This window comes from Chanodichthys erythropterus, chromosome 4, assembly GCF_024489055.1.
Source record: "Chanodichthys erythropterus isolate Z2021 chromosome 4, ASM2448905v1, whole genome shotgun sequence".
In the NCBI taxonomy this organism is placed as follows: Eukaryota; Metazoa; Chordata; class Actinopteri; order Cypriniformes; family Xenocyprididae; genus Chanodichthys; species Chanodichthys erythropterus.
Genome location: NC_090224.1, coordinates 2673618 through 2745706, shown reverse-complemented (window position 1 = coordinate 2745706; position 72089 = coordinate 2673618). Strand labels below are relative to the sequence as shown.

General features: G+C 36.9%; 2 protein-coding genes across 13 annotated transcripts in view; one reads left to right on the top strand and one right to left on the bottom strand.

Annotated features, from left to right (window-relative positions):
- LOC137018868 (nesprin-2-like) overlaps window positions 1–27018 on the top strand; it is a 116175-nt gene extending 89157 nt beyond the window's left edge. For 7 of the 9 annotated variants that reach the window (XM_067383632.1, XM_067383627.1, XM_067383630.1 and 4 more), the window contains 22 exons: window positions 486–717; window positions 828–1022; window positions 3964–4089; window positions 5758–5913; window positions 8726–8887; window positions 12560–12726; window positions 15010–15172; window positions 16054–16241; window positions 16834–16984; window positions 17243–17425; window positions 17531–17668; window positions 17796–17990; window positions 18539–18764; window positions 19036–19104; window positions 20414–20511; window positions 20761–20884; window positions 22551–22753; window positions 24005–24199; window positions 24282–24410; window positions 24549–24740; window positions 26247–26296; window positions 26795–27018. In XM_067383632.1, the coding sequence (XP_067239733.1) occupies window positions 486–717; window positions 828–1022; window positions 3964–4089; window positions 5758–5913; window positions 8726–8887; window positions 12560–12726; window positions 15010–15172; window positions 16054–16241; window positions 16834–16984; window positions 17243–17425; window positions 17531–17668; window positions 17796–17990; window positions 18539–18764; window positions 19036–19104; window positions 20414–20511; window positions 20761–20884; window positions 22551–22753; window positions 24005–24199; window positions 24282–24410; window positions 24549–24740; window positions 26247–26296; window positions 26795–27002 (3550 nt within the window). In that variant the 3' untranslated portion in view covers window positions 27003–27018. The remainder of the gene's footprint in view (window positions 1–485; window positions 718–827; window positions 1023–3963; window positions 4090–5757; window positions 5914–8725; window positions 8888–12559; window positions 12727–15009; window positions 15173–16053; window positions 16242–16833; window positions 16985–17242; window positions 17426–17530; window positions 17669–17795; window positions 17991–18538; window positions 18765–19035; window positions 19105–20413; window positions 20512–20760; window positions 20885–22550; window positions 22754–24004; window positions 24200–24281; window positions 24411–24548; window positions 24741–26246; window positions 26297–26794) is intronic. The other 2 variants (XM_067383635.1, XM_067383631.1) reach the window with 1 other exon arrangement.
- Window positions 27019–28438: 1420 nt separating this feature from the next.
- On the bottom strand, window positions 28439–58711 carry esr2a (estrogen receptor 2a). Of its 4 annotated transcripts, none has more exons than XM_067383636.1 (11): window positions 58549–58711; window positions 52879–53031; window positions 48928–49465; window positions 48651–48817; window positions 42356–42472; window positions 40924–41247; window positions 38540–38678; window positions 35586–35719; window positions 33088–33271; window positions 28756–28946; window positions 28439–28574 (listed from the first exon to the last, which is right to left on the bottom strand). In XM_067383636.1, the coding sequence occupies exons 3-10, from the start codon at window positions 49425–49427 to the stop codon at window positions 28766–28768; spliced, it is 1746 nt and encodes a 581-aa protein (XP_067239737.1). In that variant the 5' UTR covers window positions 49428–49465; window positions 52879–53031; window positions 58549–58711; the 3' UTR covers window positions 28439–28574; window positions 28756–28765. The 4 variants fall into 4 exon arrangements, with proteins under 4 accessions (XP_067239737.1, XP_067239739.1, XP_067239738.1 ...); XM_067383638.1 differs by having other exon boundaries at window positions 48928–49413; XM_067383637.1 differs by having other exon boundaries at window positions 52883–53031.
- Window positions 58712–72089: the final 13378 nt, after the last annotated feature.

Sequence of the window (72089 nt, the reverse complement as noted above, 5' to 3'; positions counted from 1 at the left end):
TGGTCTCTTTTCAAAAATAATTCTGTTAAGTCCACTACTTATAGGGTTGGTTCACCCAAAAATGACAATTCTGTCATCACTTGCTCACCTTTTATGTTGTTCCAAACACACAAGACTCATCTTCGAAACACAAACAAAGACATTTTTAATGAAACCTGAAAGATTTTCAATCCATATGAATCAAACAGTTTAATCAAAGTCTTATGAAGAGACATGATTGATTGATTTATATTATGATTGATTATGGTTTACCTTTACACTGTTTTCATGAACTTATCAATATTTTGAGTGAATGGACCCAATTCATTAAAAATATCTTCAATTGTGTTTTAAGGATGACCATAAGTTGCATAAGTTGTAATTTTTAGGTGAACTAAACACTTTTAACCCAAGTAAAGGTTCTTCAGAAGCCTATGATAACTTTCGGTTCGATTTACCTTTAACAAATCTTGAAGATCTTGACAAACAAATTCCACTGTGAGCAGGAGTCGTCTGATCTTGAGGCTCACCCAACTAAAGGCACAGTGGCAGGGGACACAGCAGAGGGTCCAGCAGCATGGGAAACGTCTGGAGGGGCTGATGGGACATTGGCAGCTCTATGAGGCAGGCTCGAGAAAACTTTCAAGGTTACTCAGACACATCGAAGAACTTCTACCTCCTGCAGGACTGGCGCTGTGCAGCTTACAGCAGCTCCACTGCTCTATAAAGGACTTTGAGGTAAGTGATAAGACTTTGTTTTTCCAACTGCATACATTAAATGCCAGTTCAGATGCAGATAGCTTCTGTATTTCATATAATGTATATTTTACATGCTCTGTATCCCTTAGTGGACTCAGAAACAACTACAGCTTCATGAAGAGCTGTACAGCCAGACTGTGGAGGCAGGCAGACAGATCATTCCCTTAACAGATGCACATACACAGACATGCCTGCAGTCTGAACTGGATGCCTTCATGGAGACGTGGGAGCGAAGCTGTGGCCTTGTGGAGAAAAGAAAGGCTCTTGCAGACACCATAACTCATGTATGTGACCCAATTCTCACATCTCTTCTCACTTTCTAACGTCTTGTCTTTTATAGTGGTGTAATGGTACAAGTATTCGTACCATAAATTTTCAGTACGGGTCTTTCGGTTTGGTACGCATGTATACAGACTGAATACGGTGTTGTTTTAATCTCTGTGAGTCAGGGTCCCCGCAGCTCCTTTAAAAGTGTTAAAAAGTCTTAAATTTAGTTTTATTAAATTTAAGGTCATAAAAAGTCTTAAAGGTGCCATCGATGTAATAGAAGTCTAAGGTGTCCCCTGAATGTGTCTGTGAAGTTTCAGCTCAAAATACCCCATTGATTTTTTTTAATAAATTTTTTTAACTGCCTATTTTCGGGTATAATTAGAAATGCGCCGATTCAGGCTGCGGCCCCTTTAATTGCTCGTGCTCTCCACCCCCTCCCGAGCTCTCGACTCTATCATTGCATAAACAAAGTTCACACAGCTTATATAACCCTCAAAATGGATCTTTACAAAGTGTTCATCATGCATACATCGGATTATGTGAGTATTGTATTTATTTGGATGTTTACATTTGATTCTGAATGAGTTTGAGGCTGTGATCCGTGGCTAACGGGCTAATGCTACAATGTTGGAGAGATTTACAAAGAATGAAGTTGTGTTTATGAATTATACAGACTGCAAGTGTTTAATAATGAAAATAATGACAGTCTTGTCTCCGTGAATACAGTAAGAAATGATGGGAACTTCAACCACATTTAACAGTACATTAGCAACATGCTAACAAAACGTTTAGAAAGACTGTTTACAAATATCACTAAAAATATCATGATATCATGGATCATGTCAGTTATTATTGCTCCATCTGCCATTTTTCGCTATTGTTCTTGCTTGCTTACCTAGTCTGATGATTCAGCTGTGCACAGATCCAGATGTTAATACTGGCTGCCCTTGTGTAATGCCTTGAACATGAGCTGGCATATGCAAATATTGGGGGCGTACATATTAATGATCCCGACTGTTACGTAACAGTTGGTGTTATGTTGAGATTCGCCCGTTCTTCTGAGGTCTTTTAAACAAATGAGATTTACATAAGAAGGAGGAAACAATGGAGTTTGAGACTCACTGTATGTCATTTCCATGTACTGAACTCTTGTTATTCAACTATGCCAAGGTAAATTAAATGTTTAATTGTAGGGCACCTTTAAACATCTTAAATGTTATTATAAAGGTCTTAATAATCATTTGAAGGGGTCATAATTTTGGGGACAGAAAACCAGGAATCACAATATGGTTTCATATAATAATTAAACTTCAAAAGGCGATGATTTAATTGAATTAATGTAATCGTTGTTTCAAAGTAAAAATGCAGCGCTGTTACTTGTTCTACAGGCTTGTTTCAGAGCAGTTCGCAATCACTGAATAGCCCACATTTGTGCAACATTGTTTGATCTGCTGTTGATGAGTTTTGACAATGTTTACTTCATGGTGTTTGTATGGTACCTGCAAACTCGTCGCCTGTTGGCAAGGAAGAGTGAAATTGCTTTTTCATTCAGTGTGTCTGACATTTTTCCCAAACGGGAAATACACGCAGTGTTGTAAATGTTAACTGGTGGATCGATAGGAAACTAATGTGCATTCAAAAAATAACAAAGGACACAGAGTTTAATTTTTTTGCTTATATATATATATTATATATAATATATAATATTTTATTCATAATCATTTTTCATATGACTTTTTGGTGAAGACAAAACGGTTTTGAATGATTTTGTTTAGATGTAATTAGAATGTCAAACAAGAATTAGCCTTCTAATTAAAACACATGATGTAAACATAACACAGACTTGGATCAATCTTATTAGTGCTAACACCCTTGTCTTATTGAATTATTTTTTTTGCATGGACAGAGCAAAGTTATCATGGGGGTCCTAGCCGCAATTGACCTACATACCCTACTGAGCGTTTCACTAATAAAGTGCTTCATACTGAGGATGAGAGATCAGCCGTAATCTCGCCATAATCCATAAATGAGGCAGCTGGGCCATATCACACAGAACGAGAGCTTCTCTGAAAACCATGGCCACTAAGCCGCTGTGCAGTTTGGTGTCTACATGGATCATCTGTCATTGTTCACAGACAATCCCACAATTCCCTGAGACCTGAAGTAGAGGTAGATATGGGAACAAAGCTTGGAAAAAAGTGCAAATATGACTGTATTCTATTTCATCCCACCTCATTTTCAAAACCACAATAAAGGAAGATCATGAAGGCTTCAGAACAAAAATGCAGTTATAGTTGTATAAAAAGCATAAATTATCATGTGGACTGTTGTTGACAGGTGAACATGCAGATGACTGTAATTCTTTCTGGTTTATTAGCACCCTGAGGAACTTGGAATAAATAACTTTGATTGAATTAGTTTTCACCGGGAAGCAGTGTGGCTCAATGTCACCCTAAACTTGGGGCTGAACCACTGTACTGTTAGACATTATATGTAAGACCAGTCACACCCACTCATAACCAGTTCTGATTGGCTCATCTGTTTTGGAATGATGACATCATTGTGTTGACTGCCAAAAGTGAGGGGTGTTTAGAGTGATGTGGGTAGAAGTGTGTTTATGTGTGCATGTGCTCACAATAGGCGGGGGGGATGGTGTATCCCCATAGTGAAAGGGAAATCCCTCTTCACTGATTTGAGATAACATAGTGATAGACACAAAATACAAGCACACCACTGGCTCTCAAAGTCAACATGGTCAAACAGCTTATAAACAGTTAAAGGAATGTTCCAGGATCAACATATGAGATGAGTCAAAATTATTAAATTGACATGTCGCACATAATGTTGATAAAGCTTAAGATTGTATTGAACCTGGAAGTTGCCTTTAAATATTAAACAATATTATTTCTTACACATCTTCCGCAGTAATTAAGAGATTCTGCTGCTTCTTTGCAGAACTGGAAGCTCTGTGAAATAGGACTGGCTGATTGTGCTCTCAAACTGGAAGAGATAAAAGCAAGATTAAAGATTCCACTGCCAGAGAAGATAGACGATCTAAAGACACATGAGCAGCTCACTAAGGTAATGTATGCATCTGACAGTGATAACAGAGAAATCCTAAATATTCAGGGATTTAGGAAGTTAGACCATATTAATAATGTTTATATATATATATATATATATATATAACATTTTTGCAAGGAAAAGCTATGAAAAAATGAAATATTTAACAGTTTCATATTTCAAATGTACGCTAGTTTGTGATGGCATTGTACAGACGTTCAAGTAATGCTGGAGAACATGATCATCTGGTTTTACTTAAACTTATAAAGTTAATAAAGCAAAAGGAGGACAAACCAAATACTAAGACATTCTGAAATGTATGTACATTAGTGTCCAAAGGTTTGGGGTTTGTAATATTTTTAAATGTTTCTTATGCAACAGTAGTGTATATTTAAATAAACGTCTTGCTTTCACAAATTGCTATGTAATATGTGATTAAATTACATATTTATTCATTCAGAAAAAGGCTAAATAGAAGCATTTTAGTAGTGTTCACAGACTTTTGGATCCTACTCTATAGTGTTAAGTCAGCTAACATTAAATGTATAGGCCTCTATATTGCTTGTGTTTATTTTTTGGGCAAATCCTTTGTGAATAGAGAAAGAAATTACATATCAATATTCCTATCAAATATTAGATATTATTATGAAAATGTTGTCAACTATTACTCACATTATTACACTTCTTTTTCATTACATGTTGCTCCAAGAACAAATTAATATGCAAATTAGATACAGTGTATAGATACATTGCATTGAATGGGAAAACCCATGTATGGCCATTTTACCCACATATTGCATAAAATAAAATGCTATATTAATTCATTCCTTTATATCGTTCATAACATAGTTGAGAATCATCTTTAAACAAAGTATGATTTTAAAAAATCCCATTGTTTTTGAATATACATGTAATTTCATGTCATTTTTTTTTTAACAACTGACTCCTAGTCTCACATAGCATAACATATGAATAAAATATAATTTTTCAAATTTTTTTGTAAATCAACAGATGTACAATGTACATAGAGATGTACTCTAAACAATGTAATGACATGAAAAAAATACTAAATTCAAAAAACATTTTTTCCCCAGGTCTTAGGAGGTTAAGCATAAAAAACTGCTGCATGAATTGTGCCAGTGTCACATGTTTACGCTAGTACATGGGAAATTAGTTGTCATTTGGCAGAGACTGTTTACAATTCCTATTTGGCTTTGAAGACTGTAAAAGTGACTTAATCTGTCATTCTCTTGTATTTTAATACACTCAATCAACTTCCAATGTGTTTGGTAAAGAAAAAAAAACACCTGTTAATATAATCATGTTGCTTTGTAAATGTGTTAATAACCATCTGCTGAGACTGATTTGATTTCTTGTTGATTAAGCTCTGATGAGGAAGTCTCTTTTAATGGAGGTGGGTGAAACTGACAAACAAAGGGTATAATAGTGTTCTTAACATGTTTGGCCTTTACCCCATCATCCCTTTCCATGCTGTTATGGGTTCTCTGCCCTCCCCCCTCTCTACCTCCCACCTCCCCCTCTCCGCCTCCTCCCCTCCCCCGTCCCATCCAGTGGGCCTTAATCCCATGCGCTAATGACAGGGACCGAGAGAGAGGGAGAGCGAGGACTAGGGTTAGTGTGCGGCAGAGGAGGGGAGTTTAACTTGTTGGTTGCCGTGTTATGCAGGAGGACGAGGGCTTGCTGCAGATTTGGGCTGGAGGACTGAAAGAGCTGAGCACCATGAAGGCAGACGTGTCCCAGTACGTGCTGCCCACAGACACTGCGCTTCTCCAGGGACAGGTGGAAGAACTTCACAGCCAATGGGAAGAACTGTGCTTGAAGGTGAGTGAGTGTTTGTTTTCGAGAGGAGAGGAGAGGAGAGGAGAGGAGAGGAGAGGAGAGGAGAGGAGAGGAGAGGAGAGGAGAGAGGAGAGGAGAGGAGAGGAGAGGAGAGGAGAGGAGAGGAGAGGAGAGGAGAGGAGAGGAGAGGAGAGGAGAGGAGAGGAGAGGAGAGGAGAGGAGAGGAGAGAGAGAGTGTGAGAGTAGGAGGGAAAGAGAAGCTGTTGTCCAAGTAGCATTGAAAGGCACACAATGATTCACCGCTGGAAGTGGGGGGAAACTTCACAGTGCTGCATGGCACAGAAAAAGAGAGGGAAAATAAGAATTGTACATAAATGGATCTAGATTTATATTCATGATAACAGTTCTCTCCTCAGAAAGAATCACAAATGTTTCTGACATGAAAAATAGTACAAGAAAAAAATGTTTCACCTGTTTAAAGATGAACATTTGCATTTACTCACCCACATGTAGGTGAAAACCTTCTGTGAAACACATTAGGAGAAATTTTAAATCAAATGCTCTTTTCCATGAAGTTACAAATGGGAATGGAAGCACATTCAAGCTTCAAAAGGCCACTAAAATCAGCATAAAAGTATCATTTAAGTAGTTTATACAGTATGACTCACGTGCTATATCAGTTTCAGAAGACTTGGAATTATCTTCATCCATTGGGATATTACTACTCCAATTGGATCATCAAGACATTAAGAGTTGAACTCAGTCTGATTCATGAACAAATCCTTCAGACCAAATCAGTTTTGTTAACTGAATCGGTCAGCACACTAAAAAGATTTGGTCCATTTTTGTCCGAATAATGCCTTAAATTAATACTTTTTACTCAAACAAAGCTATCATATGACTTCAGAAGACTCGAAATATAGCACATAAGTCACATGGACAAGTTTTTTGGAGCTTGACAGTCCCAGTCCTCCTTCATTTTGCCAGGATAGTCCTCAAAAATTGACTTTTTCTGCAAACAAGAACGAAAGTCATTTTGGTTTGGTAAATGATGAGTTTTCATTTTTGGGGTGACTGATCCCTTTAACGTATTAACTAGCTATTAGTTTTGCTCTTGGAGTTATGGTTATAAAATAAAATAATGCTCCTGAGTTGTGCAAATCTATTTTAATGCACACGTCAATACGCTTTACTTATGTAGCTCATTTTTTAAGTTTTTCCCAGGCTAACTGAGGACTTTTTTCAAGATTATCTGTCTAGAGCAGGTGTCCAGTCTGACGTTATTAAGTAAAGTAGCTGAATGGCCTGCTGACGTTTGAATGGAGTTGCTCTTGTAACTGTAAACAGCCTGAGCAATTAAAAACAGAAAGGCCACATTTAGGACAGATCATTACATGGCCTACATCCAACCCTTGGACTCACCACAGTACGCAGGGAGCTTTGTTTAATGAACAAACCGTTTTTCAGTTTGTGGAGTTGCTGTTGTAAGTTTTCAGCCATGCCTTTTATTTAAAACTCTGGCCAGAAGCCAGAACAGAGCCAATGAGGTCAGTCTACGTGTGCGTCAGTGTCTGCGGCCAACAGGTTGCAGGTGGAAACATTCCCTGGAATGAATGACAGATGGCAAAGCTAGGCCTTGCTTTGTATTTCTGGAAGGAGGTCTTTTATTTGTGGTTGCATATGTTTGTAGTAAGTCGCTTAGGTTTGTGAGCTCAAAGAAATGTATAAATAATGTGTTTGACAACAAGGCCTTGAATAGAAGTTGTCAGCTAATCTGAGTGTTCTTGTGCTTTCTTTTAACCGAATGATTAATATTTGTATATAGAAGGAAAACTACAATATCACTTTTTCTTATAGCTCAAAGCGTAGCATTAATGGATCAAGGAAAACGCATAGTCTTCACTGACAAATGTAGCATGGAAAATGCTTTCGTTCTTTTTAAAAGGTTGCATGTAAGCCACGGCAATGTAGGAATGACATGAGCAAAAAGGAACTACAAAGCGCTGCTCTTGTCCCCTAGTGTGTCTTGGTGTTAGTACATACTAATAGACTAGCCCCTTACTGACAGAAAGCAGTAAAAGCAAGCAGGCCTTTGCTGTACTCTTTGCCTAACAGTCCAGTAATCAATCTCACAGCATGAGATGAGCGTTTTGTTAAAAGCCTTTCAGATGGTGGGCTTTTAAAGTATAAATTCATAGTTGTAACCTTACACCTTTGTACTTAGTTGTTTTGAAGTCTTTACTCATGCATGATTTAGGGTAGTGAACCGGCCTGTCAGTTCAAGAGCACATAAAAAAATTCAATGAGGACAAAAAGTGCAAGTTCTTCTGTACTCTCTCTAGCACTTAAAGGGATAAAATGAAATTTCTGGCATCATTTACTCACCCTTATGTTGTTCCAAACCTGTATTAGTTTCTTTCTTCTGTTGAACTAAAAAGAAGTTATTTTAAAGAATGTTGGTAACCAGACAGTTGACAATAGCCATCGACTTCAATAGTAGGAAAAAAACATATTGTGGAAGTCAATGGCTACCGCCAACTGTCTGGTTACCAACATTCTTCAAAATATCATCTTTTGTGTTTAACAGAAAAAGAAACTCATACAGGTTTGGATCAACATGAGGGTGAGTAAATGATGACAGAACTTTCATTTTTGGGTGAACTATCCCTTTATGAGTGGGCCATGTGCTCTCAAAGATGTATCGTCTCAAAAACTAATGAAATTGTCGTTATTAAATGTGTAGATATCTGGGACTTTCAAACAATTATTTACTTACTGCAAGAAAATGTTATTTTAGGTTCCAGTTTTGTCATACTGAAGCATTTTAACCCTTTCCTCTTCCTCTTGTGTGTAGGTGTCACTACGCAAACAGGAAATAGCTGATCGCCTGAACGCCTGGATCATCTTCAATGATAAAAACAAAGAGCTCTGTGATTGGCTGACACAGATGGAGAAAAAAGTGGCACACAGGGGTGAAAACCTTAGTATTGAGGAAATGGTGGAGAAACTTAAAAAGGTAGAGTTTGATTTCCTGTGTCATTGCTTTTTTAACCTTGTTAAATGTGCTTTTGTCATGGTGAGTTTCTGTTGTACATTTGTAAGGAGCTTAAGTAGGTCAGTAATATGGTATTATATGGTATATGCTATTATGAGTATCTATGAAGGATTAAAGCGGTCTCAAATGAACAGCACGCGTAAGCATTCCCAAGGGAGGCCCCACAGATTTTACATTTCACAGAGGCTCCATTTTATCCACTCACATACTGTAGCATTTGTTCATTTTTACTGAAATATGTCACAAATGTACATTATTTAAAAAAAAAAGATTAGCTCTAATCTAGCTTACAGCGTGTACTATAAAATTGAGGGCAGAGTGCTGTAACTGTTGGTTCATTTGTTTACCTCTTTGTTCATACACAACAATGGCCTTATATGTGCAGTTTCTCTCTCACCATCAAACAGGCCAACTTCAAGCACTCTGCAGTCATTAGCGCATAGTTTACCGTTGAGGTTTTCAGAAAGGTGGCCATTGTCTTTCTAGTGTTGTTTCTGATAATGTCATTTTAATATCATATAGTATGATCATTCTTATTATTTTGAATGTTTTTATTTTTATATTTTCTGTTGATAATTTGTTGTGTTTTTGACACTTGTATAAAACGTTTTTATTATTTCATATTTCGTTTATTTCATGCAACAAGCTAAAATAAGATGTTTATTTAAATACATATATTTTATTTCAGTTAACATCTTATTTAAAATATTTTTAATGGTTTAAGTTAAAGGGGCTGTATGTATGTCATGTATTAATCGCTTTTTTTTTTTTTTTTTTTGCCAATGTGTGAACGACTTGTAACCAAGCGGCAACCTCCCCCAGTTTCTCTTGAAGCCAATACAGAAGTGAATTAAACTTCAATTCATCGACTGGCCGCTAGGGACAGGCTCCAAAACAGAGCAGAATCTCATTGAGTCCCATGTTAAAGTGCCCAACTTTACACCAGAAAAAAAAAACATGTTTACAACTGGTACAAATTGTGGTTTTGGTCTATACTGCTAATTTTGCCCTTCATGACAACTCTGAAGGGGGTGAATATTTTTTTATAACTCATCTGTTTAAATTATTTTAAGCCTTAAAGTTCTGCATAATTAAGGGCGTGGTCACTTGAGTCACAGGTCAATTGCCACTGCTGTCTGTAAGCTGTCCATCAGCTAATTCTAGCCGCTAAACTTGGCATTTCTGCCATGTTTGTGCTTTTTTCAGGATTATTTTATACAATTATAAAATAATATGGCTTGCTGCGTTAATGGTTAAGACTCGAGACAGATGTGCGTCTGTGTAGATGTGCACAGATGCGGAAGATAAACAAAACACAAGTTGTTGGAACGTGGCATCGGCTTAATTTTGTTCGTGAGATTTACTACAATGACAATGGCGGGAGGATATAAAACTCAGACAGCACTACTTGGATATTATAACTAAAACTGCTGCATTTTTAAAAATTATACTTTGGACGCGGGCTCATTTGTTTGTGAGAGTCTAATGTACGATCATATACAGTTTTACAACATAAACGCTGCTCAGGTTGCATAATTTCTTGAAGAACGATGATGAAGAGCAGATCATTCAGAGGAAATGTGATGCAGACAATGGACAATATATCAATATTTAATGGATTTAACACTTTTGTGGACAAAAAGTACTGTTTTTTGTTTTTCAATGGACACTCATGGACATTTTACCCAAGTGCCACGGATTGTATTAATCTCGTGGTCGCTATTTCATTATAAAGTTATGAAGTCCTGTATTAATATTGTGTGTTATTTGCACACCCGACACAAATTACAATTACTGGTGCTGGAGCATCTATATCATAAAAAAAAAAAAAAACACTGTAGATTGAAAGTAAACCTTTAGAACTTTCTAATGATGTAACTTATCTTTATTAATATTTTAGATAGTGTCTAAGATAAATAGATAACTCCTTTGCCTGCTAACATGATCACGTTGCGCTAGGCAGGCATGGTTTCAGCAACAAGGCACCTTGGTTCCAACCAAGTCCCACCTCTTTACCCATTTTCGCTTCAAAAATGCTCTTCAGAAATCTACGGGTGACGTAACAGCCACTACGTCCATATTCTTTACAGTCTATGCTTGTAACGAAACTTAAAAAATGAGAACTTTTGCTGAAAGAGCTACTCTGTAATGTCAATGTATTATACAAGAAAAGAGTTTCATTCAAACTAGTCTCACATAGCCAGATCTATATAGTCTATAGTTTTGAATATACTTTATAATCACATTATCATAACTCATCTGTCTACATGATGGCAGTGCTTTGCAGAGCTTGTGCAAACATTTCCAAATCACTATGATCAGATAATTTCTTTCTGTTGTTTTCTCACCGCTGTCATTTTTTGTTGTTTGTTTTTTTATTGAGAGGAAAGTGTGCAGCACATATTCATCTCACCGTTGCTCTTAGCAGTGTGGACAGTGTCTGGATGTTTGTTACTTAACAGTATATTGCTGTAAAGATATTTCCAGCTTCTTTTTACTTCTAATCAAAAATTGAAAAAGAACTTTGCAGAGTATCAGAGAGCTGATCAAATTGAATCACATTCAGTCTCTTGTAAACAAGCAATAAGTTGCTGGCTGCAGTTCACTTAATGGCCACCAGTGTTGCTAATAACAAAGTTTTCTGAATTCTACATATAGCCCCTTTAAGTTAAGTTTAGTTGTTTTTTTTTTAATTATGGTTAACAGGGCTTGACATTAACACCCACCAAATGTGGGTGGATTTCAGCAGTGGCGTGTAACGCAGTCACTCCTACTAGCCACTTTGGCGGGCTGAATATTGATTTTTCGATACATATCAATACTGAAATATCTGAAACGCTTCAAATACAAATTTTCTGCAGAATAGACACAGTATTCCAGCTGCGCTTTCTCACTCTCTCATCTGTCCGACAGAGAGTTGACACACAAACCCGCCTCCCCTTAATTACTCATTTCATTCATTACAGCTGAATATTGTTGGTGTTACAGGGCTTGAATATCGGCGTTGGATTGTGCGTAGAACACATAATTTTATTAATTTCCGCAGATTTTGTGCTCACACCCAGAGTGCTAAATTGAGTTTTTTTTTTTTTTTTTTGAGAAGGAAATGCATGTGTAACAGAATAATGGATCAGTGCATCAAGTCTTAAAGTGACAGCAGCCTAACATACCTATTGTCAAATTATGAGATAATATTAAAAATATCTATATGGCAGTTTTCCCCTACGGCATCGATGTCAAAATTGTGGCCAGTGAAAATGGTTAGTAGTGAAAACCACTAGCCACATTGGCTGGTGAGCAAAAAAAATTAATGTCAAGCCCCGATGGTTAACTATAATAACTATGGTGCCAACAACCAAAGGCCTGCTGATCCAAGTGAGTCAGGCCGGACTCAACAAAACAGGTGAACCCTTAAAAGCAGTGGAGAAAGTGAAAAGGATTTGGGTGGCTGAGGGGTCAGTGTGAATAACTGTTCCTCTCTTTTAAAGAGGTTCCATGCTGAGAGAAGGAATATAGTTTTGACAGCTGTCCCATCCAGAGACAAAGTGCAGTTAGTCGGTTTTGTTTGGGATGGATGTGTTGATGACTAAAGCATATGAGAGGCCTGTGCTCATTGTGCACCTCTCTTTTCAGGACTGCATGGAGGAGATTAACCTCTTCAGCGAGAACAAGAGCCACCTCAAGCAGCTGGGCGAGCAGCTCCTATTGGCCAGCGACAAGGCTAAGGAGGCAGAGATCCACGGGGCCTTGCGCGATGTCAACGACCGCTGGCAGCACCTGTTCGACCACATCGAAGCCAGGTGAGCTGTGTTGGGGAAAAAATAGTTTGTGGAATAATTGCTACTTTGATAAAACTTTTTTTTCATTTCGGCCTGGTGTTTGCAATTGCTCCATTTGATTAATGGCTGATTGTTGCGCAGTGATCAAAGCTCTTTGCTTGTTTGAAAGCCGTTCATTTCTGGTTTCCATTCAAGGACTGATTGATTGATTGATTCATTAATTTGTGAATGTATTCTTTGTTGGTGTTAAAGCAGTAGATTACAGATTTACATTAATGTTTGAGGCATTTAACAGATTCTTTCATCCAGACTGACTTAAAGTGCTTAAGTTTTATATGTGAGATTGTTGTGATCAACAGATGATTAGCAAGTAGTTCAAAAAGTTTCTGCTGGGAAAATAACTGTTTCCTGTGCAAACACAAACATGTAATTGCATACAAACATCTACTGTTGTTACAACTGCCTTATCATATTGTGCTCTATGACTGAGAGATGCATATGTGAAAAGCCTTTTTTTCATGCAGGGTTTGGGGTAAACTGCGGCACTAAGCTCAACAAATAGTAAACAAAATTCAGAAAAAAATACTATTATGTTATTATAAATTATAATATTATATTATGCCATCTTATTATTACAAATACTGTTCAATATTGTTATTAACTAAAAATATACATCATTTATTTCCATTGAGAGGTGCATCATTTTTTGGTCAAGATCTTGTATTGACAATGCAAGAGGTGAGCACTCTGTAAAGTCTCCTCCAGCACATCCCAAAAACTTACACTGAGGTTAAGGTCAGTGCCAATTCATGTGTGAAAATTATTCTTCATGCTCCCTCCCAGCAATACTTTCACAATTTGAGCCTAATGAATCTTGACATTGTCATCCTGGAATATGGCCATGATACATCTTTATACATGGTTGTTTAAGAAATGAAAAGCTGCACACTCCATCTTTAAGGGATAAAAGAACTGTTGCCAAACATATAACATGCTAGAAAAATAATAATCACTGTAATAGTGATCTGTTATATCCATATATATATATATATATATATATACACATACACACACACACACACACATAGATAGATGGATATAACAGATCATTATTACAGTGATTATTATTTTTCTAGCAGGTTATATGTTTAAAAATTAAAGCACATAAAATTTCTTAAAACTTAATGAAAATATCAAAATAAAAGCTAATTCAACATATTAATAAATAATATAATTGACATAACACTAAAATAGTAAAATATAATAAAAATATATTTTATTTTAGTTTTTTAATTAATCAAAGGTGAGTCTTGGGTCTCCATGTACTCAATAATACCTTTTAGCATTTGATATGATCTTCAGTGTTTTGGATTACCACAGCTGGCACATATGCTCTCGTAATCATTCTTTGGGTATTTGTACATACCGAGTGTATGAATCATGTGGTGGTCCTAAGAAAACAAACAATTTGAGAGGTATCCGTTCCTGTCTGTGACGTCAACAATCTCTCTCATGCAATTGGTCAGTCCTGCGGTGTGACATGCTCTGAAGCAGCCAGATGGTACTAATACTGGATAGAGGGGGGAATTAATGTAGCCCTCACTAGTGTCGTTTGCTTCAGCTTTGCCATATGGCCTGTTTAGGCTCCTGTAGTCTGTCCTAGTCCCTCTGTAAAGCTTGAATTGGGTGGAAGGGATGGTGGGGGCAATGGTCTGTCACCTCATATTAGCTGTTATGAACAGGGGCACAATGGGGCCAGAGGGACAGTATGTACTCAGGCACGCTATAATCACAGCCGGCCATCTGCAGGTATGGCTGCTCAGACAGTTTGAGCAACGTAACGTCACTCAAGCAACGTAACGAGAAGCTTCACACTGTCACACTTAAATGGTTCAATCTAATCCCTATGGGCTAAACACCCTTTGTCTGTGTTTCTGTGTCATCTGACCTGGGGGTTATCAGACCTTTTTCTAGTTGTGTTTTGCGCCATGCTAAACTTTGACAGGATTTTATTCCTGGGTTCCTGCCAAACTGCAGTCTCATATACCAAAGGAAAACATTTATTTGACTAATTTATCAAAGGGTTAGTACTTTTTTTTTTCTTAAAAGAATGTCACACAATATTTGTTTTCACAGAAAATACTTTTTTATCTAATGGAGAGATTATGTAGGACTTTCGGACACTTTCAGGTTTTCATCAAAACATTCAAGTCCATTTATGGTATTAAAACTTTTTCCAAAATGATTTATTTGATAATTCTCTGGATGCTAAATGAATATGCTATCTCTTTCTCTCTCTGTCAGGGTGAAAAAGCTGACAGAAACCCTGGTGACAGTACAACAGTTGGATAAGAACATGAATAACCTTCGCTCTTGGCTCACTCGCATTGAGGCTGAGCTAGCCAAACCCATTCACTACAGTATCTGCCACAGAGATGAGATCCAGAAGAGACTGGCAGAGCAACAGGTCAGCAAATCAAGAGTTTTTAAAAAATTATATGATACAAGATCCTAGTTCAATCAGTAGAAATAGTATGTAAATATCCTTAAACAATATACATTTCCATGTGTAAGGTATTAAAGGGTTAGTTCACCCAAAACTGAACATTCTGTCATTAATCACTCACCCTCATGTCGTTCCAAACCCGTAAGACCTCCGTTCATCTTCAAACACAAATTAAGGTATTTTTGATGAAATCTGAGTGTTCTATGAATAGACAGCAATTTAACCACCACTGTCAAGGTCCAGAAAGGTACTAAAGACATTGTTAAAACAGTTGATGTGACTGCAGTGGTTCAACCTTTATGTTATGAAGCGACGAGAATACTTTTTGTGCGCAAAACAAAAACAAAACAAAAAATAATGACTTTAGTCAACATTATCTTCTCTTCTGTGTTATTCTCTTACACTGTTTATGTCCAGCACTTCCAGGTTCCACGTCAGAATGCTGGCAATATTGTTGAAATAAAGTCGTTATTTTTGTTTTGTTTTTGTGCAATTTTTGTTTCGGATTTCATCACAAATATCTTAATTTGTGTTCTGAGGATGAACAAAGGTCTAACAGGTGTGGAACGACATGAGGGTGAGTAATTAATGGCAGAATTTTCATTTTTGGGTGAACTAACCCTTTAAGGTAGAATTTAGGTAGTTTTTTTTTCTTGGTGCAAATATCAACACAGCACAACACTTAGACACAACTAATAATAAATGGCAACAAGGCTTGTTTTCAGATAATATTTATTGAATAGTGAACTTTGTCTTGTGTGACTGGCTTTTATTTATTCATTTTTATTAAATGCATAAACAACTTAAAAATATTGAACATATGTATATGTGTGCGTGTTTAGGACCTGCAGCGTGACATTGAGCAGCACACTGAGAGGGTGGCGTCTGTGCTCACTCTATGTGACGTGCTTCTACGCGATGAGGATGCCTGCAGCAGCGACGGAGAGAATGACTCCATCCAGCACACCACACAGCGCTTGGACCAGCGCTGGAGAAATATATGCTCCATGTCTCTTGAAAGGAGGCTGAGGTGTGGCCATTTACCCAGATGACTCTTAAGCTCAAACACACTTCTCACAGATGTTTTGTTTATCTGTTGCATCTCTTTATGGGAAGGAAATCTCAGTTCACTCTAGATCCAGATTAAGAAGCTGCTTTTTGATTCACTGCTCCCTACTGAGTCTGGGATATCTGTAAAAGTTATCTTGGCTTGAAAAAAATTTTTTTTTTTTTTTTTTTTTTTTTTTTTAATGCCCTATAACACATCTAAACAATCGATGACATCACATATTTGTTTAAATAAAAATATATCAATTACAATACCATATATATATATATATATATATATATATATATATATATATATATATATATATATATATATATATATATATATATATATATATATATATATATAGTTGATATATTTTTATTATATCTCTTGAAATACCTTCAGTTATATGTATATAATTATTATAAAATATAAAGTTTATATAACAGTATATTTAATATGAAATAGTAATTAGTAAATTTTAAATAAAATATTTTATATTATTTTATGTTTTACATTAATTTAAATTTATAAAAAAATACTGTTTTTAATCGCTCAAATATTTTTGCAGGATTGAGGAGACATGGAGACTTTGGTGTAAATTTCAGGAAGATTATTCTTCATTTGAGGACTGGCTGAATGTAGCTGAGTGCTCCGCTGCTGAACCCAATTCCTCAGACGTCCTGTACACTGACGCCAAAGAGGAACTCCAGAAATATGAGGTTTGATTCCAAAAAAATGCTAAACTAAGAGCATTTGAATAGTTGTGCTACAGGACCATTTAGTGCATGTCAGTTGTTTAATCCTGCTGTTTTAGGAACACAATCAGTTATTAGGGGAATATCAGATTCCTCAAGAAACCATGTACTGCATGTCAGCAGTTTTTCATTTACTGAATGTTTTGTCATTCAAGGTTGTATTTAAAAATGTTTTCAGTGTTAAAACACACTTGTTAATTTTTGTATGGTTTCTCATTTTAGGGTTTCCAAAGGCAGGTACATGAGAGTCTTACCCAGCTAGAGATCATTAATAACCAGTACAGGCGACTGGCAAGGGAGAACCGCACCGATGCAGCCAGCAGTCTCAGGGCTATGGTGCATCATGGAAACCAGCGCTGGGACGCACTCCAGAGGAGAGTGGCTGCAATACTGCGGAGACTCAGGGTGAGGACATTGAGACACTTTGTCATCTATGCATTTATATTCACCTGAGTGCTAATACAAACCTCTCTCAACTTCATTTTTCCTCCCTCTTTCTTTCTCATTTAGCATTTCACAAGCCAGAGAGAGGAGTTTGAGGGAACCCGCGAGAGCCTCCTTGTCTGGCTGACTGAGATTGACCTCCAGCTTACCAACATGGAACACTTCTCAGAGATCCATCTTCAAGACAAAATGAAACAGCTGAAGGTTAATAAACAGTGTTTCATTTAAATTAAGTTATTTAATCAGTCCGTAGATGTCGACACATGGCATATGAATAAATGACAACAAAATGTCAATTTTAGGTGAATTTAATTGAACTTTTCCCCTACAGAGTTTTAAGAAGGAGATAACTCTGAACACCAATAAGATTGATGCTCTGATCGTGTTTGGGGAGGGTCTGATTCAGAGGAGCCTTCCTCTAGATGCCGTTGTGATAGAAGATGAGTTAGAAGAACTGCACACGTACTGTCAAGAGGTGTTTGGCAGAGTGGCACGATTCCACCAGCGCCTCACCAGCCTCCGCCTGGTATTATAAACATTCACTTTTCTGTAACACTTTAGTATTGGGAACAATTCTCACTTTTAACCAGGTGCTTATTAGCTTAGCATATTGAATACTTTTATTCAGCATTAAATTAGCCAAAAGTAGAGATATTTACTATTTCAAATAAACGCTGTTCTTTTGTGGTTTCCACAAAAATATTAAGCAGCACAACTGTTCTCAACATTAAAGATAAGAAAAGATTCTGGAGCACCAAATCAGCATTATAATGATTTCTAAAAGATCATGTGACACTGGAGTAATGATCGTTTCACTGTAATAAATTAAGATTTAAAATATATTAAAATAGAAAACATTTATTTAAAATTCAAATAATATTTCACAGTTTTTACTGTTTTAGATCAAATAAATGCAGCCTTGGTGAGCATAAGAAACCTAAAAATCCCCAAAACTTTGAACAGTAGTATACATTTCTTCATCCTCCTTTTTGCAATGGCAGAAGTGTCCACTTTGCATATGGGCCATTTTATATGAGTATGAATGATAATGCTTTCTCTCTGAAACCCCTGCAGGAACAGCCGGATATCTTTGATGGTGAGCGGTCCAGAGAGACGCAGAGCACCCCTGCCTCCAGCCAGCCCTCCATGTGCCTGTTATCTCCGCCTCAGGAGCGCTCGGGCCGTGAAACCCCCATCAGCGTGGATTCCATCCCTCTAGAGTGGGACCATACTGGGGACGTTGGCGGCTCTTCTTCGCATGATGAGGAAGAGGATGCTGCATTCTTTTCTGCTTTGTCAGGTAAATACGTATAGAAGTGTTTTGATAACCAGGCAAAATTTGCCAAATTCAGTGCCTAGTTTGTCCTCAGAAACAGATTTATATCTTGACACAGATTTATATCAGTCTGCCAGAAAACAATGCTGTGCACCAGTAAATTACAAAAAGAAACGCCAGCCACACCGATGCAACTGCCAATTTTAACCAGCTTTTGCCAGTTTTATGTCCATTGGCATATCATCTGAGCCTGAGACATACTGCTGCTTTAGCCATTCATTTTCTCTCCCTCCAGATTTAGAGGTCACAGAAATCCCAGAATTCTCATCTGAGATGACAAAGAAGTCTTTTGGAGAGCCTTTAGGTAGGCCTCCATGTCCCTTTACATGTACTTGGCTTCAGATGTGCATGAGAGCAAGATCTTACCTTTTTTGGTGCATTCACATCCGTCCAGTCCCACACTTCCCTGCTTCTTCTCATTCCCTTTCCACATTATTCTCTTTCTGTCTCTCCCTCCTGTCCTGTTCCCACACTGTCGATACACATAGACTCGGTTTGCTGGATCATCAAAGGCCTGGTATTTTTTTCCTTTCAGTGCAGAACTTTCTCTCTCTCTTAAATCAAAGATGCAAGTGTCCTCCCCTCACCCTGCTCTTCTATGTGCTTTTATCATGAAAGACTTGGGCCTGTGATTAGGTTCTGCTGGTTAAGAGGAGGGCTGAGAGCGGGGCATGTCCAGATCTCAGGGAGGTTATGAGAGGGTTGCGTCCCCTTCGCTCAACGCGGCTCAGTGCACCTGCTCATCCCCCTCCACAGCTTTCATGCTCATGCAAAAGATAATAATTCATTTATCTAAACTGCACACTCTTGAAGCTTTGCTCATTACTGGAGAAGCGTACATGATGTACCAGTGTGTCAGTATGTGAAAAATGTTTGTTTGATGCTTTTACTTTTAAATGGGTTGTACTTGTACTTTTATCCTGGAATCTACTTATAATTTAATTTTTATGCCAATAACATTTGTGTAAAACATATTTTATGTTTTATGGCCGTTTTCCACCCTGTCTCTGGCCCTTTGAAAGAACATGATAAAATGTTTCTTGAGCAGCAATTTAGCATATCAGAATGATTTCTGAAGGATCATGTGACACTGAAGACTGGAGTAATGGCTAGCTGATGAAAATTCAGCTTTGCCATCAAAGGAGCATAAGTGACTTATTTAAAAAAAAAAAAAAAAAAAAAAAAAATTTAAAAAATCTTACCGACCCCAAACTTTTGAATAACTGTGTGTTTTGTTTAAAATAAACTTCAGCTACTCATATCTAATGTTGGGGTCTTTCAGTATGGTACGCAGAATGAGGAAAAGCACAAGGTTTTACACTTTCCCACAATATTATCTACCTTACTTCTTCCTCATTACCTCACCGTGACTGATTTGGCCAAGTTTCTGATCACTCAATAGGCCCTGTTGTGTAAATGTGGGCTGTCATCACAAAGATTGGATATCTTTTTTTTTTTTTTTCCTCTGGTGCAGAAATTTTCAATTTGATGTGACCCCTGTAAAACAAAATAGTTTTACACTACTTGTGTCCATTCTTATTTCACAGCCCAAGTGAAATGCCTGTGCAGAGCATCGAGTTAAATCTCTCTCTCCCTCTCTCACACACTCACAGGACAGAATTGGCACTTTCAAAACACGCCTGAAAGAAAATCCTTCCAGCTGGACGACTCCTCACCTACACACGCAAGCACTCCTTTTAAACAAGGCTACGTGAGTATATACCCTTTCCTTTTTAACTCAGCACTTTTATAATTATATCATTTGCATGTTGTCATCTTCCTCATTCAGACTTTGTCTGCATAAATGTGGATTCTCAAGTAGTATTCAAATGTCCATTGAACTGCTGCAAAGGCCTGTCAATTTTGCATCAATTTTCCATGCTAGTATAAACATGTGGATTCTCATGAGTTGAAGGGTGATTGTAAAGGCACATGTGTGATGTGTCTGTGCACTTTGCAGGTCCAGCTGATGTCTGAGTGCAGCGGCAGCATTAAGAGTGTGAAGAGAGTTTCTATGATTCTGGATGAAGAACAGCAGGAGGAACAAGGCCTTACTGGGCTCAGCACTGCAGACAAACAGTCAGGTAGAAACACTTTGTCAGACACAGAGGGACATGAGGATGTACTTGACCTGAGTGAGTTATGTAACAAGACACTTCACATATAGTCGGGTACATGCACTGACGCAGATCACATGAACAGGGGACTACTTATCATTTTTATTAAAAAAAGGATAAAAGACTTGTTATAAAATATCTATTATTTATCGAAAATAGCATATGATGCCACCTCATGGATGGATGGATGGATGGTTGGTTGAACGGACGGATGGATTGATGGATGGGTGGGTGGATGGATGGATGGATACATAGTTGAGTAGATGGAGGAATGGATGGATGGGTAGATAGATGGATTGGTAAATAGGTGGATGGATGGATGGATGGATGGATGGATGGATGGATGGATGGATGGATGGATGGATGGATGGATGGATGGATGGATGGATGGATGGATGGATGGGAAAGTTAGATTGGAAAGTTGGATGGATGGATGGATGGATACATAGTTGGGTAGATAAATGGAGGAATGGGTGGATGGGTAGATAGATTGACTAATGGGTGGATAAATTGATGGATAGATAGTTGGATATGGATGGATGAATGGGATAGTTAGATGGGAAAGATATATGGATAGATGGATAGTTGGGTGGAAAAATGGAGGAATAGGTGGATGGGTAGATAGATGGATTGGTAAATAGGTGGCTGGGAGTATAAATTGATGGATAGATAGTTGGATATAGATGGATGGATTGGAAAGTTAGATGGGAAAGTTGGATGGATTGACAGTTGGGTAGATAAATGGAGTAATGAGTGGATGGATGGATGGATGGATGGATGGATGGATGGATGGATGGATGGATGGATGGATGGATGGTTGGCTAGATAAATGGAGGAATGGGTGGATGGGTAGATAGATGGATTGGTAAATAGGTGGCTGGGTGGATAAATTGATGGATAGATAGTTGGATATAGATGGATGATTGGAAAGTTGGATGGATAGTTGGGTAGATAAATGGAGTAATGGGTCGATGGGTGGATGGATGGATGGATGGATGGTTAGTGACTGGGTGGATGGATGGATGGATGGATAGATGGATGGATAGTTGGCTAGATAAATGGATGAATGGTTGGATGGGTAGATAGATGGATTGGTAAATAGCTGGCTGGGTAGATAATTTGATGGTTGGTTGGAGTGTAGATGTATGGATGGAGGACAAAGAGATGGATGGATGGATGGATGGATGGATGGATGGATGGATAATTAAATGGGTGGGTAGATAAAATGAAGAGAAGGGTAGAAAAAAATCAATCTTTCCAATTCATCAGTTTTGATAAATGGATATATGGATGGATAGACAAATGAAGGAACTTGGGTAGATTGATGTATAGACAGAAGGATGAATTGTTGAATAAATCGATGAATGGGTAGGTGGATGGATAGATTAAATGAGTAGGACGGTTGGTTGGATGGATGGTTAGATGGTTAGATGGATGGATGAGTGGATAGGTGGATCAACATTTATGGATGAATTGATGGATCGAGAGTTGGATAGACAATGGAGGAACGGATGGATGGATACATGAATAATTAGATGGGTGAGTAGATAGATGGTTAGACGACTGAAGGGATGGAGGGATAGGTAGATAAACGAATGGATGGTCCTCTGAATGTGTCCTCTATTCACTGCAGGAGTGATCGAGCGCTGGGAGCTGCTGCAGGCTCAAGCAGTGAGTAAGGAACAGTGCTGCACCAAAGACGCCCAGCAGCTGACCTCTGACCTGAACGACATCACTTCCTGGCTGGATCGTGTCACCCCTGAGCTGGATAGACTACAGAAACCCGAGACATCCGCCAGTGTCAAGGTCTTAGAAGAGAGGGTCAAACAGCTTAAAGTGAGTGCACAGTTACAGTACTGCACTGCATCCAAACACACCTTTATTGGTGTTCTAAATGCATTTAATAGTAGATTATTCATAGCTGTCAGTCACGTTACTGGCGCAGAGACCTGGAGCTGGAGGGCAAAACATCCACAGAACTGTTTCAAAGGCCTGTCAATGTTCCATCTTTCAAACCATGAATATTTAGATCACCTTTCAAAAGAAGAAAAACAAAGATGTGAACAAACTGCAAGTTCTGGGCACTTAAATCACTAAAAACAGCAGGACATTCTAAAACACTTAATGATACATACTATATAGAGGCAAGATGATGAGCCCTGTTAATGAATTCAGTGCACTAAATTGCATTATAATGGTTGTCTATGAAAAAAAAAAAATGTATAACGTGAAAATATGTGTTCATATTTTGGATTCATCTGCTTGCCTGTACAAGTGTTTTATTAATGAGTTTTAGCTATAATGAATTTGGTCCTCCAATTTAACTGTCTTAATGCATTAAGCCCCATTAAAGGGTTAGTTCACCTAAAAATGATGAAAATATTGTAATCTATTACTCACCCTCATGTCGTTCTACACCCGCAAGACCTTCGTTCATCTTCAGATTACAAATTAAGATATTTTTGATGAAATCCAATGGCTCGGTGAGGCCTCTATTGCCAGCAATCCCACTGAACTCCATAAAGGTACTCAAAACATATTTAAATCAGTTCATGTGAGTTCAGTGGTTCAATATTAATATTATAAAGTGGTAAAAATACTTTTGTGCTCCAAAAAAACAAAATAACGACTTATCAACAATATCTAGTGATGGCCGATTTCAAAACACAGCTTTGAAGCCTTATGAATCTTTTGTTTTGAATCAGTGATTCGGATCATGTATCAAACTGCTGAAATCATGTGACTTTGGCACTCCGAACATTTGATTCGAATGAAATGATTCATAAAGCTTCAAACCTGGTGAAAAAAAATAACTGGCGGTCAGCAGAGGAAAGCTTTGTTTTGCCCTCCAGGTGGGCGCTGTAGAAGGGTGTGATGTCATACGAAAACTATAAATACAGTTAAAATACAGTAGATGGGGAAGCCAATGTTGTTTTGGCTTAGGCTCATCTCATATTAGATACCGGTTTCTCTCGCTCACCTTCAGTGTGTTCCCATGTTCCTGAAGAATGGACAAATACAGAGACACTAGAAAGTAAAAAAAGGTAATATTGTCTTCACACTCCGGTTTGTTTTTTCATTATGCAGGAAATGCAGAAGACATTTGCTTGTTACAAGACCATGATGCTGTCTCTGAACCTGGGTGGGCGAGAGCTGCATCAGGGGGCCACTGGACATGAGCTTCAGGAGGGTCTGCGCAGCATGAATCGCCGCTGGACAGAGGCTTGTGCGGGCCTAGAGGGATGGGAGGGCAGTCTACGCAATACACTAGAACGCTGTCAGGTGAGAGAACATTTATACTAAACCTCGATGAACGTCTATCGGGTTTGATGACACGTGAAACTGACCATCTGCCCTCATGTAGGAGTTCCATGAGATGGTCCACTCTCTACTGCTGTGGCTGGCCCATGCAGAGAGCAGACGCTACACAGTGAACATGGACGACCCTTCTGTGCAGCCCTCCATTCTTCAGGAACACAGGAACACACTGAAGGTGAGCGCGAGAAACCGGCTCCTGACATGAGATGAGCCTAAACCAGAACAATATCAGCTTACTCATTTAATAAGACTGTTCAAGCATTGATACTATCTCTGGTGTAGTGAGCTTTTGTATTGCTCCCCCTGGTGGCAGGATCTGGCAGAGGAGCTGCAGGGCAGGCAGAAGCAAGTGAGCTCCCTGCAGGAGATCGTCTCTGAGCTGCTTCCTGAGGCTGCTGGGGAGGACAGTGCTGAAGCTAGGGAAAAACTCCACGTCATTGGAAGCAAACTACGACTGCTGTCACGTCAAGTCGAGCAGGATCTCCAGATGATTCAGGAGAGATTGGTAAGAGTGTTTTGCAAAGTATTCTTGAGGCATTTACAACACAGAGTAAAAAAAAGGAGGCTAATTCCACTAAGGACACACTGCATTTTTTTTTTTAAACGTATTTGTATTATTTAATTGGTTAAAAAAAAAAAAAATGCTATACATTGAGTGTCACAATTCATTGATACCCATTTAAATATAGAGGATTAATTAAAACCTTGAATGTTTTGAGCCCACAGAAGCACATTTCTCCTCTTCTTAAAAATTCACACAGATTTTTTTGCCATTCGTTTTTACAGACTTTTTACCATTCATAAGTTTGGGGTCAAAGTTTTTTTTTATTAAAAGAAATTAATACTTTTTCCAGCAAGGACACATTAAATTGATCAAAAGTTTCAGTAAATATATTTATAATATTACAAAAGATTATGTTCCAAATAAATGCTTCTTCTGAACTTTCTATTTATTAAAGAATCCTGAAAAAACTAAAATATCATATATTAAATATTATAAATGTATATTGTGTGCATGTGTGTGTGTATGTGTGTATATATATATATATATATATATATATATATATATATATATATATATATATATATATATATATATAATTTTATTATTTATTTTTAAATGCCCTATAACGTATCGAAGCACTCAAACTCGATGACATCATATATTTGTTTAAATAAAAAGATATCAATTACATTACCATATATATATTTACACACACACACAAACCAGATTTTATTCAGACACCTTGAACAGTTTATTCACTATAGTTTAAAAAGGCAATAAATATGACAAGATCTGAGTTAAACTGTGTCAGAAAAAAACGAATGAATTATTGGTCCCAAATTTTTATTAATTTTACTGGTGGTCCACTGAATATAATTTTTGGGAATAATATGTCACAGTTTACTTTATTTTGCTATCTTCACTTACATAAATGAACTATAGTGTCCTGCACCCACTAGTAAAAATATACCAAAAATGTCTGAATAATTAATATATATATATATATATATATATAAACTGTATATATAATATTCACTCATATTAAGCAACTCAACTGTTTTTAACATTGTTAATAAAAAGAAATCAGCAGCAAATCAGAAGATTGGAGTAATGATGCTGAAGATTCAGTATATTAAAATAGAAAATGTTAAAATAGTTATGTTAAATTGTGTTAATTCCCAATATTACATATTTACTGTATTTTGATCAAATAAATGCAGCCTTGGTGAGTATGAGACTTCTTTTAAAAACATTCAAAAATCTTATCAAACCTAAACTTTTGAATGGTTGTATACATTAAAATTATTTGATCTGAGTGCAAATTTTTGCCCCACCATGTCAACATATAAATGTAATTAACCAAGATAAGGCAGTTACTTTTCATTTGTACTATAAATAATATTTCAATTAAAAGTATATTACATGCTCATAAATTAGAGCACTAGGATGTGGTTGAGTAGTTTTCATTTGTGATTAGGGGCTGAACTCTTCTCTGTCTGTTTGCAGGAGTCCACAACTGATGCTGCAGGAGACAGGAAATCCTCCGAATGCTCTCGGTACTGTTGCGCACACATGAACCAGTTTCATTTTTTTTAGCCTTTTTACATTTTTAATGAATAGTTAGAATATATTAAAAAGTGTAGAATATTATAAAAATATATATGAATCACGTACAGCACTAGCCTCAAAATGGTCTTGCTCTTAAAACGGTTATCACACACAATACAAATATTCAAGCCAAAAACCTGTATCAATGCTACTTTCATAAAGTAAAATCACTAAATACCTTCCTTCTATTGGAAAATAGTTCTTATGGTTTTCTTCAAATAAGAATGTTTATGTTGCGAAGGGTGTTGTTAAGTGATACACAGAACCGTTGGGTGAGGCGGTCATAGTCATTCTTTATTGTGAATAAAACAGCTATTGACTAATCAGAATCAAGTACTGGTACTAACCGTTTTATAAAAGCAAAAATGCACATACCCAGTATTATATACACATGTTTTGATTTGAAAAAAAGAGCAGTAGTAAGAGTTTTATTTTTCCTGTTTCAGGTCAAAGCGTGACCCATCCCCTCAGCGTTCGTTCTTCTATCGGGTCCTGCGAGCGGCTTTCCCTCTGCATCTCCTGTTCCTCCTGCTGCTGGTTGTGGCCTGCTTGGTTCCTCTTTCTGAAGACGACTACAGCTGCACCCTTTCCAACAATTTTGCCCGTTCTTTCCACCCCATGTTACGCTACACCAACGGTCCTCCTCCCACATGAGCCCCTCGTCAACTGTTCTCACGATCGATCCACAGAGCCGTTCTCATGACTCAGACGTGCGGCGAAGCACCACACTTTTGTCCAAGCAATATTTTTAATGGTTGTATTTATATAATTGGTTTATGCTATTTATTCCCCTTTGAGAGCCATACTACTGAGATATTTTGTTGTTAATGTTACGAGTTGTGATCTAAAAAAAATGTCCCTTTTCTTGTCACAATGCTGTAAAGTCAATCATTGTATGAGCTTGAATGTAAAACATTTTTTTTTTTTTTTTCCAAATGTTTTAAGCACATCATGCACTGATTAAAGATTATAAGAGTTTGCAAGTGGAAAAGATGAACTGTTCAGCCAGTTTGTGGTGACATGGATAGCTGCTATTTTTGGATTATGTGGTCATTTTTAAATTAAGATCTGAATTAACTGTATTTGCAAGCCCAAAACAAAAACATTTAAAAATATCAAATGCACATGAAACATTTTAATTCACCCCAGTGTAAATAACACATTGTTACATATGTGCTGTAAGGTGGAACACAAAATGTACAGAAATTAAAGTTTGAAAACCTTTTACAAATTAAACTTATGTCCTGTTTAAAAATAAACAGTCTACTTCAGTAAAACTGTATTACATCTGGTCTTTAATTCTTAGTAGTCAAAAGTTGTAAATTCAATATCATTACTTCATATCAAACAATTCAAATGGCTGCCGGCAGATAAAATAACTTTATAAATATTTTGACTCCATCTGTGCAGTTAAGTACTTGTAACATCTTTATGCTTAACGGTAGATTTATATCGGTTAATAAATTGTCTCAGCTTGTAACTTTTTTCTTTTAAAAAGTGTAGACTATAGGCACTAAAATATTTTGGCTTTTTGTGTCTCAAGACCTTTTCAATAGTGCAATATCAAAAGTAATTCTGGTAACTGGTTCATCTTACAAACAACAGTTTTCACAGTGGAATAAATTGGTGATATGTCTAGAAAATGTATAAATGTTTTGTACAAGGCCTTTATGGTGTTCAAGGGGTTTACTGGGTAGGGAGAATGAAAGTAACAGTTTGTTTTTTGAAACATTTTGCTTTGGTTACATTTGTCAAAAATAACAGATGCAAAGAAACAGATGAAATTCATGAATCCTCTTGCTTTGACCAAAAAATGGACCAGAATTTAGTCTGTTCACACTGGAGACAAAGCTCTCATCATTCATACAGTCATTTTGCAAGTGTTGGAATCTGATCTGTTTGTTTCCAACAGGGCTGTCAATAGCCGCTCTAGCTACAGCATTTGCTATAGGCATCATCGTGATGCTGATTTTTTATTTTACAGAAAGTGACAGTAGCAAGCTTACTGTATAGAAAGAAATGGAAAAAGTAGAAATTGTACACCAGGTCCATCTTGTCTGTGAAAGAAAAAAAAATAATAATAATAATAATAATTCACAGGAAAAACATTCAAGGCATCCATGATGTTTTTCAACTTGTGAAATCCTATTCCACTTTCTTTTTTCTTTTTTTTTTTGGGCTGTTTTTGTTGTTCATGGTCCCGAAACTAAAAATCATCTTTCAGCACTGGAAAGAAAAAAAGAGCAATTTAATGTGATTTCTAAATAATTTTTTCAGCTTGTACAGTTATTTTAAGATTTGTGGAAAAAAATTAGCTACAGTAAAACTGTCTATTTTTATTCATGTCAGCATCACAATACCTGCATTATGTAGCTTTACGAAACAAACCACTCTTTCTATATCTTACCAGACAGAGTTTAGGGTCCATGCTGAGAAGTGCAGGTGAAGGCCTCCTGGACGCCGTTGCCCTCTCGAGGGCCGGAGTGAGACAGACGTGAGCTGTGCATGATATGAGCGTCCAGCATCTCCAGAAGCAGGTCATACAGAGGAACCATCTTCTTCATCTTCATGCAGTGGAGGTGGTCCATGCCTTTGTTACTACAGATGAGTAGTGGATATATGGTCAGTGGAAGGTTTTGCACAGATCAAGAGTTACAAATACACACCACTAAGACAGGCTACAAGCTCACAAGTTGAAGACTGTACTATACAGTCACGCTAACTTTGAAAAAGTAGTTAGCTACATTACTGAACTTCATTAAATTGAGAGGCTAGTAGAGTCAAGCTAAACTTTTGAAAAAGCTGTTAGCTACATTACAAGCTACATGTTTAAATTAGTAAGCTAACCATGCTAAAATGGATTTAGCTTAGCTACAATGCTAGCTAATCAATTTAAACAAGTTCAATACAGTCATGCTAACTTTCTGAAAAAAGTAGTTAGCTAAACTATAAGATACTTAAAGTAGTTCTATATAGTAAGCTATATTGATTTACATTAATTTCAAGTTATTCAAAACAGTCAAGCTAAACTTTTGAAGTAGTTAGCTAACAAAAAGCTAACCAGATTCAAGCAAAAGTGATAATGCACATAATTAGCATAATTATAATTTAATCAGAGCTGTATTTCTCTGGCTCAAAAACAATGAGGGTTTTGTCACTTCTTATTTAAAATATATAATGTATCTTATATTGTAATAATACATACTATTGTCCTGTAAAAATAAAAGCAGCACTTAATAATCATAACAATAATTAATATATTATATAATGCAATAAAAGTATTACTATAATTGTTGTTATTATTAAAGTACCTGCCAAAAGTTTGGAAACAACTAATAATGATTTTAAAATAAATCTCTTCTGCTCACCAGGGCTGCATTTATTTGATACAGTAAAAATATAGTAATACAGCAATATTGTGAAATATTGTTACAAATAATAGTAATAAATAAATCTATTTTAATATATTATAAAATTTAATTTATTCTTGTTATCAAAGCTGAATTTTCAGCATCATTACTTCTGTCTTCAGTGTCACATGATCCTTTAGAAATCATTTCAATTTGACATGATGTTTACGAAACATGTCTGATTATTATCAATGCTGAAAACAGTTGTGCTGCTTTATATTTTTGGGGAAATGGTGATATTTTATTTTTCAAGATTCTTTGAAGAATAGTTCAATGAACAGCATTTATTTGAATTTATCAAATGTATTAAATCATTTATTAAATATTTTTACAACTTGTAACATTAAAGGTGCCCAAGAATGCTTTTTCACAAGATGTAATATAAGTCTAAGGTGTCTCCTGAATGTGTCTGTGAAGTTTCAGCTCAAAATACCCCATAGATTTTTTTAAATTAATTTTTTTAACTCCCTTTTTTGGGGCGTCATTAACTATACACTGTTTTTGGCAGCGCCGCCCCTTTAAATGGCGTGCTCCTTGCCACACAAGCTCTCGACTATATTACAGTGCATTTACAAAGTTCACACAGCTAATATAACCCTCAAATGGATCTTTACAAGATGTTCGTCATGCATGCTGTATGCATGCTTTGAATTATGTGAGTAAAGTATTTATTTTGATGTTTACGTTTGATTCTGAATGAGTTTGAGGCTATGCTCCGTGGCTAACAGCTAATGCTACACTGTTGGAGAGATTTATAAAGAATGAAGTTGTTTATGAATTATACAGACTGCAAGTGTTTAAAAATGAAAATAGCGACGGCTCTCTTGTCTCTGTGAATACAGTAAGAAACGATGGTAACTTTAACCACATTTAACAGTACATTAGCAACATGCTAACGAAACATTTAGAAAGACAATTTACAAATATCACTAAAAATATCATGCTATCATGGATCATGTCAGTTATTATTGCTCCATCTGCCATCTTTCGCTTTTGTTCTTGCTGGCTTACCTTGTCTGTGCACAGATCCAGACGTTAATACTGCCTTTCCTTGTCTAATGCCTTGAACATGGGCTGGCATATGCAAATATTGGGGTCATACATATTAATGATCCCGACTGTTACGTAACAGTCGGTGTTATGTTGAAATCGTGTTTTCCGGAGGTCTTTTAAACAAATGAGATTTATATAAGGAGGAGGAAGCAATGGGGTTTGAAACTCAATTTATGTCATTTCCATGTACTGAACTCTTGTTATTTAACTACGCCAATATAAATTCAATTTTTGATTCTAGGGCACCTTTAACATTTATTAAATATTTTAAAAAATATTTTGTAAAATCTTAAATGTCTTCACTCGCTTTTCATCACTATAATGTATGATAATTTTTATTTATTTATTTTTTTTTTTAAATCTTACCACAAATGTTTGAATAGTATTGTTTCCAGGTAAAACAATCCAACCGTCTCCATTGACTTTGTATTGCATGAGGCTGCCTCCTTGTCATTTCAGACTTATAACAAAAAACAGAACAACAATGCCTTAAAGTTGCTGTGTGACAAGGTGTACAGCAAACAAGCTAAAAACCCAGAACTAATTTTTTATAAGCTACCGAACCGTAAAAGTCAGCCTTTAAGGAGACAAAAGTGGATACAGGCAATAAGACGTGAAGCATCAGTAGGAAGAATGGGTAAATTTTGGGATCCTGACACTCAGTATGCCTCAGTAAGCCCATGTGTGCAGTCAACATTCAGTCACTGTTAAGTCAAATATCCAAATGTCAGTTTTATATATTATATTTCCTGTCACTTACCCCTTTTCCACCAATCCAGTTTGAGTGCTGGTTCGGACCCAGAGCCTAGTTTCAAATCAGTTCTTTGTCTTTCGACACACAAAGCACCAGCTCCGAACCAGGAAAAGTGGTTCGTAAGTAGCACCAAAACATTGCTGGGCTAGACCCGCTCAAGAACCGCTTGCGTCAGGGGCTGGGGGCAGGGTAACCGTGACCAACAAGAAACTTGTGACTGCCATTTTTGAAATAGCAGCTAATCGAGCTAATAGCAGCTCAAGTGTAATCTCCATCTATATACAAATTACGGCGAGCCGTGTTTGGATGCTGATGTAGGTTCGCAAAGCCATGATCATCAACAGTAGTGAAACATCCGCGGTTGTTGATAGAAGGCTTGCTCAAGATGCACCGGAGCAGCGCGGACCGATTCGGCGGGTGCCGCGGATCCGCGGGAGCGTTTGTAGAGCATACGACTCCTTGTACTTTTATCGTTCTCGCTGAGCTTTGATGTCATGCACCGATCGCTATGCGAGAAGCCGATGCATCTCAAACAAGCCTAGTGTGTTTGGCGCTACAGCGTTAGCTTTGCTGTGAAATGTGAGATATATGCAGTGACGTAAGTCCTGGCTCTGTGCTGCTCTCTAGCCCGTGGAAAGGCAAACTAGTTCTTAGAAGGCTCGTCAGTTGAACCAACTCCGAACTGGCACTAGCACTAGCTCTGAACTAGCACCCGGTTCGTGCTGGTGCAAAGGGGGTACCTGATTACGTTCCCCTCCAGTGGGTGTAGTTCTCATAGTAATATGATGTTGCACTCTGTCCGAATCGCCTGTATCCACTTTTTAGTCCTTAAATGATCATTTTTTGGGTCGACAGCTTATAAAAACTTTTGGCTTTTTGGTTCTGTTTTTTTTTTTTGCTTGTTTTCTGTACACCTTGTCACATAGCAGCTTTTAGACATTGTTCTGTTTTTTTTGTTATAAGTCAGAAATGACAAGGAGGCAGCCTCACTATACGAAGTCAATGGAGACGGTTGGATTGCCCCCCCCCCGGTGGGCGTGGTTTTCAGATTATGACGCGTGTCGCTCTGTCTCCATTTTAAGGGACCGTTCATATGTAGCTTATAAAAACAGATGGAAAACTCATCCCTGCCGCTTTCTCCTTTCGAAAGCACTCGGGAGCTTACACTCCGGTGGTGTCTGCCATTACTAAGCAACCGTGCGCTCTCCATGACGACGCAGTAGTTTGTTTCAGCAAAGGATATATGGATTTCCAGCAACAAAAATCACTTGCAGCAGCTCTGTTAGTAGATTTATTTAAAAATGGGTATCCGTGTACAGCTTTGATCAGACATTCCTCAATCTTGGTGCTTTGTTCTGCAGATGGCGCCGCGCAGCGCTCTCTGGACCATTCCGTCCATGACGCATTTAAATGACCTATTCGCAGTTTATTTAGTTAACTGTTTCAGGCCATTTCACTATTTCAATCATCATGCAGTAACCAGCATAACACTGAACACCTGGACACTCTTTATTGTCTGTACCTGAGGTGCCTTATGTGGGAGAGCAGCATGAGCAGATGGGCTAGTCTGGTGGAGCGCTGCTGAAAGTTCAAGCCCGTCTTCGAGATGGCCCATACCAGAGCATCCGTCACCGAGTCCAGTAGACACAGCAGCTTCGACCTGCTCTGCAGTTCCTCTCCTCCCTCAGACGAACTCAGACACATATCTGCAATGACGCACAAGCGTAGGTTCACAGCGATTCAAGCCATGAGACACTGACATTTACAGCCATTTAAAATAATAGAGGGTGATACCCAAATAAGCAACCAATCCAAAGAATATCCCATTCAAAAACAACGCAACACATCTGGAGTGATCAAATAAGTGACACCGAGGAGACAAAGTGAAGACAGCTGTTGGGGGCTGAGAATGAAGAGATAATGCACGAGGAAAAGACAGATCAAAAGTTCAGAGGAATTGGTAAATAAAAAAGAAATATTGGTTCCTTCAGACATATTAAACACTAAACAGATACTGCCTGTTACTTACATAAGTGTTTGCTATGAAATGGATAGTTTGGTTGAAAGCGTGGATCACTCCTCAAAGCAGAGATGTTGTCCCAATTAAAACTTTATGGTGTGAGAGAGTTTTTCTTGCCTGGCCTTGCCAAGACTCTTCAATTAAAGCATGAATAGTAGTAACCTTCTAAGTTATGGGCCTCGAATTAACACTATTTATTACAGCTCTGTTAAGGGCAGGCATTTGTGTGGCCTTATGCCACTTGATAGACACTATAGAGGACAAGAAATGAGGGGGGTTTGATTGGTGCATGACACTAGCTGGAATCAAACCTGCTTTTCCCATGTGAGAAACACTGCTATATGTCTGAAGCCTAAGAGCTAGGCCATGACATTCATTTATGATATATGTAGTAGAAGCCAGTTAGTAAGAGCTGTGCAGATAAAGCTCACTCCCCTGGCTTCAAGAAGTGCCCTAGAGGCTGCGGCTTGTTAGCGCACCCGCCTCCCATGCCAGAGACGCCGGATCGAATCCCTCTCAGAGTATAACCTGGAAGGGTTACATTGGTGCCTTGACCCGGATGGAAGTGAGGTTTAGGGGTTGAGTGTAATGAAGGCCAGCTAGAGTGAGCTGTGCAGGTAAACCTCACTCCCCTGGCCCCAAGAGGCGCATTCACAACTGACGCTAGAGGCTGAGGTCACTTGTAAGCGCACCCACCTCCCATGACGGAAATGCCGGTTTGAATTCCGCTCAGAGTGGTGCGAGTAGAACCTGGAGGGGTTACATTAGGGTCAGTGTAACGAAGGCCAGCTAGTAAGAGCTGTGGCCAGATCTGTGCCTTGCCACAGTTCTGTCTCTGAGCTCTTCAGGCAGTTCCTTTGACCTCATGATTCTCATTTGCTATGACATGCACTGTGAGCTGTACGGTCTTATATAGACAGGTGTGTGGCTTTCCTAATCAAGTCCGAATAAGTATAATCAAACACAGCTGGACTCAAATGAAGGTGTAGAACAATCTCAAGGATGATCGGAAGAAATGGACAGCACCTGAGTTAAATATATGAGTGTCACAGCAAAGGGTCTGAATACTTAGGACCATGTGATATTTCAGTTTTTATTTTTTAATAAATCTGCAAAAATGTCAACAATTCTGTGTTTTTCTGTCAATATGGGGTGCTGTGTGTACATTAATGAGGAAAAAAAATGAACTTAAATGATTTTAGCAAATGGCTGCAATATAACAAAGAGTGAAAAATTTAAGGGGGTCTGAATACTTTCCGTACCCACTGTATACAGACCCAAACGAATGCTTAGAGTGTGTTTGTAGCTGAAATGACAGCTGTTCACCATACTGGATCTTTTTTTTTTTAACTTTACAAGTCATTGCTAGAGAAAATGTATATATTTGCTTATACATTTAATTTTCCTGCAGTTTGTTGTTGCTTTAAAATATATTTATATTTATTTATTTATATATATATATATATTAAAATATATTTTTTAAAGAAATTAACACTTTTATGCAGCAAGGATACATTAAACTGTTCAAGAGTGACAGTAAAGACATTTATGTCAAAAAGATTTCTATTTCAAATAAATTATGTTTCAAACTCAAAGAACTTTGAAAAACTGCAAAAAGAAATTTGTAAATTTATACCAAAAAGTTGATATCTGAAAAATAATTACGATTAAAAAAGTTATTTATGGATCAATATTAAATATTAGGATTAAATATTAATGGCTCCTCAAATTTTCACTATGGTATTATCAGTCATGTGACAGTAATTAGAAAAAAAATATATATATATTTTTTTTCCTTTTTAAATATAAAAGTATAATAGTGTGCTAGTCTCTATTTACTTTTAGGAGAAACAAATAATATTCACTGTGATTTTTCTGTCCTATGGGGAAGGTCAACCAAACATGCACATTCATTATCCAATAAAAAATACATTTGTTTTAGTAATAGTAGTATAAATGCATGCACACTTCATAAACCTTTTAATGAGAAGAACACTTACTGGAGTTGAGGAGAATCATGGCTTTGAGACACACGTACTCCTCTCTCTGTAACTTGAGTTCTCTGAATCTGGACGTGGCTGCCAGCAGCATATCAAAGATTTCCACAAACCCCTGCACACAGCTGCCTTCGTCTCTGGCAAACACAAAGACTTTTATCAGTCTCACAAATTAGCTTCACCTCATCAGAAAGACGGGACCGGGCCTTAATCTCAAACCTCACTAGCTTTATTCCAAACCTGGCACCTACTGAAAGCACTAATGGTGAACTCTATACAAAGCTGCAATGGAAAATCAGAGTATAGGTGCTCCCTGAGACGCTAAGAGGTGCTACAATTGGACCTGCAGCAGTGAATGAGACCAGGACGGCGCTAACATTTCATTAAAACTTGTGAGAACAGAGAGAACAAAGATATAGCTAAAAACATTTAGCATTAAACAAGACTTATTCACAACCTAAACACAAGGGGGGCTAAATAATTGAGTCAATGTACTTCAGCTCTATATTAACTATTATTTTAGGAGATTTATATTTGTGTCAGATAATACTGAGAGTCATTATTGGCAGCTGCAGTCAGAAAAAAAAACAAAAAATTGGAAAAAAAAAAATCGATGTTGACACCATTCACCAAGTTAAACTCATGGACCCAGTTGGCTATGATACAATTAATTCCTTATCCAAACCCATGAAAATATGGTAAATATCTGGCAGCAGCTGCATATTTACAGCAAACCAACTCATAACTGGAACGGCTTGGAAGCATAATCCAGTGTCTGCAGAGCATCTGTAACCTTGGCCCATTTTTTTTTTCTCGCATGACAACATGGGTTCACATCATGTTAAGGGGGTACAAATGCCAGTGGCATGGAGAGGCCATGATAACAGAGAAGCCATGGAAGAATCAGTTCCTGTTTTCCCACAGTTGTACCGGCAGCTCTCTAATTCCCACCACATTCGCTGTGACACATCTGAACACATCTGGCCAAACTGCTGATTTTGTTTCACAGCTCTATTCTTGAGATGTTTTGCTATATTCTACAAAAATTGTTATGAATACGCAGTTCTTTATTATATAGCTTCTGCAGTGTGAACACACACACATACACGTTACAATTTATATTACATTTTAAATTCTAAAATTCTAGTTCCAAGAGGTCCTATTATGCAAAATGTACTTTTACATGGTGTTTGAACATAAATGTGTGTCGGCAGTGTGTGTACACAACCATCCTATAATGGAAAAAAACCACCCACTCTTCTTTTTTTAATCCACATAAAATATCATAAGCAGTGTCTCAGAATATGCCGTTTGCAGATGGTAGCTTTTGTGACATCCCAAATGCTTAGGCTCCACCCATGTCTGCTGACAGACTCTGCACTATTAGCGCAGACCCCGCCCTGAGTGAGCTGTACACAGTCCACCATGTTTATACAAAGTTATTCAATTAAGGGCTGTGAGTGATTTTTCTTTTGTTGTTTGAATCATATAACAGCATATATAGCAATATGCACTGTATATTACGCTGCTTTCACTTTAATACACAGATCTAACATACACATGCAAGTTATTTATTTGCTGTTTACATTCACAGACATAACAGACTATGTTTATCTGAGCTTTGTGTGTTTTTGACATAACCTTGTGTGCATTTGACAGTTTAAGTGCAATAAGACGTGAAAGAGAAGTTACAACACTCACAGGACGTGCCATTTGACAGCCAGCTTTCTGAGCAGTGCTTCAGATGTGTGCGCTCAATAAACCACATATGAGAAGTTTAGACTGATATGGCTTTAAAACACATTCAAATAATAAACTTTCCTGATGATGAAGAACTGCAATGTCAAGCGAGCGTGACCACGATTGAGATGATAATCAAAACCAAGAAGATGTTTTGTTCGTTTTTTTGGCAGAGTATCCGAGGCACGAGTTGTACAGGCTCCGCCCTCTTCTGGAAAGCGGGGTGAGGAGCAGGAGCTAATTTGCATTTAAAGATAAATGCATGAAAAACAGCATGTTTTTCCTTCCATTCAAAAATGGGCATTTGGTGAAACTTCACAGACACATTCTGAGGACACCCGAGACTTATAGTACATCTTGTAAAAAGTGGCATAATAGGTCCCTTTTAAAACACAAATTTATCAGAAATATACTCTTTGTACTGATGATGATTTTCAATGGATCTGAAAAATGTTTGTACTATTTTTAAGACAATTTTAAATGTAATAAATATTAATATGTATTATTTATTAATAGTAATTATTAATAAATATTCATTAATATTCATTATAAATATTAATAAAGTCTAACAACTAGATTAAAAAGTAATGACATTTACTTTTAACCTTAATGTAATGATCTCAATGATTATATCAAAAATTTCATTTATTTTTTTTCTGCATGTTTTTATTAAAAGTACTAAAAGTGTTTTTATTATTATTCAATTTAAAAATAAAAATAATGATAATTCAAGATTATGCCAAAGTACATCATGAATGTAATTCTTTGAATGAGGCTTTTTTTTTTCATTAATATATAATGACAGTTTTATCACTCTAACATTTTTTATTTTATGTCCCCCAAAATATATCAAAATTCTTTTTAATTCAGAAATTAAAAACATGCTTGTTTTGAGATGTATTCCCCGTAAGCATGAACTGCATTTTATTGCATACATCATGCCATTGACTGATTGTATTTAGGTTGGACTGACCATGGTCAACATGTCTTTTGCCTTGACATGAATAGAGAGCTAACCGAAGTCTGTACATCAGAACACATAGTCAGTGACTTTAATCACCCATAAATGATTTTATACCACATTGGCATACAGAAAATAATGGATAACTGCATAAAAAGTATGTGAGAATAAAGAAATGAATTCAAGCACTGAGAGACGAATGTGCCTGTTCATAAATTAGGCAATGGGAAGGATAAACAATTAACACACTAGTTACCTGCTGAGACTGAGATCTGGAGAGAAAATGAGCTTTCCAGGGTGATTAACAGAACGCCACATTAGTCCCAACATCAGCACCTCTAACCAGCAGCACTCTAACAAATGGACCTGGTCAAAAAGACTGAGCTCCACAAAACCTGTAGTAAGAAATAAGCACTTGTTACCAACTGCATACACAATTACACAGTTACATTCAATACATAGCGATCAAACATAATCCATAGTTCACAGTTAATGTTCACAATTAGCAGAGTAGTTAGTTCATTTCAGCAGGCAGTGCTTCACTGAATGAAAGTGAATGAGAAAAGGCTTGTGTCTCCACATAAGCTGCTCATCCCTGGGGATCTGGAATAACTTGAAAAGAAGTATCTGAGGGAAAGTTTGCTAATTGTTCATGTTCAGAATCAGAACATGATGATCCACTGATAAAAGACTGCCCATCTCAAATGCCAAATATTAATTAAAGTGATAAATCAGATCAGAAAACAGATACAGATTTCAGGCTAATAAACCTGTGATTGACACTTATAGATGTGATATATTTTATATATATATATAATATATATATATATATAATATATATATATATATATATATATATATATATATATATATATATATATATATATATATATATATATATATAAAATGGTATATGGAAGGAAAAACTATATTTCAATGCTTTTGCCTTCACTCACAACACTTCGTTTTCTTCACAAAAGTATTGTTTTCCCTCAAGAAACTGTGCTGGCTCACAAAAATATTGAATTTTTTCCCTCCCACCTCAAATTTTTAAATCACCAGTTTTGCAAGAAAATGCTAAGTTTCTAGGGAGAATGCAAACATTTTACGGGCAAACAAAATTATTGAAATATAATTTTTCACCTCAATTTTTTCTGTATCATTTTGTCCGTTTTAAGCACATTGACACATTATAAATCAAGTTCACTTGAATCCAGAAAATCCATACACTACAGAAACGGTTCTTCAAAGTTCAATATATAGAACTTTTTTAAGTCCTAAAACCTGAAAGAGAATTACCATTTTTGAGCCATGAATTTCTAGTGTTTTTTATAATAGTTTTGATTTTTGAGTTCAACAATGTCTGTGGCCAACATTACACGAGCAAACGATTTGTTCAACAGCATGAATAACATACAGTCATATCACAATCAAATGGAATGACAACCATTGTGTGTTTTAAAAACATGTTGCTAACAAGAGACTACATGAGGATTAAAACAGTTGATGCATGAATTTCACATAATTCGTCGAGCACATAATCTCACATCCTTGTTCTACACACAGAAAGTGTGCTAAACTATCTAAAAAAAGGTGGTTCTTTAAAAGGTTCTTTAGACATAGTTACACTTCTATTTATAACTGTATCTTCCCAAAGAACCCTTTAAATGCTGAAATGTTCCTTTGTGTTAGAGTTTAGGGATCTTTATTCCCACCTTTTTATTTTTCAAATCTGTAACTGTCAAAGCCACCTCATAATTGATTTTCTGTAGCTCAGCCATCCAATTACATAAACTGTCGCCCTCAACAGGTAAATTTTTTCTTTCTTAAAATGTCTATAAATTTTAACTTTAAAAACTAACTGATTTCCAACCGTGTTTTTTCATTTTTCAGTTTAACAGAACATGTAAGTGGGACCAGCACTGTTCAATTAAGGATACTTTTAAGGATACTACTTTGGCCTTTATAATCAAAATTGTTTTTACAAAAACAACTGGAAGAGACACACTGTAACTAAACTCAATTGTGTGTTTCAGATGCTGTCTCCATCGTCCGCTTAAAATACACACATAATGATTGACCTAAATACATCGTAGAGGATTGTGAAGATATTTCACTGGACCTTGGTCTTCATTACATCTATATTACATTCAACTACTAACCCATGTATTCAAGAACGTAAAAAAAATCTTCCATGTTCAAACTGCTAAATACAGATCAAAGTGTGATCAGAATGAAGGTTAATGAGCTTGACAAATGACATGCAATTCATTGGACAACTAAAAACTGTTTCAAAATTCATGTTTGAACAAGGTATGATGTAATAATTTATCTTAAATACAGAAGATAAATGACTAATTCTTATCAATTAATATTAACCACATCCCTTACTGTACTCATAAACTGAAAACTGCTATTCTAAAAACCCATTAGAAATTCCAGAGGGAATCCATAGTGATTCAGCCTTCTGGGTTTGGTCTACAAATTGATACATGCTATTACCAAATACCTCAATTCCATGTAGATTTGCAGTTAGCGTTATTATTGGAAAAGTTCTATAAACCAGCAGAAATAAGGAAACACACTGAGCTAATGTTATAACTGAATCAGTTTTTCTTATAAATCTGGTTCTACACTCACCTGGGATCTTCTTGGCCCAGCTGATCATGTGAACGAGCTCTTTGTCAGCCAGGTTGGTCAGTGACATCATGACGATGGCCTCAGTAAATGGCTTCTTCACATCTTTCATGAGGTAAATCTCAGGTGGCTCTGCATCCATGATGCGAGCGATGAGTTGCTCAGGGCTCAACGCCATGGTAACCACCTCATTTCCACTGAGGGGACGTGGGACACTTTTCATCTCTTGAGATTTCGGGCCACTTGTTCTCATCCTGCCAGAGAATCGTGCCATTCGCTTCGGCTGTGCTCCTCTTTGTTGGTAGCTGCCACGATCTCGCCGTAACCCTGTGAAATAACAATACACAAGCAATAGTCCATTTAATAGCAAATGATATGATAATTTTGATGTTAAATAGTTTCAAGTACAATCTACTATGTAGTCTTTTATTTGTAGGTTGATTTCTCCAAAGTGCAAACACTGTGGCAAAACATTGCTTTGTTTGTTTGATCATCCTGACCACAACAGAAAGCGTGCCGCAACCAATTGAGTGAATGTGGGCGGGACTATGTGTTTGTCTGACCAATGGTAGAAGGCAAGGAGTGTTCGGAAACTGCAGGATTCGGGGCTGCAGGATTTTGCAAGTATTTAAATTTAAAATAAATTGCCCCCCTCAGTAACTATTGTTTTTATTGTTTAATTTAATATACTAATATTCTCAATTGCTGTTAATAAAAAAAAGTCTTAAAACAGGCAGCTTTGGCAAAATTACAGCAGAAAAACTGGCCTTCAAAAATTTTGTTGACAATAGAGGCCATTCAAGTGAAAAAAGGCTGAGAACCAAAATATGGGTGAACAGAAGGCAAAGCCAGAAAGCATCCAAATAAATAAATAAATTATTTTATAATATTATATATATAAAATATTATATATATATATATATATATATATATATATATATATATATATATATATATATATATATATATATATATATACACATTTATATTTACATAAAATAAAATATATATATATATATATATATATATATATATATATATATATTTTTCTTTTTACATCAACTACTGAGATAAGAATACATCACTTTCTCTTCTAACCTTGAAGTGAATTATATTATTATGTGTGAATTATTATTATCTGAAATTATTTATGACAAAGAATTATGTATGATAAGATGAATTTTGAGTATTGTATCTAGGTTATTTTGGTGCAACCTTGGACCAACATCTACAAATAATCAGTTTTCTTTCACATTATCAGTACAATGCTGACACATATCACAACTTCACGGCATGATAGCTGCTTAATACTGGAACATAAAGTCCATGACTTTGGACATAATTCAGCAGCAATCTCTGATTAAGTATTTGGCAACTGTGTGTGTGTAAAAAAGGGTGTTGCTAGGGAGGAAGAATGAAAGAGACAGAGTCCCACCACATTTCATCATTCCAACTTCATAACACTTCCGGAGACGGCAGGCCTGGCAGCTTTTGCGGCGGTTCTTGTCGATGGTGCACTGGTTGGTGGCAGGGCAGATGTAGTCATTGTGTCCTGAGAAAATGAATCAGATGTTCCCTATTATTATTAGTGGAACAGATGCTCAAAGTTTAACAAGTCTGACTATAAAGAAACTCTTACTATATTTAAAGACCACAAAACAAAGAAGAGTGGTCTTAGAGAAACAGCTCTGTTCAAGATTGGCTGTCAGGGACTATTGAAAATAATACATTTTAGAAGTCATTATAAAATATTTTACAACAGAATGCCATGACTGACCAAGAATCCATTATTCCAGAGCTGTGTAATAAGACAATGAATTAGCATTTCTGAAGGATGCTGACAGCTGTGAAGGCATCATTATGCACTGTAAAGATGCAAGAAAGACAAGACCATTCACAAATCAGCATGCTTACATAAGAAACTGTTAAAAACACAAATCACATAAGTATGCAAATTTACTATGGCACCATCATCACTTTTCATTTTCACTACGTCTACATTAATCCGGAGACATTTGGAAACAGATTTTTCATTTAAAAATGCTCCTTGTCCACACTAGAGTTTTCCAAAAGTTGCTCATCCACACGGAAACGTCTGAAAACCCTTAAATCCCATTTCTGCGCATGCATAAAACATACTAAAAGCACACAAGATGATGCAGAGAAAGCAAATATAATAAAGTTATCACCCTATTCTTCTGTCACGATCATTTTATTAGCATACGATCACATCACTCACTGTTGCGTCCAGGTCGCATGGTTTAAAAACGCAGCTGTAATCATGTTTTGCCGCGCAGGACAGCAAATGCGATTAAATTGTCATCTTTAAATGAGCATTTATCTTGAGCAACACTGTTACAGTAAATAACAGGCACAAAAATGCAGGCTCGCTCCCTATGGCTTTGGGTATAACTATAGACATCTATGGGAACAATATTCGTCACACAACTAAACATGATTCATCGTTTTCAAATACATCCGTATTCAACCTCCACACTACAACGCAAAGACGCCATTTTCAAATTTACCCATTTTGGAGAGCGTTTTCAAAAAATGCAGTCTCAGTGTGGACTAAATAATTTGAATGCTGAACATTCTATTCGTGTCAGTGGGAGATTTTCCAACTTTAATCTTAAATTTCAAAGAAGGGATTGACAAGTATTTTATTTACGTTACCAGTATTGTAAATTACATATAGGAATGAAACGGTTCTCGGTTAAATAAAAAACAAAACAAAAAACGAACCGTATCGTTCTTCACACTCGGTTCGGCACGCACTTGCACCGCGGTTCATCTCATTTCTGATGACGCATACGCATCTATAATATGGTTTGTAGAATATAAATAAAACAGACAGACAGAGTTAGGCTAATGTAGCCTATGTTTCTGTCGATGGATACGCATTCTGGCTTCCTCTAAACTGTATTCAGTGCGAGACGAGTGCCGCATGCTCTATATGAGCAGTAATTTTACGCCTTCATCACCCGTTGCTTATCTGTGTTTAAACTAAACTCATTTAAGTCCTGCCAATTTAAACATTCGAGTGCAAGGCGCGAAAGAGAACTTACGCGCGCGCTGTGAGAAGCGCGTGTACAGCGCGCAAATATTGAGGCCTCTTTCAAGTCTTGTGCTTAACGGACAAATTCACACAAAATTATATCAACATGCCCGTCTTTGCGAGTGTTATGTCTTAAGTGAACTTAAACGCACGTGTTCAGTATCAGTGCACTGATCCGTATATTATATCTTAAAGAGATAGCAGCCCTTGCGTTCCTGCTGTCTGAATGTGTTTTTAATGTTAATCAAACAAACAACAAAAGACAAGAAAATCACTCATTGCTCATGACTGAATAGTAACTTAATAATTTATAATGATTGATCTTTATTTTATTAATACAGTGAAGGTGACATGCAATGTTGTTTTACATTTTATTGCTTTAATCAATTTCTGTACCTGAAAACTGGATGAAAAACCTGAAAAGCTTTATTTATTTATATCTTTGCTTTACTGTATTTATTTGTGCTGTTTGATTATTTGTTCTTATTTTCTATATTTTTATGTGACAGTAGTATTTTTTTACCTGAACATAGCACATACCGAACCGTACTGAAACCATGAGCCTAAAACCATGATACAAACCAAATCTGAACCGTTGCACTCCTTTTTATATATATTAGTGGTGGGCATAGGTTAATTTTTTTAATCTAGATTAATCTCACTGTAATCTTGGAATTAATCTAGATTAAAATGGCTCATTTCTGCCGAAAACATTCAGAATATGTGTGCTAACCAAATAATGACTAAAAGTAATCCGCCATTTTGGCCGACAAAGCAGTCAGGAGTTAGAAGATTAACCTCGGTGGAGTTAAACTTGAAAAAAATGTGTATATTGACATCTTTCCGCGTTTGAAACAACATGTTCTCATGTTCATTCATGTTTATTTGATGCTATAAATGGACTCGTAGTAAGAGATGATCGTTTTATGAGCCTCTTGAGCTGAGGCGCTACAGCAATCTATCACGACCATGGTCACGACACATTAAAGAGCAACAAAACGGGTTTTATTGTTTAAATTTCTTAAAAACAACTACATAGTTTTAAAGCTGGGACTTTGTTTAATATCATAAGTAACCTGCTCTGTCTTGTCTGTCGATGTGTTGTCAGTATCCTCTTTGCTCCGCGATGTATTTTTCACTGTGTGTGGTGTGACAGCGCCACGGCTTGTCGGACAAAGCAACAGTAACTAAGGGGGGCGGGTCTTTGCGAAGGGTCAATTCGGCTAGGTATACAATACATCCGCGATAAAATATCAAGGTGAAAGTCATCATAGCTTGCGTAGTATAGACCCAGCTCCCAACCCAACTTTGAGAATAGATTAACGGCAATATTTTTTTTATCGCCCGATAAGAGTCTCACGTTAACACAGCACATTAACACCGATAACGGCCCACCACTAATATATATATATATATATATACAGTGCTTCCCACAGGTTTAAAATATACTTGCGGTGGGTAATGTTAGCTGGGCGAAAAATCCTCCTATTACCCACGGCACAAAAATGGTCTGCTACATGTGACAAACAAATAATGTGTGATTTTTAATAGTATTTTTATTTATTGAAATTAATTTTAATTACATAGCATATTACATTTAATTACATACTAATATTATGCATTATTATGCATTGTAAATTATGCAAAATTACAGCATTTAAATGGTTCTCCTTTTCCTATGTTCTCCTTGCTGTCATATAGTGTCTCTCTCAGTGAATGGGACAGATTTTACTAGTAAAATTTATAAAATGAATAATTTATGTGTCAAATAATGTTCTTAGTCTTTTCTTCCTGTGGGGCAGACTACAATAATTTACTATGAATTAAATACAATTTATTGTGTAACCAAAATACCAATAATGCCCAAAAGAATAATGAAAACTTAGCGTGTGACTATTAATTATTAACAAGCCCGAAATACACAGGCACTCTTATTTTGAAATGTCTGTACTCTGTACTATTGCAGGCTGATCCTTCAGATTATTACAATCGTCTAAAACATTTTATATAAAGGCCATGAAGTAGACTTTGGAATAATTCATTAACTTGAGTTCATTAGCAATCGCTTGGCATAAATATTTGCTTTTCATTGATTGAGAATCACACTGAAGCAATCTGAACATAGAGTCTGAAGCGCTGATGCGCTAGCTTGTAGAACGTCCCTTGTGACTTTGCAAAATGCAGCGCCCGTGGGAATGTTAGCGGTAGTAAACAGTTCTGACGCACACATAACGAGCAGGTACGAAACGACTAGTTATTCGATCGCGGATGGTTTCATTATCTTGCACGGATATAAAAGTATAAGAGGATAAAAATAATAAAAGCAAAAGTGTCTCCAAATATAATTTGGCGGCTGTTATTATACGTGGGCGGCCCGCCCAAGTAAAGTCTATGGGTCTCATTCATGAAACACGAGCAGAACGAATTTTTGTGTAAATCGTGTGTAAAGCGGTTCTGGCGTAAATTTTCGGATTCATTAAAATGTTCGTATTTTCCAAATGTTAGTTGGTACGAAAGAAATCTACACCTGCTCCCAGCCACGCGTAAATAGTGCGTTTAACATCCGAACGTTTTGCTCATTAATAAGGTTGCATTTTAATTCACCTTAATAAGGTACATTACACAGCATTTTGAAAAAATATTATATAGTAATTACATACGTTTTTTTCTTTTTACTTTTATTGTGAGAGCCAGTAATACATTTACATTTATTCATTTGGCAGACGCTTTTATCCAAAGCCACTTACAAGTGAGGAATACAACAAGCGAGTCGTCATGACGAGGCAAATAGACAAGAAGTGCTCATAATACAAGTTATAGGCAGTGCTCAGATTATTCTAAGCTACAATAGAGAGGGATTAGGGGAAGTGAAAGGATAGGAATAAGAAGGTTTTTTTTTTTTTTTTTTTTTTTTAAGATGAGGTATAAGATGAATAGCATCTGCAAACGGAGCACTTTAATCACTTTAATCCATAATCAAATGGATAGATTTCAATACGGTTGGGCAAACTAATGGCCCCTTATTTGTTATGGAAGTTGTTTCCTATAAAATGTCCAAAATCCTTTGTTTGGTGTCATATTATGATGCCCATGTAGTTGTCAGTCGGATTTAATGGGCGGGATTTATGGTAATTGAGAATGAGCGTGCACGCGCGTCCCATTTAAGACTAATTGGAATTCATTAACACACACACACATTTCACTATCACTTCTGACGTTTACGAAGTATTTGTGAATCAGGAGAAGAGTTTTCGGGAAGGTCTCTTTACATGCAAATCACTCACATATTTACTCGTATATTTACGAATGTTTCATGAGACCCATTGTGTGGGAAGCACTGATAGCATATATATATATATATATATATATATATATATATATATATATATATATATATATATATATATATATATATATATATATATATATATATATATATATATATATATATGCTATCAGTGGTGTGCAGCGGTGTTCTAAAATGAGGCAAACAATGACCTCAGTTTTTTATTTATTTTTATTTTTTTATAAATCAAATGTAAATTCATGTACGTTACTTTTAACGTTGTCACATTTTCCTCTTTAAATGAACATTACATTACATCAAAAAAGAAACCAAATACAATTATATTTTGTATTTTTACATTAACACTTTAATTAATGTTCTACTTATTAAAACCAAGTCAATCTCATCAAGTTAGTGTTTTAAGCATTTTTACATTTATTCCAAAATAATTACTAAAGGCAGTAACAATTTAACCCTCTATGGTATGCAATATATCAATGAGGAAACATTATTTGAGGTGTTTTTTCCTGCTTAACTGGACACTATAACAATATCAATAATTTAATTAATTTTTTTAAGTTAATTTAAATGTCTCAAAAACAAACTAAAAGACTATTTTGCCTGGAGACAACACTGTATCATAAAGGGCTAAACAATATATTTTATTTGTGTATTGATTTTCAGCTGTTCTTTTTAATAGTCAACTTATTTCGGATCATCAGTCATGCTCGGAAACACTCTGTCACAGACACAAAGATGTATCTTTAATTTCACAAAGCTGATTTCTCACTAAAACCCCCACAGTCATGATGTTTTCAGATCTTTTCATGTTTGATTTTGACATGAAATAAAGCAATGATATCTAAGTGGGTGAGCTGTTTACACACTTTTTAACTTAGTCTTCCCATTGACGCCATCATTTTGTTTATTCAGACTGATGCGCGGAACACGCCTGTAAACAAGAGGAGGGATTTATCACACAAACCAATCATATCCAGTCATAACCAATCATATCCAATCATAGCGCGATGGAGGCACTACCTCCTCTCACGTGACTTTCCCCAAATCATTCTCTATTACCCCCCACAAAACCCACCGCATGCTTTAAAGGCTCTGCTATAAGTCAATGAGGGGAGAGGAGGCATGAGAGACGCAGACTCCCGCTGTAACTTTACCTGCGGGTGTTGCTGTTGGACAGTGTTCCTTTAGAAAAACAAGTGACTTTTTATTGTCCCATTTTGTAATATTTGCATTGTTTTATTTTTATAATATGGATTATTTTCTCATCCTAATTTTTTGAGGAGGCACTGCCTCCCTTGCCTCCTCAGAGGAAACGCCCCTGATACATATATATAAAGAGAGAGAGAGAGAATGAGTGAGTGATACCTTGTATACTCCTCTTGAAGAAGGCTTTGCATCCTTCACACGACCACACACCATAATGGTACCCAGAGGCATAATCACTACAGACTGCACAGTAGTGCATGTCAGCTTTGCCTCTCGAAGAGGTAGAAGTCTCCTCTGCATCTGCTACCATCTTCACCAGTGGTTTTCTATGGAGGGGAGCAGACACATGTATCTGAGCGGCTTTAAAGCTAGTAATTAGACAGCCAGTATTATGCAATCATCTCAAATAAAAAAAAAGAATTGCGCTTCCACATACCTGTATTCCTCTTCGCCGTGATCATATGGTGTAAGTTCCGCCCAAGTCCCACCAGTTGGATGGTTTTGTTGTAATCGAGTCTGTTGTTGATGTAATGCAAGTGATGGAACTTGGCTATGAGGTGGCCAAAAGAAGGTGGGGCTTAGAGACTGCCGCACTGATGAGCAGTCGGACAGAGGCGATGTGCCGTAACCCAGCAGAGCGGGACTGCAGAAGGGCAGAGTGGTGAAGTCATGGCCGAGGTCTGTGTAGGGTGATGGGATACAGATGGGATGGCTCTCCACCGGCAGGGATGGAGAGGAGGAGTTAAAGATAGGTGAGAGGACGTGACCTCCCACCCTGCTGGAATCCACTTCCTGTAGCTGAAGCAGAGGGCTTTCTCCCTCTGGATACTCGGACATGGTGAAAGCAGACGAGTTCAGTGTTGTAGCATCATCAACAGGGAACTGTTGATGCATGTCATGTTGAATTCCTGAGTCATCAATACTGAAATGAGACATAGCCGATTGGATAATCGACAAGATGCTTTCAGTTTAAACTGAGAAATGAATAGAAAAAAATTGCAAATATGATTCATCCTATATTTGTTCTAGTGAGCAGTTATTTGCAGCTCTTACTTTTTAATCTCAAGAAAATAAGCACATTCAAATAATCAAGAAATAGGAAGGCCTTTGGAAGCAAAAGCATTAAAAAGGTTCAAAATCTAGCAAACAGAAATGGCCAAATTTGATATAACCATACATACCTCAAATGTATTCAAAAAATGACTATTAAGGTCTTTGGTGGTCTAGGCTTTTTAAATATTTTTCAATATCTGTGTTTTTCCACACACATTGTAAATGAGCAACCTTTTACAGCAGAAAAACTGTTAATATTTTAGCCTGTTAGAGGGGGCCTTAAAAAATTTGTTGGACTCTCAAGTGAAAAGGTTGAGAACGAAAATATGGGTGAACAGAAGGCAAAGCCAGAAAGGTAAATACAGTATTTTTTGGGAAAATAGTCTCTTGTTATATTTAGGGATCCTTGGCATCAAAAAGCTTCCACACTAGAAGATATAGGTTCAGAAATATTGCCACTGCTTAGTCATATACTTAAAAGTTAGGTGAACGTGTTTCATTCCATAACCGTTACTACAGTGGGTACGGAAAGTATTCAGACCCCCTTAAATTTTTCACTCTTTGTTATATTGCAGCCATTTGCTTAAATCATTTAAGTTCATTTTTTGCACACAGCACCCCATATTGACAGAAAAAACACAGAATTGTTGACATTTTTGCAGATTTATTAAAAAAGTAAAACTGAAATATCACATGGTCCTAAGTATTCAGACCCTTTGCTGTGACACTCATATATTTAACTCAGGTGCTGTCCATTTCTTCTGATCATCCTTGAGATGGTTCTACACCTTCATTTGAGTCCAGCTGTGTTTGATTATACTTATTCGGACTTGATTAGGAAAGCCACACACCTGTCTATGCATGTGCATGTCAGAGCAAATGAGAATCATGAGGTCAAAGGAACTGCCTGAAGAGCTCAGAGACAGAATTGTGGCAAGGCACAGATCTGGCCATGGTTACAAAAAAATTTCTGCTGCACTTAAGGTTCCTAAGAGCACAGTGGCCTCCATAATCCTTAAATGGAAGACGTTTGGGACGACCAGAACCCTTCCTAGAGCTGGCCGTCTGGCCAAACTGAGCTATCGGGGGAGAAGAGCCTTGGTGAGAGGTAAAGAAGAACCCAAAGATCACTGTGGCTGAGCTCCAGAGATGCAGTCGGGAGATGGGAGAAAGTTGTAGAAAGTCAACCATCACTGCAGCCCTCCACCAGTCGGTGCTTTATGGCTCTCCTCAGTGCAAGACGCATGAAAGCCCACATGGAGTTTGCCAAGATGGTGAGAAATAAGATTCTCTGGTCTGATGAGATCAAGATAGAACTTTTTGGCCTTAATTCTAAGCGGTATGTATGGAGAAAACCAGGCACTGCTCATCACCTGTCCAATACAGTCCCAACAGTGAAGCATGGTGGTGGCAGCATCAAGCTGTGGGGGTGTTTTTCAGCTGCAGGGACAGGACGACTGGTTGCAATCGAGGGAAAGATGAATGCGGCCAAGTACAGGGATATCCTGGACGAAAACCTTCTCCAGAGTGCTCAGGACCTCAAACTGGGCCGAAGGTTTACCTTCCAACAAGACAATGACCTTAAGCACACAGCTAAAATAACAAATGAGTGGCTTCACAACAACTCTGTGACTGTTCTTGAATGGCCCAGCCAGTGCCCTGACTTAAACCCAATTGAGCATCTCTGGAGAGACCTAAAAATGGCTGTCCACCAACGTTTAACATCCAACCTGACAGAACTGGAGAGGATCCGCAAGGAGGAATGGCAGAGGATCCCCAAATCCAGGTGTGAAAAACTTGTTGCATCTTTCCCAAAAAGACTCATGGCTGTATTAGATCAAAAGGGTGCTTCTAATATATACTGAGCAAAGGGTCTGAATACTTAGGACCATGTGATATTTCAGTTTTTCTTTTTTAATAAATCTGCAAAAATATCAACAATTCTGTGTTTTTCTGTCAATATGGGGTGCTGTGTGTACATTAATGAGGAAAAAAAAAAGAACTTAAATGATTTTAGCAAATGGCTGCAATATAACAAAGAGCGGAAAAAATTAAGGGGGTCTGAATACTTTCCGTACTCACTGTATATTGTGTATTTTCACAGAGCCGGAATGCAGTATTCACCAATCAGCATCCAGGACCGAGTGAAAAGTTTGATAAGTGGTCTGTAAGATTTTACAAATATTTTTGAAAGTCTCTTATGCTCACTGATGTAAAAATACAGTAAAAGCAGTAAAACAGTAATATTGTGAAATGTTACACATTTTTCTATATTAAAATAATTTATAATGTAATTTATTCCTGTGATGACAAAACTGAATTTTCAGCATCATTATTCAGAGCTTCAGTGTCACATGATCCTTCAGAAATCATTCTAATATGCTGATTTGGTCCTCAAGAAACATTTCAGTTGTGTTGCTCAATTTTTTTGTGGAAACTGCGATACATTTGTTTCCATGATTCCTTGATTTATATAACAGCATTTATTTTGAAATAGTTTTTTTGTAACAATGTAAAGGTCTTTACTGACACTTTTGATCAATTTAAACCATCCATGCTGAATAAAAGTATTAAATAAACCAGACAAAAGGAGTTGCTGTGCAGCGGAGAGCCGTGACAGGATGCATCCTTAAGTTAATGATTACCGGCAAGTCATTCATAGTGCAGAATGGGTGACAAGACTGGATTGAGGAAGATTAGATTATTACACACTGTGTTCCACCAAAAAATATGAAAAATTCAATTAAATCCCACTTTATGTAAATATTTTCAACTTAATCTTATACTTTATCTCATAACAAATGCAAAAAGTGTTCTGGCACCATGCTGATCTGTCTACACATCATTTACATTCAAATGTATTTGGCAGATGATTCTATCTGAGGTGAATTACGTTGCATTCAAGGTATACTTTTTATCTGTTGATGCATTCCCTGGATTGACTTCGACATTGCTAGCTGTAGAGCATTGCCATGCTCTACAGGAACGCTCATAAAGCTGGTCTCACAACATTTTAATAGCAGATGTTTGTTTTAAAGCTTGTGAACAGTGAAAAAGCATCTGCGTGTCTTGCATATCTGCCTATTTTAGGCTAGTTAATTCAGCCTGTTGGATACAGCTCAGTGACAGTACAAATCTTGGTTGCATTCAAAGAGGCCTAAAGATCAGCCTCAGAAACATTTACATTTTTCTTACTCTGAATATCAATTAAATTGAATCAAGGCATAATAAAGATACATTTTTATTTCGCTCTGCTGTTTGCAGTGCTGTCTTTCTAATGGTTCATGTTAGTTCTCACAATTTTAACACAGAAGTCTGTTAAAGTGACTCTTACCTACACAGTATTGTAGACTGTACTTGCGAGAGAGGCAGTTAGCCACAACGTCTCCTCGGACTGCCAATGTTGAGTCAGCTGAGGACTTTTGAACCCTCGTTTCAGCACAGACAGGCAACTGGCCAAAACATACCCTGCACAGAGCACAAGTACCTGCAAAATGACAGAAAGGAAATTATGTGATGAGTCATAAAGCAACCTATGATGTGAACAGCAAACATTCAATTTAACAAAATGGTAAAAATTATTATTTTTATTTACTATTTTTATAAAAAATATAATTAATATTTTATTCCTTTCATTTATTATTATTATTATTGCAATTATTAAATGATTAAATAATTACTATAATATGTTTTGAAATTAACTGATAATTCAAAATCCAAAACTAAAGGCACTTATTACCTCTTTTTCTATCAGCATGACAAGTCAAAGATGTCAAATTAATTATATACTTTCATATCACATGCTGTAAAAAATGTTTGTAATTTTACAGAAAAATACTAACTTATAAAATGCTTCAGTAAAAACCTGATAATGTAAGTTACCTTATTGTACACAGAGGAAAACTGTAAATGGATTAACATTGCATTGTTTGTAATTTTACTATAAAATATTGTCAAATGTATATTTTTGTAAATAAATATGATGAATTACATGAATATCATAATGTGTAAAACAGTAAAAGCTGTGACATATCACAAATTATTGTGTTTTATTTAAAAAGTTTTGCTTGTTTTATATTTTTGTTCTCTGTAATGTATATTAGGATGTTTTGTGTGATACAGGCAGTAATGTTTCCGGTGAATTTTTGACAACCACAGCTGCTGTTTTTTTGTGTAAATTTAACAGGACATTTTTACAGTGCAGGTAGTGGTATTTTTTTAAGTTTGGTAATTTTAACATATTAAAGTACTAAATATCCATTTAGTAACTTAAAGGGTTAGTTCACCCAAATATGAAATTTCTCTTGTTAATTACTCACCCTCATGTCGTTCCAAACCCGTAAGACCTTTGTTCATCTTCGGAAAAATAAATTAATATATTTTTGATAAAATCTGAGTTTGTTTTTTGTTTTTTTTATTTATCCCCCATAGAAAGCAAAGTAAATACCACATTCAAGGTAAAACCTTACCAATTCCAATCCACATCAATCTTAATAACTACTATTAATATTGTTTTTAATCATTTATAAGTGATATATAATTGTTCATGAAGGCTGGAAATGAAGAATGCCCTATATTCAGGTGTGCAGAATTATTAGGCAGGTTTTCTTTTACAGATAAAATGAGCCAAAAAAGAGATTTAACTCAGACTGAAAAGTCAAAAATTATTAAATACTCATGAGAAGGACGCAATACTAATGTAATGCTAGAAATTGCAAAGTTAAAGCATGACCATTGGACAGTGAAATGCTCATTGGGTCAGCTGGGTCATACAAAAACAGCTGGAGAAGAAAAGACACGTTAACTGCAAAATAATTAAGAATTAAGGTGAAGAATTAAGTGTGAAACCACCAGGAACCCTTTAGTCTCCAGCGCCACCATTTCCCAGTACTGAAACCTACCTGGAGTCTTCAGAAGTGTGAGGTGTCAGGATCTCAGAGACTTAGGTTAGGTGAAGAATCCTAAAAAGCGACCTGCTCTTAATAAGAATCACAAGCTGAAGTGTTATGAAGTACATGAAGACTGGGTTTTTATAGGCCTTATAGACAGACAGCTTGAGAGTGACTCCTGAAGGACCAGCACCACATCCTCTTGTACCACTGTTTGAAGAATTTATCTTCCAGAATCTGGCAGTAAGGTGTGGGAGTTCACTTTTAGTCCATCTCTTATCCTGAAATGTCCATCTTGCAGAGATGGACTAAATGATCTTCCAAAACTTACTGCCAGATTCTGGAAGATAAATTCTTCAAACAGTGGTACAAGAGGATGTGGTGCTGGTCCTTCAGGAGTCACTCTCAAGCTGTCTGTCTATAAGGCCTATAAAAACCCAGTCTTCATGTACTTCATAACACTTCAGCTTGTGATTCTTATTAAGAGCGGGTCATTTTTTAGGATTCTTCACCTAACCTAAGTCTCTGAGATCCTGACACCTCACACTTCTGAAGACTCCAGGTAGGTTTCAGTACTGGGAAATGGTGGCGCTGGAGACTAAAGGGTTCCTGATGGTTTCACACTTAATTCTTCACGTTAATTCTTAATTATTTTGCAGTTAACGTGTCTTTTCTTCTCCAGCTGTTTTTGTATGACCCAGCTGACCCAATGAGCATTTCACTGTCCAATGGTCATGCTTTAACTTTTCAATTTCTAGTATTACATTAGTATTGCGTCCTTCTCATGAGTATTTAATAATTTTTGACTTTTCAGTCTGAGTTAAATCTCTTTTTTGGCTCATTTTATCTGTAAAAGAAAACCTGCCTAATAATTCTGCACACCTGAATATAGGGCATTCTTCATTTCCAGCCTTCATGAACAATTATATATCACTTATAAATTATTAAAAACAATATTAATAGTAGTTATTAAGATTGATGTGGATTGGAATTGGTAAAATGTGCTTGGAAAAAAAAAAATCAGAAAATCAACTTGCCTAATAATTCTGCACTCCCTTTAATAATAATAATAATAATAATAGTAATAGTGTATATAATTGTTAAAATAGTGACTACAGTGGTTCAACCTTAATGTTATGAAGCGACAAAAAATCTTTGGATCTCTGGATGTAAACAGCATAGGAGAATGACAGGGGAGAGAAGAAACTGTTGAATAAAGTCGTTATTTTTGTTTTGTTTTTGCGCACAAAAACTCTTCTCGTCGCTTCATAACATTACGGTTGAACCACTGTAGTCACGTTCACTATTTTAACACTGTTTTTGCTACTTTTCTGGACCTTGGATTTTTCTAATTATGTTGCTTTCTATGGGGGATTTAAAAAAAACTCGGATTTCATCAAAAATATCTTAATTTGTGTTCCAAAGATGAATGAAGGTCTTACTGGTGTGGAACGACATGAGGGTGAGTAATTCATTATGTAAATTTCATTTTTTGTTGAACTAACCCTTTAATATGAACCTCAGAAATGTCACTACGAGGATGACTTTTTCAGCAGACCATGTTTAAATAAAATTACCTATCTATAACGAACACTAACAGTACTCTGTTCATTCCCACCATTATGATAATGGAGAGACTAGTCTTCCCATTAAAAACCCAGTAACCTCAAACTCCTAATTCTTCTGAGAAGAGGCTAAGAAAGACTAAGACAGAATAGAAGACAGAGAGAAGGAGGAGACTTGGAAAGCAGGAGAGACTGAATCTGCCTGCATCAACTCTCTACTGACAACCGGTCTGGCATGATGCATTCTCTTGAGGCAAAAGAGCGCCCGGCCACCGGCCAGCAGTGCATACCAAAAACAAAAGCCCAAGGCCACGGTGTGATCTCCCCTCTCCAGCTTCCCTCACTCCCTTCTCTGGCGGAAAACGGATAACGGAAAGAAGGAGCGACGGAAACCATGCCCTGTGCAGGAGTGGTGGGAACAAGGGGGAAGACCACCTCCGAGCCTGACACAAACCTTCAAGACTATGAACCTTTTCTAATAATATAGAGCACTTAAAAATGGAGTGCTATAATATATTTTATAAAATGGATAGTTAGTATTGATGAGCCGCATTCGGAGCCATTGTAAATTACTCTACAATCATACACCAGTGACCTCATTAAAATAAATATGTTTATGGACTAACCATTTTATAAAAGTAATAAGCCCCGTGAAGCCATGGTTTACAATGAATTTAGAACAGCTAAGGGGGGTTTTCGTCATGGGGTTTATTGCTTTAATAAATGTTCCTGTAGTTTAAACAGAAGAGCATGATGCTAAGGTTAGGGTGGTCATAGTTTCGAATCCCAGGAAAAGCAAGAACTGATATAACGTATAGTTTGAATGCAAAGGTTCTTTGGATAAAATCAACTGCCAAATACATAAACAGAAAACGTATGTGCATTTTCATAAGGTGTTCATAAGGTAGATCTGCTTTTACTAGACCATAGTCACTGCGCAAAATGTATTCCTTATTTCTTCAATGAATGCTACAAACTATGATCATAATTACTGGAAAACTCAGCAGAGATGCAGCAATCCCATTGTGACTATATTTCTCTGTACCAATTTACAGTATATTGTTCAATATCAGGATTTTGCATTGATCATAATCATTGATATACTGGCAACACAGATGAACGTCATGTCGCACTGATACAAAAATAGTGTGTCTGTGTGTGTGTATACACAAACAATATATACATACATACCTACATATAATTTTATGATAACTTTTTTTTTTATTTTTATCATTAAAAAAACAAATGAACTACAAAAAAAATATATTTTTAAGGCAAAAGAAAAAAAAAAGATTATATAATTTTAGTTTTTTTTTTTTTAACTTCTATTTTCTCCTGCAGGAGTTTACACGACCTCTTAATAAGAAAAAAAAAAATGTTTGTTCAGTTTAAAGGGAAAGTTAAAATATCCTATTTATTTGAGAGTGGATAAAAGCCTCTTTGACACAGCGTGGCTGTTATTTAAAAAACCCCACTGACAGTCTTTAGCTGTTCTTATCAAGTTTGAATAGTTAAAATTACACATACTGTGTAAAAGTAGATGTATTACTGATGGATAGACCCGTGTCTTTACTACACCTAACAGTAGCTGACACTCTTTCTTACTGTACAACAATAGTTTATGAGAAAATTGTATATTTAATGTCACCGCTTGCTGAAGTCACAAGATCACAGATAACTGACATCACTGCTGACTTTTAGATTTTCAAGTAATTTATAAGTAATCTATTTGACCAGTGGTTTATCAGCTTATATCAACTATACATAATTTTAAATGTGGCAAAAATGCAGCAGGTCAGCATTAAAGTAGCCCATTCAGTGAATAAACAATTTGAAGCAGGTTTATGTGCTGTTATATTTGTCATTTTTGCCTCATTCATTAAAAAACAAAAATAAACAAACGTAATTTTAAGTAATGGTATTACACTACATTATATATACAGTTAAAATCACTGGAGGGTATTTTTAATTATTTTGATTAATTAACTGTTCGTGTTTCAAGAAGGCTACTGACCTTCATTGTGTCAGTTATAATATGAATATTTATCAGTTTTAAACAGTCCTCATTTGTCTACTAGACACATTTCAAAACAGTCAAGTTTCTTAAATGTCCATTCATTTACAGACCGTAATGCAGTATATGTATGTGCATGTATAGCCTAGGCCTACTTTAATGTATTATTTAGTAGGCTATTATTGAAACCACCGCTAACTGTATAAAATAACTGTCAAATATAGCCTAATAACAATATATACATCATCATCAATATTTTATAACGAGTAGTTTCCTAAAATAAGGTTGAGAAAATATCAAGGCTTGGGTTGTTGAGCGTTAAACCTTTCATCCTCATGCCGAGTGAAAGTGAATGAATATGATGTTCTGCAATCTGCATAATTCCATTCATCAACCTGCTAACGTCATTTTAGACTGACCAGTGCACACGTAAGCATATACTGTAATCGAGCACACGCGCTGAATGAAATTAAACACTGCTATCCAATTGAATTGATATAGGGCGAAAGTTTACCCACAATTACAAACATACCTACCTGTTGCAATCGATGTCAGCAGATGGTCCACTGTAAGGCTTGATTTCTGAGTCGATAAGTATCCCAAATGAGAATTTTATGGCTTGATTTGATCGCTGGTAAAAGCCTGTGTAAGAAGAAACGGCCAGTGTTTTGATAAACTGTCAGGATACTTGTTAAAATGTGCTCTGCTCCGTCTGTCACTGAACGCTCGTACTTATTTGAGAGTCTTTACGTCATTGACCACACCCACCTGAATCACCTCCTCCTGCCTTCTGAACATCTGCTTTTCACGCGCTCTGTGTGTACTCTGTAGGTTACAAACCTGATCCTTGTTGGATCATTCCTGTTATGCAATATATTTTAAACAATGTATAAAATAAAAATAAATAAATAATATTATATATATATATATATATATATATATATATATATATATATATATATATATATATATATATATATATATATATATATATATATATATATATGCTTATATATAATATAATATATAAAATTATTATATATATATGCTTGTGAAGTCATTTAAAAGGAAAGTATTTTAAAAGTCTTTCACAAATATGTTCTGGTCAAATAATAAAGAACAACAAATAAAGAAATAAAGAATAAAAATAAAGAGTTTTCTATTTTAATAAATTTAAAAATGTAATTTATTCCTGTGATGAATTTTCAGCATCATTACTCCAGTCTTTAATGTCACATGATCCAGAAATCATTCTAATATGCTGACTTGCAGTTTAAGAAAAAGTTATTATCATTATTATCAATGTTGAAAACCATTTTTGCTGCTTAACATTTCAAGAAGAGAAAAACAAACAAATGATCACTAAATAAAACAATATTAAAACTATTTTGACTGAAAAAAAAAAAAAAAAAAAATTAAGATGAGAGTTTCCAGTTTAGAAATTTCTAAGTTTTAGTTGTTAGAAATTAATGTAGCCTACATGGAAAAAAAAGGCAACATCCACAAACCAAAGAAGTGATTTTTATCCCTATGGTGAAAATCAAGTTTTTTACATTGTTTATATGTCTGTTGTGTTTTTAATATGGTTTAAGACAAACCATGTGCAAATTCATAAGTCAACACCATTGCTGAGTATTTTCTCTTTAAAACTGCAGTAATCTAAAGACAGTTTCAAAACAGGGTTTGAAATTGCTGGTGTTTGTGACATCATAACCTACCTTGTAGCCAATAACATCAACGTGCTGCATGCTTTAGCATATCATTAACCATGAGTCTCAAGAAGCCAGGTTATCCTGGTATATTTTTCTGTTGATATAAATAATTGGGTATATTTAGCAATATAGTGGGTGCATGATGTATATAACTATGTTATGATGAACTAAATGCCTTTCTCCACTGACGCTCTAATGTGATCAAAGCGTTTCTAAAGATACTGATTTTTAGAAGACAGATGTCTGAGTTGCGAATGGGAACATAGTTTGTGAAACATTAGCAACACATTATTAGCAGCTGTTTGATAATGTAGTCAAGCAAAAGGTTAATCATATTAATTAATGTCACGTGTCTGACGTTGTAAAATGCGACATTGTGCAGCGTTTACCTCAGTAAGTTAACCGAGTGGATCTCTGAGCTCATGCGAGTGAGCGGAGGCGGGGCTAATTAGCACTTTCATAGATCCGCGTATAATAAATGAAGCAAGGGTGTAGAGTTACATTCAAGCTATTTTAAGGCATGAAAAATTGTTTAAATGTGTTACTTTGATGATCAAAGATGAGTTTTAAGGGATAAAATTATTGACTACAGGGGGACTTTAAATTCACCCCTGATTTACATAATTTTGAGTGTAATATTTTGTTAAACCAGGGAAATAAATGATTGCTACATTACAATGAACGGCAGACTCACTGGAATGACCTCTCTCCCAAAGTATTATAATCCAATCTACTTAATTTATAAGCACTACACCACAGATTACACACAAACTAGAATGATTTTTCATGTCTTATATGATAAGGATAGCAAATGTGAACTCTGAAAATTACTTGGGTAACACCATTATAATGTCCTTGTTACATTAAATGTTATACTAATAACAATAAATTATGCAACTCTAATCCTATCCCTATAGTAAGTACATGTCGTTAATTAATATTACTCTGTACTTAAAAATATAATTACAGTGTAACAAGGACACCTTAAAATAAGGTAACCATTACTTGGTAAAAGGTTTTTTATGGAGAACTTGCAAAAAAGCATAAATTCTGATCTTTCAGCTGACTGGTTATTAACAAGCAAACTTTATGCAAGTACACATGCTGACAATGACTGAAAACCCATTAATTAAATTATAAAGACAAAATCAACATTGCAGGGATTGTGTGCACCCTCTTTTTATATGTACATTCACTAAATATGATAATAAAAAAATATAATAATAATAATAGGTTATACAGATATATTGAATCACACAAGGAACATTTTTCATACATTCCCTGTTTTAACTCACTAATCAAATACACAGTGCAAGCAATCCTGTCTGATTTAGGTTGCAGTGGGGCAAAGCTTGACACAAACTGCTTAGTTACTCAAACTTGACAACAACTATCAAAACGAATATGCTGATGATATGAAGAATGTGCAATTTCAGCACAATTTACAAAAGGTTCATCCAATAAAACCCAGGCCTGTCATTTCATTTATGTAACTGAAGATAATGCTTTTTTTTTGTGTTGGTTGTCCAGCATGTTTAACCAAATGGCCAAAGACAATGTAGGGAAGAAAAACAAACTAAATAAAAGCATATTTAGCAGCACAAATAAAAGACAAACAAATAATTTAAGTGGAGAAGCAGGTTTGATGTTGGCCTATTTACAGTTCATAGTTCTTGGACCTCAGGGAATGGAAGTGAATGGTAGTAAATTGTGCCCTTTAACAAGGCCTCACAATGCACTGTAATGGTTCTGTAAATGTGGCAAGGTAGAGTCATCACCACGGGAGACCACGGCTTTAAGCAGAAGCACAGACAAAATACTTTTCTCCCACTTTCTCTGTGCACCTGCATTCAGGATGCCAGATAACCAGCCATGTAGCCTGCTGAGATGATTGCCCCTTTTACTCTTTGCATCTCTCAAGCCCCAGCTCTCAGAGTTCTGCTAGTACATGTCTGGTGATTACAGCTAGCTTGCCATCCACGGGAGCCTAATGTATTTGTTGTGTCCCAAATTATGAATAATCACGACTCACCTCTTGCCATCAATCTAGCAATTATATATATATATATATATATATATATATATATATATATATATATATATATATATATATATATATATATATATATATATATATATACACACACAAGTACATTTATAACACTACACTTTATATTACCTTGGCATAGAATTACAGAAAACATATTGGTTATGTATGTAACCCCCTGAAGGAGGGAATGGAGGCGTACGTCAGAAGTGAACTGACAAATTGGGATATCGCTAGAGATCCCTATCACCTTCGAGTGTAACTAAAAGAGCCAATGGAATTGCTGAGAAATATTTGCACCACCCCCGCAAGGCGGGTATAAATACGGAAGCGGATGCAGTCGCACTCTGTTTTTCGCTGAGGAGACAACCTGAGTCTGCATTACAGCAAAGGCACAGGAACTGTGGCGACGGGACGTACATCTCCGTTCCCTCCTTTAGGGAACTATGATTACATATGTAACCGTTACGTTCCCTTTCAGTCAGTCATGTTCAACGTACGTCAGGTGTGAACCGACGAATTGGGATGCCACAGTTACTGACCCCTTCCAGCGGCCAGCGTAAGCTCCAGCCACCCGGCGCACCTTGGAGCAGAGAAGGGGGTGAGCTTACATTGAGAGTCTACTGCTGTTCCGCATGACCCATTCAGTAAGACTTAGAGAACACTGGGAAAGCGAACCCATAGGGGACGCTGCGGAAACCACAACCTACCCAGAGGGGGAGGTATTACGTGGAAATACACATATGGACTGGCCGTGGGCAGTGCGCATATGGAGTTCCTGGGATGGCTCCAGCCTGGCATAGGGGGAGACACATCTAACAGGAACGGCAGAGCAGGCTCTGCCAAGGGAAAGACACAGGCTCGCCATAGGGAGTTAACTGTGGACAATACACATATGGGATTGCTTACGTAAAGGGGTCACAACATATGGCACCCAGCCAAACATCAACATCAGCGACGGATACTTGGCCTAGCATCAGACACTCTGCAATGTCCGAGCCGCAGGGGGTGGCGGAGGAACTCAACAGGGTTCGCCAAGACGGGGAACTCGCTGGAGCAATAGATGCACGCATCCGGCGAGTACACAGGAAGATACTAGTTCAACACGAAGGCTATAGAATCTAGCGAGGTTAGGTGTCTCCCAGCCCGCAGCTCTACGTATATCTGTCAGCAAGGCTCCGTGCGTCAGCGCTCAGGAAAAAGCAACTCCTCTAGTGGAGTGAGCTCTCAACCCAAGCGGGCAAGGCACGCCTTGGGACTGATAAGCCAAGGCGATGGCATCCACTATCCAGTGGGCCATCCTCTGCTTGGAGACAGCCTTTCCCTTTTGCTGGCCTCCGTAACAGACGAAGAGCTGATCTGCGGTCCTAAAGCTTTGCATTCTGTCCACGTACAGACGCAGAATGTGGACGGGACAGAGCAAAGCCAGGGCTGGGTCTACGTCCTCCGAGGGCAGCACTTGCAGGTTCACTACCTGATCTCTGAAGGGAGTGGAAGGAACCTTGGGCACATATCCAGGCCGGGGTCTCAGGATAACGTGAGAGTCACCGGGCCCGAACTCCAGGCACAATTCATCAACCGAAAATGCGTCCAGGTCCCCTACCCTCTTAAGGGACAGTATTTTTAACTCAACTGACAGCAAAAGCTCGAAGAGAGGTCCCCGGAGAGATGCAAGTACCAGGGACAGGTCCCAAGAGGGTATGGAGGGAGGGTGAGGTGGATACCATCAACTGCGTCATGATGTGCAGCAATAGCGGCAACATACACCTTGAGGGTGGAGGGAGACAGCCTTCGCTCCAAGCCCTCTTGCAGAAAGGAAAGAACATGTTCAGGGGTCCTCTCGGTGAGAGGAACACCATTCGACGAACAGGTTCCACTTCAGAACATAGAGGTTTCTCATAGAAGGAGCTCTAGCGGAAGTGATGGTGTCTACAACCGACTGGGGTAGATCACTTAGAACCTCTACGTCACGTCCAGGGACCAGACATGGAGTCTCCAGAGGTCCGGACACAGGTGCCACAGAGTGCCCCGTCAGGAGATCCTTCCTCAGAGGAATGGGCCAAGGAGGTGCTGTCGCAAGGAGCGTCAGTTCTGTAAACCAGGACCGAGTGGGCCAATACGGAGCGACTAGCAAGACCTGCTCCTCGTCCTACCTGACTTTACGCAAAAGCTGTGCGAGTAGGCTCATCGGGGGACATGCAGACAATGGGCTGTGTCCGGGGGGGTAAACAGATCTATCTGTGTGGCTCTGAAACGGGACGAGGGACCAGGTCTGCTTCGAGCTCTGTACGGCGTCTTCCACAACTTGGTGACCTCATCATGCACCTCCGGAAAGAATGGTACCAGGGCAGGATGCTGAGGACCAGCACGGGCCACCCTGAGAAACCAATCATCCAGCTGAGAAGGTTTGTGATGCGGTGGAGGAGTACCTTCCGATACCGCGATCGACATCTGCTCGTCCACAGGCGCACCAAAAAAAATGGCCCACCATGATCCTCTGGCAACACCACTGGCTGCAGTGTGGTAGAGGGATTCGAGGCCCGTGGAGATTGTCTCGGCGGGGAAGCCCTAACTGTGATTCTCAAGTCCCCCTTCCTACACGCCGACGCACCATCCCCGGGCTAGAGCCAGAGAAAACGGCCAAACAAGGCATCGTTCCTTGGTTTTCCCCGCTCCCTGAAAACCAAGGAACGAGAGTTTAGACTTCAACACTGAGATAGTCATGTTCCCACAGTGAGAACATGAACTATCCACAAAAGCTGCCTCAGCATGCTGAACGCCCAGGCATGTGACACAGCAGGGACGGAATGACATCTTGAAAAAGATGTAGTCTCCATCTGTGAAGCTCTTTTAGAAGGGGGAAAAAACAGCTCTTTGTCTTTTGTTTTGTTTTTTGTTTTTTTGTGTGTGCTGAAGCACACAGGGATCAGCCACGGTGTGACTGCAGGTACAAACTGATCGCCTAACAGTCACATACAGAAACCAGCCCAAATCGCAAACCAACCAGCAGAAAACAGCTTGCTGTGATTACCGTAGTTGAGAGCTCACGGCTTCACTGTAGGGTGCCTTAACTCCCTCAGGTCGGCGGTCACGCCAGTTTTTTTTCTAACCAGTGTGAAAGAGACTCAAAATACTCCGTCAATGTTGCAAATACAATTAAGATCTATACACCATTTTAATCTGTGGAATATCTTCTTTTGTTTGTGTACAATCAGAGTAAAAATAAAATGTTGTGCTTTTTGTAAAATAAACTAACATGATGCGTGATCTCTCGTCTCCCTCTGAACGAAGTCCAATCTGACAGTTCTCAGAAAATGAACTGTAACTTAGTGAATCACTAATCAAATTAGACTTGTGTCTAAAGAAACGTTGAAATGTCAGGTTTTAAATCATGTAAGTCAAATCGAAAACAAACCTTCTGTGTTTATGTAATCTGTATGAAAAGAGAGCCATGTCAGAAGTCCTTGATTCAGCTCATTATCCGCTAATGCGGCCACGCCCACGGAGTCAGCCCTATTCAGAGGTAAATTCAGTCAATACATGCATTCATCGTCTCAATCGTGTATTTATTGTATTGAAAAGTGTTTTGAATAGCCATAGTTAGCAATCTCTGGCCTCTGTTAGTTCAGTTATTTCCTGGATTGCCTATTCTTCTTTAGCATTGGCATTTGTGGACTAAAAGTGCACAGAGCGCCCTCCCGCTGCAAGTATGAATTGTAAACACAGTATCCAGCGTTCACTGTGACGACAATAAATAATGAATAAATACTCCTCTGTATAGAAAATTTACATAAACATGAGAATTCATCAATATTTCTCCAAATGTGCATGCTTTTAAGCTAAAAGCCTATATGAAATGCCATAGAGGTAACATAACTGTTCAGACACTTTGTATCATAGAAATGCATTATATTTTAGTAATAGAATACCATTATTTTAAATTGTAATAATATTTCACAGTATTGCTGTTTTTTTCTGTATGTTTGATTTACATTATGATGAGCTTGAGACATGATCAACAGAGGGTTTTTTCACAGCCTATCAGCCTCACGTTACGTGTCAAAACAAACTCTACAAACATCAGTGATAGTTTTTATTTCGCCTCTAGAGGCCACTCTCATATACTGTATAATGACAGCACTCCAGCAACGGACACAACCCGGAAAATGAAATCAACCACGGTTGTGCGAGCACTTGGTTGCGCATGCTTGCTTGCAGTCTGAGTTCTTCCGACTTTATTTTGTAATAAGTAAAATGCTTTGGGAAAATGTATCTGATTTTATTTAGGAAATGTAGTGGAGTAAAAGTTGACAGAAATATAAAAACTCAAGTATTATTACTTTGCTATTTTACGCCACTGCTAAAAATATACGTTTCTCTGTTTGTTCATCTCACTTCAATGTTATTGCTTGCAAAATGGGATTGTCAAGCAGACAAACTGGCCAACACTTAAAATAATTAAAATAAATTAAAAAAATTATAAATCATAAATTCAGATATTTATTCTTTGCAATCTGTGAAAAGTATTGTTGTAAGTAAAGTTAATTATTTTTACCTGATTGTATGGTTTTTTTTTTCATAGTGTGATTTTTGGGGAATTGTATTGAATCCAATTAGGGTCAGTTTGACCCGGACCATACTGGCAGTCGCCAGAAATCAAACAGTGCATGAGGGTTAAACGGTACATGATTGTGGTGTTAAAAATGATAGGCATAACATTTAGCTTATTAAAACATACAGCTGGACACTAAACAGCAATGCAGGCATGGATAAACCACAGGTTAGCAACACCTGAGCTCGTGCTCTATTGTGTCCTCCTCAACGCACTGTGCTCTAGTAATCTGGAGGAAGAGAGCCTGCACCTCAGGAGCGCTGTTCTTTCCTCTTCAGATCTCATTATTACTGCAAGAAATGGGCCCTGCTGATGAAATGAGATAGAAGAATAAAGAAAAGATAGGGCTGGCTCGAATAACAGTGATGTACCTAATCGAGATGGGTATGCCTTGGTAATGATCATTCAGTGATGGAGACATATCTTTGAGGACTACTTCAATAATTACGATCATGAACTCTGAAGCAAGGTGGAAAATTGAGGGGAAAAGGGGAATTAGCTCTATAATAAAGGAGAACAGCTCAGTTTTCAATTTGCCTGCCTACCAAAAACTATATGATTGGCAGTGAGGGAAACTAGTGTCTCAAAAACAATATATACACTGAAGACACGAACACAGATGTGAATCAATTGTTTGAACCATAGACTGTATTATATATATATAAAATGGATGACGCACCTTCACTCTCTTCCATTGTAGTAACTGAAGCGCCATTGTGTCAATATGGCGCTGATGTCTGCGCATAGTGAACGTGGAGCCCGAGTCTGCGCAGTAGTGAGCTCGAAGTAGAGCCATGATATCAAGGTCCCGCCCACACTCCTGCAAAATCGGAGAACACACATTATGTCGGTGTGAAATAAACAGTTCTGGAAATGTACAAATTAAAGTTAAAGCTCCAATCTCCCCCCGAAGATCCAGGGATCTGGATCTGGTGCTTCAGTGACGACTTCCTCAGAGAAGCTGTAATCTCAGCTGTTAATCATGACGTCAAAACCTGCATTTTTATAGCATCAAATAACTTACTTAAAACAAACTTATTTAAAGAACTAACACTTTAACTAACATCAGCGTCATAAAAACTGCCTAAATGACAGAAACCATCTTTGCAAGAAAAAATATTTTGACTGTTTAGTTTGTCTCATGTCCATTGCATTACATTGAGAGGGCGGGGTTATGACCTATACTGCATCTAGCCACCTGGGGGCAGTCAAGACACTTTGGCATCACTTTAAGGTGCAATATGTAAGAATTTTGCAGTAAAATATCAAATAACCACTAGGCCAGTATTATATATTTTGTTCACTTGAATACTTACAACATGTCAAATGTTTGCAACTGTAAATCGTGAGAAAATTGCAATTTTAACCAAGGCTCCGGGACATGTAAGTTGCCGCCTGTCAATTGCGTCATACCCGTGTTACCCTCGGTCTTCCTCGGTTTCCGGTTTTATTTTGTAGAAACCATGGAAACACCAAAGATGCTTTAATACTTACATGTTTTAATAGGCAAGGGAACAACTGTTTTGATATTATAGACAGAAAAGTAATTGTTGTTATATAGCGCAACACATTTAGTCTTATTGTTCAAATCTAATTTTCTTGATTTTTTGCGAGGACCATGCAAGTCCTATCTCAATTCTTTTCCACGGTCCATTGAGGTGAAGACCACAGGCCTCTAGCGACCTCTAGTGGACAGAAAATATTACATAGTGCACCTTTAAGTTTCCAGAACTTGTGTAGCACGCTTGGTTTAAACGTATTTGTTATACGATAATTAAATAAATGTCAGATAAATAAATGTTAAAAAAAGTTAATGTTGAGTAATACATTTGAGACACATTCCAGTTATTTCATTTACTTTTGTTCCGCCTACAAAAATAGGCACAACAGAAAAATCATCATTAGTAATTTGCAGACTATCTGGAATGTGCAAACATAGTCGAGCAGCTCTCATGTAAATTTTACTTGGATATTAAATTGCAAGAATAATACAAACAATATCAGCAAGAATGGTTATGATGGTGTCAACATTTGTTCTAGTCCAAAATAGTTATTTTAAAGGTGCCCTAGAACGTTCTTTCACAAGATGTAATATAAGTCTAAGGTGTCCCCTGAACGTGTCTGTGAAGTTTCAGCTCAAAATACCCCATAGATTTTTTTAAATACATTTTTTTAACTGCCTATTTTGGGGCATCATTAACTATGCACCGATTCAGGCTGCGGCCCCTTTAAATCTCACGCTCCCTGCCCCCTGGAGCTCTCGACTATAATACAGTGCATTTACAAAGTTCACACAGCTAATATAACCCTCAAATGGATCTTTATAAGATGTTCGTCATGCATACTGCATGCATGCGTCGGATCATGTGAGTATAGTATTTATTTGGATATAGATTTGATTCTCTATGAGTTTGAGGCTATGCTCTGTGGCTAAAGCTAACATTACACACTGTTGGAGAGATTTATAAAGAATGAAGTTGTGTTTATGAATTATACAGACTGCAAGTGTTTAAAAATGAAAATAACGACAGTCTTGTCTCCGTGAATACAGTAAGAAACGATAGTAACTTTAACAACATTTAACAGTACATTAGCAACATGCTAATGAAACATTTAGAAATACAATTTACAAATATCACTAAAAATATCATGATATCATGGATCATGTCAGTTATTATTGCTCCATCTGCCATTTTTCGCTGTTTACCTAGTCTGATGATTCAGCTGTGCACAGATTTTAAGACATTAATACTGGCTGCCCTTGTCTAATGCCTTGAACATGAGCTGGCATATGCAAATATTGGGGGCGTACATATTAATGATCCCGACTGTTACGTAACAGTCGGTGTTATGTTGAGATTCGCCTGTTCTTCGGAGGTCTTTTAAACAAATGAGATTTATATAAGAAGGAGGAAACAATGGAGTTTGAGACTCACTGTATGTCTTTTCCATGTACTGAACTCTTGTTATTCAACTATGCCAAGGTAAATAAAATTTTTGATTCTAGGGCACCTTTAATAACGAGTGGTAATAGTAGGCTACTTTTATGTGGCAATAAAAATTATATCATAAAGAGTTAGCATAAGAGCCAAAACATAAATTGCTGAGTCAGAGGGAGAAAATGCCAGTGGGCAAAAAAAATGCCTTCCCTAAATAAACGTGCAGCAAATGTGCCACAACATCAACAACTTCCTCTCTCACTTCTACAAAGCTTCACGCTGACCTCTGATGCCCTTGTGGGTCATCTTGAACCCCTGGCATTGGCATGACCTTGGCAGCACAAGTCAGGAGGTTTTAATTCCCTGTTCAAGAGGCCCTATGTCACTTCACGGTTGTTTGTGGCAGTGGGTCTGGGATCTTCCTCTTCTTTACAAATCAATCGTTCTCTGGAAGCTGATACTTCTTCTTTTCTTGTCAGCTGTTTTCCGGCTTCGGGGCTCTTGTGACCTGTGCAGCAGATGGTAAAGATGAAATGATGGTGGGATAAGGATTTGTCGAGTGCTGCAGACAAGATACGCACTCAAGTACTATTTTCTTCAGTCTAACCATATGGTTGTTGGTCAAACCATCAAATGCCAAACTCTCTCAACTATTTTAGTTTAGAGGGTCAGCATTCCACCATCTCTTATCTACTGTTGGTTGGGCAGCTACTAATACAGTAGATCTCACAAAAGCAGTTTTACACAAAGCTGCTCTGAATTCTACACCCAAAACTTTTATAGAAAAATAGCACAATATCTAGAAAATAAAAATATAAAACAGTTAAAAATAATAAAATAGATGTAGGTATCTCACACTACAGAATAATCTATCATGGATGTCAATAGAGAAACTATAGTGTCAGGAATAAATATTCAAATAAAAGAATGAAGTAATTATCCTCACTGTAATTCTGTGGCTGCACTAATATAAAAATGATTAAATACTATAATTTTACATGTTTTGATTTGCATATTGCCCTTTATTATAATTTTTTGTTTAAGTGTAAAAATGGAAAAAAAAAGAAATTTTTTTTTAAGTACGACTGAAAATTAGACCAATGGAATATTAAAATGACTAGTATTGACACTCAACATCCCAGTCTTATAAAAACAATGTGGTGTGATTTTTTATGTTTCTGTAAGGGATCAGTCATCAGTCCAGTTGTTAGTAATTTTTCTGATTTAACATCTTTTTTTAAATTAATTCTTAGTTTTAATTAATTTTAGATGACTAGCAATAATTTCAGTTTTTAGTGAACATTTTCAGGAAAGTTCTACGCCCATGCTGCCATGCCATGCTTGAAAAAAGTAGCAAAGATAGAGAAAATGGGCACACGGCCATGTCAAGCATGTCAAAACCCAAGCTCACTCAGTTCAACACGACATACAACATGCAGAGAGTTGCACATGTAATTTTTTTTTTTTTAAATAAAACAAAACATTACTAAAATGACCGATTATAATCACTGATTAATAACAACTTGGTTTGTAAAATTACAACCAGTATTACAACAATTTCTATTGACTAGTCAAGATTTTCCATTCATTATTTGTGTTGATCTAATACAAAAAAAATGAAAGAAGAAGATACTGAAAATGTTGAATTGCAGCAGTGAAGCAAGACTCTTTATTCCAGCAGGTCATTACATTTACAGTCAATAGAAACAAAAGCTCTCCAGCTCCAAAAGTGTCTGAGTGAACCTTAGACTTTATCATTTTGTTGAGGAACTTTGAAATCTGTCAGAGTTGTGAATTCAGTAATGTAAAATTCTGTTCTTCGGTGAAAAGAGGACTGCAGTGTAAGTGAATTATTCAAATCGTATACGAATATAAAAGAGTGCATTCAGTTTATCGAATTTAACTGGATAGCTGCTGAAAACATATTCTTACTGACTTCCCACCATATTTTCAATAGATTTTTGAATAGATTTTCTATTCAAAATCTATTGAATAGATTTTCTATAGATTAGATTCCTCTTGTTAAATAAATGTTTCTGGGAAGCTGAACAGTTGCAAAGTACATAGAGTTCTAAGTCTGTAACCATGATTAACCACAGAATCCATGCAAATACAACGTATTATTAGCCTATTTTATATCACACTAGAGAATTATGAATGTGTTTAATGTGAAACAGCTTACAAGTAGTAACAAAAGTAAAATGGAAAACATTGTAAATCCTTCATGAGAAATGGAGACAAAGAGTGAACAGGGAAAGGAACAACAAGAACAAAAAAAAAAACAAAAAAAAAAGAGAATGAAGACTTTTCAGTCCAGACTGCACAATCCCTGGAGATTTATAGATTTTCTTGCAAGCTGTTGAAACTAGACATTCTTACCAGAGACAGTTATGGACCAAAGACCCTCAAATATTAACTCGGTGAACATCAGCATCATTCAGCAGCAGTTTGTTCAGTAACATTTTTGTAGAGAGATTAACCAGATGCAAAAAGCTGGGATTTTATTTTTTTAGTTAACATAAAATATATAGTTGACTTCTGTATTCTCAAACTTGGCCAACAAGACAAAGCAGGCAAGATTACTTTTTTCATTGAGAGATTTTAAGAATACAAAAAACATATGCCATACTATATACCATGCATAATAAGATACACTGTAAGAGTATGATGCCAACATCAAAATGTTAACCAGTCCCAAATAGATATTTAAAGGGATAGTTAAATATAGTTAAACCCCAAAATAAAAATTTCGTCATTACTTACTCAC

What these genes read in the sequence shown, in the direction of transcription:
- esr2a (XM_067383636.1), bottom strand. Translation starts at nt 49,427, where the DNA reads ATGTCTCATTTCAGTATTGATGACTCAGGAATTCAACATGACATGCAT. An exon ending in CTTCAAGAGGAGTATACAAG is followed by an intron (nt 42,473 to 48,650) that starts GTATCACTCACT and finishes TCATTTTCTCAG; the next exon opens with GACACAATGACTACATCTGC. An exon ending in TCCCACATAAGGCACCTCAG is followed by an intron (nt 28,947 to 33,087) that starts GTACAGACAATA and finishes ACTCATCTGTAG; the next exon opens with TAACAAAGGCATGGACCACC.